The sequence below is a fragment of the Corylus avellana genome, chromosome ca9 (assembly GCF_901000735.1).
Source record: "Corylus avellana chromosome ca9, CavTom2PMs-1.0".
Lineage (NCBI taxonomy): Eukaryota > Viridiplantae > Streptophyta > Magnoliopsida > Fagales > Betulaceae > Corylus > Corylus avellana.
The window spans coordinates 11,216,724-11,288,812 of record NC_081549.1 but is presented as its reverse complement, the minus strand read 5'-3'; the positions used below and the strand labels follow the sequence as shown (position 1 = coordinate 11,288,812).

Sequence of the window (72,089 nt, the reverse complement as noted above, 5' to 3'; positions counted from 1 at the left end):
ACCTCTTGCAGGCATCCAAAACCACCAATCAATTCTATCGCAACATAAGGTCACATATGTAGGAAAACATACAAGTAGCAAAAAAATCACACACAAACAATAATGTAAATAGTGTTTGGAGGTTAGATAGATATTAAATGTAAAGACTAAAGAACACACTCAATGCCAGAGATCACAAAGATTACCCACAAACCCATAAAATTTCTCACTTCAAAATCACCCCTTCGGATGAACACCTAATCAGTTGCCTCTTTCTCAACCGAAAATTCAAGAGGAAATTAAAAACTCCTCCATTACACCCCTCTTACCACTCATTCAGCCAACACAAGAGCATCCAAAAAAAAATTCCCATTCCAGAAACAACCCAAGAAAACCTATCCAAACATTAGCAAGACTCTTCCCTTCTCCCATTCGGTTAAATAGAAAAAAGGCACAAAATTTCAAACTTCACCCATTCGGTTAAAGGAACACCCAAAAACCTTGAAAATTTAACAAGATAAGCTAAAGAAAAACAGAAAATGAGCGAAAGCAGGGGAGAGAAGAAATACCAAAAATTAAACATTTATCGAGCTGAGCGAGAGCAGGGGAGAGAAGAAATACCCAATGCTGAAAAAATTAAACATTTATCGAGCTGATTCCTGTTTGGACACTGAGAAACACAAGTGCCAGAGTTGGGGCAAGGTCTGCCACCCCAGTTGCTTTCCTCTGCACACCAACAGTGGCCAAGCCACTGTGCTTCAATCTGTACCACGATTTTCTGGAGAGGGAGGAAGGGAGGAAGAGGGTGTTTGGCAAACCCCAAGGTACTGTAGACGAATCCCACGGTACTGTTTATGAATAAAAAGAATAAAAAAAAATAATGATTGATATGAGAAAATGAAAAAGTGATATTGGAAAGTAAAAAATTTTGTGTTGTAGTAATTTTTTTATTTAAATAGTAATAAAAAGTAAATGATGTAATATAAAAAGTGAATGATTTGATATAAAAGTAAAAATATTTTTTTTGAAAAAAAAATGAAGTGAATAGTGTGATAGATATAGGGAAATATGAGAGGATTTAACAAACACTCCCTAAGAGAAGGGCAGAGTGATTTTTATTTTGAAAGACAAACAAAATAAGGGGCGTTTAAATTTTGAATTTCAAATTTATTTATATGTGGTATATTTTATGCCGTTTGTTGTAAGGGACGGCTTAGATTTGTAAAAGTGTTGGCTGACAATTTAATAGATTGCCGGGGATTCCAATCCATGGATGACGAAAGAGCATACGCACTCACTGATGTGAGGCATTAAATCATATCAACGCTAAATTAGTGGGGGCTTGTTTCACGTGTAATAATTCCGCATGATAGCCACATGGAATGCCTGCAGAAAATTGAAAAGACAGCATATATAAATGTCCACCACACATGGAATCCAAAGACGATGTCCATTGGACGCAAAAGAAACAATATATAAGCTGTTACGTCAAACGAGTTGAGCAAAACTAAAATGAATTGAGATACATCCTCACACAAACCTCATCATCACATATCAGAAAGAAGCAGACGTGGAAGCCATGGTGTTGATATACTCATCCCTCTCTCTTCTCGTCGTCGTTGTTGCTTTCAAGCTCATCATCCACCTTCAAACAAGAACACCCAAACACCTCCCTCCCAGCCCGCCTTCTCTGCCAATTTTGGGTCATCTCCATCTCGCTAAAAAGCCACTCTACCGGACTTTCCACAGCCTTTCGCAAAAGTACGGCCATATTTTCTCTCTCCGATTCGGTTCCCAGCTGGTGGTTATCGTATCGTCCCCATCCGCAGTCGAGGAATGCTTAACCAAGAACGACGTCGTCCTGGCGAACCGCCCAGACTTACTCGTGACCAAGCACCTGGGCTACAACCACACCACCGTGGCAACATCACCCTACGGTGACCATTGGCGCAACCTCCGCCGCATTAGCTCCTCGAGATCTTCTCAACCAACCGCCTCAACATGTTTATGGGCATCCGAAGAGACGAGGTCAAGCGCTTGCTACGCAAATTGTCGCGCAACTCGCGGAAAGATTTCGCCAAGGTGGAGCTGAAATCAACGTTCTCGGAGCTCACCTTTAACATCATAATGAGAATGGTGGCTGGGAAGCGGTACTACGGATACGGGGAGGACGTTAAGGACGAGGAAGAGGCGAGGCAGTTTAGAGAGATAATTAGAGAGGCTTTCGCGAATGGAGGGGCGTCGAATCCTCAAGAATTCGTGCCCATGTTGCGGTGGATTGATCTCGGGGGTTTGGAGATGAGGCTGATGGGGCTTGCTAAGAGGACGGATGCCTTCTTGCAAGGCCTTATTGACGAGAAGAAGGGTAAGGAGGAAGGAAACACTATGATCCACCATTTGCTTTCTTTGCAGAAATCACAGCCGGAATACTATTCCGACCAGATTATCAAAGGCCTTATTTTGGTAAGTCTTCTAAGATAACTAGTGTCTAGGACGATATTACAATTTTTTTTATATATTAATCTAGCAGTTTATTATTAATAGTTTTGTTTAATTTATTAATTATAAATGACTTTATTCTAAAAGTTGTAATATATCTAAATATTTTTATTTTTTTAAAATTATTTTCTATTGTTAATATTATTATTATTATTATTTTATTGTTTTGGTATAACAAGTCAACAAACTATCCGAAAATGAATAACGAGGTAAAAAGTAGATAAAGGCCCGTCATCCAATCTCTATGGTAAACGTGGCTTCATGCATGCATCTTGCAAGTGTACATGTTTAGCTAGTACAGAGTGTCGGCAATGACATTGAATATGAGCTCAACATCTTCTCATGTCTTTTACAACTTGTCATAAAATCTTGGCCAATTCTACGCCCAATAATCAACGTATTTTTCCTTTCAAACTCTTGTACTAATTCATTCATATTGAGCAGGACATGGTCCTTGGTGGGACCGATACATCAGCAGTGACATTAGAGTGGGCGATGTCCAATCTACTCAACCATCCTAATATATTGAAGAATGTTAGAGCTGAGTTGGACAGTCAAGTTGGGGAAGAGAATTTGATGAACGAACTAGATGTGCCTAAACTGCAGTACCTTCAAAGCATAATCTTGGAGACCCTTCGATTATACCCGGCAGCTCCATTGCTAATACCCCACATGTCCTCTGATGATTGCACAATTGGAGCATATGATGTTCCACGTAACACGATGTTATTGGTGAATGCTTGGGCTATACATAGAGACCCCAAGGTGTGGGATGACGCAACCAATTTTAAGCCCGAGAGATTTGAATGTGGCGAAGCTGATAAGCACAAGTTGATGCCATTTGGGTTGGGGAGGAGGGCATGTCCTGGGGCAGGACTTGCCCAACGAACGGTGGGGTTGGCTTTGGGGTCATTGATTCAATGCTTTGAGTGGGAACGAGTTGGTGAGGAAGAAGTAGACATGACCGAAGGTATTGGAATTACCATGCCCAAAGTTGTGGCATTGGAGGCCAAGTGTAAGGCGCGCCCCATTATGAATAACCTTTTTCGGGAGCCTGTAGATTATGTTTGAATTAACAATGTCTTAGAGTTGTTTTAAAAAGAAAAAAAAAAAAAATGTCCTAGAGTTTTGAGTGGATAGCACTGAGAAATATTTTAGGTATATGTTCAGTACTTAGTAAGCCTCATGTTGTGCAATAATCTATCTAAATTAATAGGTAAGTAATTGTACGTTTTACCTGCAAGTGCACAAGGTCAACATGGTAGTATAAGGTGCAAGTACAGGATCATTCCCATGAGGATTGCTGAATTTATGTTTAAAAATAAATTCCTTAAGTAAAAACAAAGATTGATTGTTAAAGTGATGATAATAAGAGGTAGGGCTTTGACATCCACCATTAATTATATCTAGCTAATATAACAATATGCCAATGCTTTGATCATGTTATGCATATTTAATATTTGCCAACCTAAAGGTATGGGTGTCTACTCTTTAAGCTATTGATTTCCCTAAGCAACGAATTAGACATGGGTGTCTACTCTAATTCTTTTCTTTCTTAAAGGATTTAGCATGGGAAGTTGTTCTTTAAGAAAGCATGAATCTGTAGAAATCGACAAACACATGAGGCCTAAGGCATGGGTGTCTACTCCCGGTTCCCCATGTTGATTAACCCAAGAATCCGATGTGGATATCTTCTGTTACTCTTATTAAACCCAGGACTCGATCATCCAAATTGATTTAATTAACTAGTCCATGCCACATGCATATGTTGATCAGGCACACACATATGAGGAATTCATGAAAGCAGGAATTAACCAAGTTAAATAGCATAACATAACCATCACAAAGGCACCAATATTGAAATATTAACTAAACATAACTAGGGAAACCGAAATCAAATAATATTGAAATACCCCATTAATGGAAACCGAAATCGAATAATCTTCTCCTGGCCTATGTTCAACAGTCCAAACACCAACCAATATAGGATGTTAGTTGAACTTCCATTGTTGACCAGAATTCTGTGGATATTGTGATTTGCTATGGTTAAGGTGACGAGCAAATCATCAGTGTGGGGAAACGAAATCCGTGTATAATCCCCATCCGTGAGCCCTATTAATGGGGACTCCTTTTGAAATTTTAGAGGTTTCTAAAATAGGTAAACCTCTCGGTTATTTGCATATTGTGCATAAGCTTTTCTTGCTAAACTAGACTCTTTTCCTCCAGCAAATCCTCTAATTATAGACCGGATTTCAGCTATCACATCCTAGTTCCTTGGTTCTCTATGCTGCTAACTACTGCTCATTTCCCGCTTCTGGTCATCTCTTATTTCTGCACTCTCCCGTGGGGGCCATGGGGCATTCTCCCGACCCTTCTCATCTTGGTGAGCACGGTCTCGTCGACAAAAATCCCGAGGTGGATAGTCTCGGGGCTAGTAGTCCCGGGGTTGATGGTCCTAGGGTTTCTGATCCTAAGGCTGATCATTTCTCTTGTTCTGCCACTCATTCTTCTGCTCTTCCAGGAATCGAACCAGCTTACCATTTTTTATGAACTTCTCAATAAGCATTCTTAGGGCTATGCAGCCCTCGGTATAGTGACCTTCTACTTCATGAAATTTACAATATCTATCTTTGGTTCTTTTAGGAGGATTACTTGAATCTTTGAAGGCCTGTGGAATTTTGGTTTTTTTATTTTTTTTATTTTTTTTTATCTCCATAACGACTTCTTAAATCTCGGCATTGTGGGGCGCAAAGTCGTAATCTTTGAACTTATTGTTTGGCACCTTCTATTCATCACTAATTTTTCGAGGCTCTTTCTTTTTCTTTTCCTCTATCTTCTCTTCGGGTTGCCTTGAACTATCCATAGCCTTCAAAGTCTCTTCTTGGTTGATGAACTATTCCACTTTTTCCATTAGACATTGAAAAGTGATTGGCTGCTTCCGGGCCAACTTCCTCACTAGGGAACTCTCGGATGAAATGCCCTGGTAGAGGGCTGTGAAAACCATATATTTGATTGGATCATCTACAGCATCTTCTCCAGGTCGAACCGAGCTATGAAGTCTTTAAGAGTCTCATTATAGCGCTACTGCACTGTTAGTAAGTATCCCGAGGGCCTCTTCCGTGTCCGCGAAGATAGAAATTGAGTCAAGAATATCCTGCGTAAATCCTCGAATTTGTCAATGGAATTTGGGGTCAGTTTTTTAAACTAGTCCTAGGCATTCCCAGAAAGGGTAACACGGAAAGCTGGACACGCCACTTCATTGGGAGTCCCATGAAGGTCTAGATGGGTTCAAAAATTCTCCCGGTGCTTGGTGGGATCTCCATTTCTGGTGTAGCTCAAAATCTGGGGAACCTTTAACTTCTCGGGTAGTCGAGAGTCTATTACCTGTCTAGCGAAAGGTGAACCAGTACCCAATAAGATTTTGTTTACTAATGTGGTATGCACCTTCTCTTTAATTCAGCTACAATCCTGCTCAGATCTCCTGAATCCTCCCGGTGTTCCCTATTGACATTGGCCCCTCTATTACCTCACTCCCTGCGGTTATCCTCTTGATGATTGTGGTCTTAAAAATTGTCCTCTTGGTGATCGTCGCCATTGCTACGGCTGTTGCATTCTTTTTCTTCATGGTCTCCTTGGTTTACTCAGGGTGAGATTGCTTCTGGACAAGGAGCCTCAAAGTCGTATTCTACCATGCAAAAGCCTCAAGCTAGGCTTCCAATGCTGTTGTGCAGTCCTGGTTCACATCTTCCAGGGCTCGTGGTCGTTTGGGAAGTGGATTTTTCTGAGATGGAGTGTTGGCCGGATTCTTGAAAGAGATCTAGTTGGACCTGGATCGAGACTCCTACTCTAATTCAACTTGGAGTAGGGATCTAATCAAGACTTCATGGGATAAGACATGTCCTAGAAACTTAGGAGTTGAGATCCAGCTTCACCATTCCTAGGTTTGAGGGATAAGAACCCTTTTTACTTTATGTATTAGAGTTATTGTTTGACTATCCTGGGGAGACATTTGTCTCGAGGCTTCTACGTAGAAGAATCTTAATCCTGGGAGGTGCTTTTCGATCATGTTTCTCTTTGCCTCTTGCGAAAGAATAAGGCTCTTCTTGGTGCTCTAAATCTCTTGAAGATTCTTCATCATCACATTTGTTCGTGAGTGGACACTAATCGTCAAGCTCCACATCCACGACTTGTTTCCCTTTTTGGCTATTAGTTGATGCTTCATCCTCACCCTTTCTTAACATATAGGCATCATCAAACACCACGTCTCTACTAACAATCTTCTTCTCTGAGACTGGTGTTGTGCAAATTTATTTAACTTGCAAGTGCACAAATCGTTTGTAGTTTAATGAATTGCAAGTGTGAGATCAATCATAGAGAGAATTATTTTTTTGAAAAGCAAATTTAAATCTAAACTAATTAAATCCTAACCTAGTTCCAAAAGATATTTGAATTTAGGGTTTTAAAATAAAAGACAAAACATAAAATAAAATAAACTAAACAATAGATAAAGGTACTAAAGATGTGGAATCCACACTTACCAAATCATAACAACATACTTCATGTTCATTAATATTAATCCAAACTTCTCACAATTCAAATCATATGTATGTTTTACTATGCTTCAAATAATTAATAAAAATCATCACATGTGTCCATTAATTACACAAATAATAAAAGGAATCTAAATTTAACTGAAACACCAAATGTATCCGAAGACCAAATCACAAGGGATATCCAATTTTTAAGCATATAAAACTAAGCAATCAATTATGTGAAGTTATCTTAAATCATCAAGTGTATCCTTAAATCAAAACAAGATATCTAAGAATTATTCCACACATTGAAAAGAAGTAAAACAATTGAAATCAAACTCAATAAAATCGAAATAATAGAAACTTACATAAAAGTAACGTTGTTCTTCATCGGTGAGGCTTCATCCCGACCTTAATTGGGAATTTAGCTCCACATAAATAAAACTAAAATCTAAACCTAAACTAAAGACAAAAACCATAGAATTTTGCTCTCTAGGATTGTATATTTTTCTTGAAGCTTTGAGGTCTATTTATAGGCTTAGGAGAGTCCTAGAAGCCCTAGCAAACCTAAATAATTTGGAGGTCTGTCTCCAAGTCCAAAAAAGAAGCAATCTGAGTACGATCGGAATAGGAATCATCCAGATTTTCTTTCTTATATTGTGAGATGATTTTGGCATAGCAAATGTTCGATTAGAAAAATTCTATTTCACAATAAATTGTATAATTTTGAGTTATCTTTCCAATGCTTATAGATTCACCTCAATCCAATACTTGAGCAGAAAGTTATGATCAAAATACTGAGATATGTGCATAATCTGAAATTTAATCCAATCCGATTTTTACTCCAATTAGATATATTATGATTTAATTATTTTCTTGATTTGGTTAAACTTAACCACACCGTCTAGGTCTTCTTAAAGTATGCTTTCTTCCAAACTTGCAATTTTCCCTTTAAAGGGGCAGATTTTCATTAGCAACCTATAAAACACTAAAGACAAAGAGCTAACACAAAACATTAGATAACGACATTGCTAAAGGTTAACTAATGTAAATTAAGGGGTCCAAATATGCAATATTTAGCACTCATCAAACACCCCCAAACTTACATTTTGCTAGTCTCTTACCGGAACAAAATAAAAAATAAAATGAAAGCAAGAAACATAAATCCGCTTTCGTAGGAGAGATGATTGCATTTAGCATATGCAACAAGCCTTTTAAACCCCTAGGCATCCCTAGTGGATGAGTGAAGTCTCGTGAGGGCTTAACAGGAATGATACCCACAAACATTGTAGCACTATGTTGTTAACAAGATAGAATTTTCAAACAAACCATGGTTCGTATTCATGAACTAGCTTAAAAAGCCAAACACCATCATCATAATCAAAAGAGAATCTAGAAGCAAATCACTCATAAATGGGCGATTGAGACATCATATGTTCTAAAAAGTGTAAAGTGAAATTAGTATAGAATCATGAAGCTTTCAATTTAAACTCAAAACAAGCTCCTCAAAATTTGTAAAAATCCCTAACAGATGAAACAATCAAGGCAAGATATGCATTTATTTATTATTATTTTTTTTTCCTTCTTTACTCACAGGCAATGCAATGTCTAACTCCCTTAAGCTTTTTAATTGACCCATATAGCAAATGTTAGGCCAGTGATGTTGTGCAAATTATCTACCTAAATGAATAGGTGAATAATTGTACGTTTTACCTGCAAGTGCACAAGGTCAACATAATAGTATATGGTGCAAGTACAGGATCATTCCCACGAGGATTGCTGAATTTATGTTTTAAAAATAAATTCCTTAAGTAAAAACAAAGATTGATTGTTGAAGTGATGATAATAAAAGGTAGGGGTTTGATATCCACCACTAATTATATCTAGCTAATATAACAATATGCCAATGCTTTGATCATGTTATGCATACTTAATGTTTGCCAACCTAAAGGTATGGGTGTCTATTCCTTAAGCTATTGATTTCCCTAAGAAACGAATTAGGCATGGGTGTCTACTCTAATTCTTTTCATTCTTAAAGGATTTAGTATGGATGTCTACTAAGTTGTTCTTTAAGAAAACATGAATCTGTGGAAATCAACAAACACATGAGGCCTAGGGCATGTCTACGGGTTCCCCATGTTGATTAACCCAAGAACCCGGTGTGGATTTCTTTTGTTACTTACATTAAACCCAGGACTCGATCATCCAAATTGATATAATTAACTAGTCCATACCACATGCATATGTTGATCATGCACACACATATGAGGAATTCATGAAAGCCGGAATTAACCAAGTTAAATAGCATAACATAACCATCACAAAGGCGCCAATATTGAAATATTAACTAAACATAACTAGGGCTTCAATCTTGCCCTACTAAATAAATTAGCTACACATAAAATTAATGTTAAACATCCTAATAAAAGAAAAGAAAAGAATAAACCCGAGACTTGAACTTCAAGAGCTCCTCTTCTTCTCCTTCTCAAGCGTCCCCTATTCTAAAGGCTTAAGAGTCTATTTATAGGCTTTAGAAGTCCTTGGAAAAGTAGTAAACCATAGGGATTTCGTAGGGTTTCAATCCTATTACAATTGGGAGTTGGAAAACCCTAATATGGAAATAGGGACATCTTAGCCGCCACCTTGGTTTGTCTCCTGCGCACAAGTGCGCTCGATCGCAGCCAGTGTGCGCTTGATCGTTCCTGGCTTGCTTTGTGCTATGTCCTCTTGGGTATTGCGCTCGATCGCAGGTACCCTGTGATTGATCACAGTATCAGGGAGTTCCAACGTTTCCCATCTTCTCTCTTTATGCCCAAATCACCCAGTTTTACTTCATTTTCTTCCAAAAGCCTGTAAAAACATGAAAAACATAAAAATGAATTAAAATGGCCTAATTAACTAAAACCAAAGGATTAAAACATGCAAGTTAAGGGCTGAAAATATAAATATTTTAGCACTTATCAAGTGACTCCCAAACCAAATGATTTTAGGGCACTAGATGTAAAACATACATAAGGGCTTATTAACTCAAGTCAAAAAGGCTACGAAGCTAAGCTAGCCATACCATCAATTAACTTAAATTTCACACCTTTTGACACGAACACTCAATGCTTAATGAGGCAAGAGGTCTGGTTACTCGGCAGAAAACTTAAAATGATCTTTCTTCTTTTTTTTCTTTTTTCTTTTTATTTTTTTATTTTTATCTTGCAAGCCGAGGTTACTCATCAATAGGTCATCCAACAAATCTTGAAAAGAACAAGCTTAAGCTCAAACACCATACCTCGCATAAAACTTGCTAATGCCCTCATAAAAATTTATCTCAAAACAAGTGAAATCTCTTTTACCCAAAAAAATACGTCAAAAGACTCAGAGTCCTAATGACAAAATGATGGTATTCAACCCTTTAAGCAAAGCCAATGAACTGCAAACCGCAGTCATAGTTTAACTCAAGCTTGACAACAATATAGCACAATTTTTTTATTTGTCTTTTAGCACAAAAAGACAAATAAAAATATGAAAATAAACAAATAAAAAACAAACAAACCAAGTGTTCTTCCATACCCCCAAACTTGATTTACACATTACCCCTAATGTGTAGTATAGAAATACATTACCAAAAGTAAGAAAATTTGAGTGTGAACAAGGCCAGGGCGTCCCCCAAACTTAATCAATAAAACACCTGTCTCAAAACTAACAGCAATATTTTCTCACAAAAACAAACATCAAAAGATTAATTATTGTTAGAACAAAAAATAAAAACAAAAAAAAATATAATAAAAATGGAAAGAAAGAACTTGTGGAGTGAAGTGCAGAAAATAGACTAGAAAATAAAATTTTTACAGCGCATCCCCCGATCATGCGAATGTCCAACCAATCGCTTCCACCCTTTCTTGTTCAAGACTTCATCACCCTCTGGAATGATGTTTCGCCATCTTTTATAGAATTGCTTGCTTCAAAGGATCTTCTTAGGAAAATGGTTCCTAGATTTTCGCTCTTGTGTGCATAAGTGCTTGAGTATCTTGACATAAGATGGCTCTTTGAGACATTCTGGAGATGAAGATTTGGATTCTTGATGTATCTCAAGAAGGACAGTTATACAAGTAGGAGCTTTAGTACTCACTTCCATGTCACTAGACGGATTAGGATCTGTTGGTGGCTCACTTTTCTCATGGTACTCAAGTTGCTCCTCTTTGTTATCCACAATTTTATCCTCATCAATCATGTAGTGTAGAATGAATGGACACTCCTCTTCCTTGTGATAAGCGTTATAACAATGTGAACATGTCTTATATAGTGGGTGAGTGTGAGATACTTGAAGATGGGCAACTCTAGCTTCTATGATCTAGGCTAGTCTCTCGCCTATGTCATCGATACGAGTAGTTGGAAAATGTTGCACTAATGTTTCTAGAGGATCATAACTTCCTGTAGCAATTTCCTCTCTTTCAAGTGCTTTGACATGCTCCTGATTAGAATTGCTAGCATCATCCTTATTAATCATGCTCACGTAGTGTAAAACGAATGGACATTCACTTTGGTGGTGAGTAGGATTATAACAATATAAACAACACAAAGATGGTCCGTAATCATTCATAATTCTGGTACAGGCAAACCTAGCTATCCTGAGTTGGTCTTTTCTTCTATCTAAGTCATCAATGTGAGTTGTTAGACAAAGTTGCACCATCTCCTCTTTAGGAAGATAATTCCACGTAGCCTGAGCTAACCATGAGAAATCAGATTGATCGCTTCTGTCTGGACTGTAGAAATTAGAATTTGAATCAAACCCCGGGTTGGAGAAATTAGTGGTCATTTGCTAATATGAAAAATTAGAAAATTGTCCCTAGGATGGATAGTTGCTAGAACATTGATAAGAATTGGAGTAGTATGAACATGACTCATGTGGGTAAAAATTTTGACGGTAGTTGGTAGGAGCGGATGTCCTACAATTAGGAGAAGCATGTTGTACTGAAAAATCATTAAAATCATTAAACGAATTCACCCTCACTCTTTAGCATGCAAATATCCCACATTAACCATTATATATATATATATATATTCTAATAATGATTTTCTATCTTCCTCTGATTCTGATTATCACTCTGCCTCTGATATTTCTGCAAATTGTATCAATTTTGGTTGTACTGAATCTTGCTGCAATCAAAAAACTTGTTCTGTTCTGACCAAATCAGAAGAACAAGAAGATTTACTTCTTACCGTGATTTCAAAAATTGATAATCCTGATTTAAAAGAAGAGTATCTTAAAAAACTTAAGAAACTCATGACCAAAGATGTTGAAAAACCAGTTGGCACTAAAATCTCTCTTGAAGATACCTTGAAACGATTTTCAAAACAAAAATCCAAGTTAGTTACTATCTCAAATTTGCAGCATGAGATTTGTATTATCAAGAAAGATATTGTTAACTTGGAAATTGCCTTGCAAAATGTTAATATTGAGAACAAAGATTTACAACAAAAGCTTTTGCTTTTAAATCTTAACCAATGTTTTCCAGGAAGTGTTTCTGATAACGAAACAATTGAGCATGATGATGAGGCTGAATCTAGTCATAAATCTTTGTCTAATGAAGTTAAGATTGTCAGTATGATCAGTAAAATTGTTCCTCCCAGATGGTATTCAAAAGTCAGAATTACCATTTCCCCTGATTATGCTTTTGATGTCTGTTATGATAATATCCATTTTCATATTCCTACTATTCTTGTCAAAAATATGAGCGAAAGAGTAATTCTTGGAATGCCTTTCCTTGCTTTGCTTTATCCTTTCTCTGTTGACGAGATTGGTGTTTCAACTGTTAAATTTGGTGTTAATATTCAAATACATTTTGCTTCTAAATTTGAAATTGATATTAACAGGTTGGACATTAAGTTTAGACAGTCCCCAGATCTAGAGTTGGATAAGGACCCTATTCCCATCAAAATTTTATCTTGCTTAAACACCCCCATAACGGTTGTGTTTTCCCAGAATTCTTTGTTCATACTTATCCCCAGCACATGGCGCATATTATTATTTCATTTTTGCAAAAAATAATTTTGACATTATTTTGCATATATTTTATAAAAATTTTAACCATTCTAGTTCTAATTACTTTCCTGATGAATTTTTGCAGTGCCACAATTTACTAGAGACCTTCATCTTCTGAAGCTCCTTTCCTCTCTAGCCATTCCCCTGTCCTTGTATCCTCTCCCTCTCTATCACTTACTTTTGTAAGCCTATCTAATCTGTAACGATTTCAGCTTATATCAAGCTTTGTTTATCCAGTTTATCAACTATCTTTACTATCTTTAATTTCAGTTCTTTATTTTGATCATACAACTGTCATTACCGCCTCATGGCTGGTTTTACTACTTTGTTTTAAATTATCTTATTGCATGTACATCACTCTCCCCTACTCCCTGCATCTATATGCATATTGCGCTTCCTTCCCCTCCTCTGTTGGTATCAGAGCCATAAGAGTTTCGAGCTCTTTGCTGCTTGATGTACACCCTGCTCTTTCTTGACCCCCCTGAGTATAGTCTTGTTCTTCTCCTCTTTATTTACTCCCTGTTAACCTTTCTTTGTGTCGAAATCCTAGTTGTTAAACGGTAGTCCACCACCCCGTCAATACAGTTGTAAGGAACGGTAGTTCACCACCCCGTCACTTCAGTTTGCGAACCTGTAAGTCCCGTTGAAAAGCCTAGGTTGGCGTGTGAAGGGCATTTAGTAGGTGCTGAGGGTTAGGCCAAGGGTATGTGTGAATAGTTCTGGTTTCAACTGTGTGTTAGGCCAAGGGTATGTGTGGATAGTTTTGCATCTAGGAAGGACATGCTTAGGAAGTTTGCCTTGTGAGTGAGTACCTAGGATGAAATCCTATAAGACTTTGCCCAGTGAGTAATTTTGAGTTTAGTTTGTGTGTCATAATGTGGAGATCTAATTCTTCTGTTAGCTCTAATTCCAGTTTACCACCTGACGTGATTAATTTTGAACAATATTCTGTTGAAAGTGATAATAATTTCTGTTTTGATAAATGGAACATCCCTAAGCTTGACGCTAAGGATGTTTACACTACTTCTTGTTTTAAATCTTCTTTTAAATCTGAATATTCTGTCAAAACTGTTGAACAAACCTTTGCTATTACCGGCAAAGATCAAACTATTACCTTGTTTAACAAGAAATTCATTAACGATTCTCTTGCTAAAGGTTATAAGTTTTTGCATATTGGTTCTGTTCAAGTTGCTATCAAGCCATTGACACGACTTGGTATTAATGCTTCTGTTTTGTTATGCTTGCGTGACGCAAGATTTGTTGATTTTCGTACTAGTATTCTTGGTATGATTCAGTCTTCTCTGTTTAATGGCCCTGTCCATTTTGATGTTTTTCCCAATATTTCTCTTGCTTTGAATGATATTCATATTCTTAAAGCCTTGACGCTTAATATTTTGACTTCTAGTTATAATATGGAAGAAGGTAGCAGACCCCTTGCTATCATCTATCATATTTATTACAAATTGATGAAGACAAATCTAGATCCACAAGCTGTGATCAAGAATCCAGGTGAATCTACTTTGTTAATTCAAAGTTCTACTCAGAATGCTCATATCAAAACTCCAAAAAATGACTCGCTGGGATGAGATTGACCTCCCCAACGAGTGGCTTTTGGAAGGTGTTACAAAACCTTCTCGAGTAGTAAATGATGCCTCTAATCTTGATTACATCCAGCAATACATGGATGGATCTGTCAAAATCAGTTTTTTTGATTTAGGACTTTCAAGCAGAATTGAAAGACCTCTATTCGAAAGACCTCTGTTGGTTAACGAACGAAGGAATTCTTTTGCGGGTTCCACAACCTCAGAAGGACTCCGTCGTCGTGATAAAGAAGTGGATGAGTCCCTTAACACTCCTCCTCCTCTTTATCCTGTTATTAACCCTGATTTGAAACTCAAAGGAATTTCTACCGATTCCCAAGTTTCTTCATCTTTTTATTCTACTAGAAATCATCCCCAAACGGATGATGAAGGTGGATCTATTTCTCCTTCTGCTTCTGATTTTAATGCTCCTCTTCCCACTGCTCCTCATCATCAATGTAATGTTATCACTGCTACTGCTCCCATCAAAGATTTCTTTTCTATCATTGATTGACCTGCTTTGAACAAAGATTTTAATTCCTCTAAAAATCGTAATTTACGACATGCTTACCGTGCCAAATATTCAGAAAAGGAACGAAATCTCATTAGGGTCAAATGGGCCCAGATGATGATTAAGTCCCAAAAACATATTTTGTTTTACGATTATCCTCAAAAACATTTCCCTGTCGATAATGTTTTGAATGTTGTCAAAAGAATTTAACCAAAGAAGATAAATCTGTCATCAGATCTTCTCATCCTCCTCTTGAAAATACTCTTCTTGATGTCAACAAAATTGTTGTTAAATGTTCTCCTTTCAAAACCCATGATGATAAGAATCCTATTAATAACGATAGGAAGATTATCGAACAAAATAATTTTGTTTCTCACTCCCTTCATATTTTAGGACAACAATTGGACCGTATCGAAGAGAAGATTCCCTCTCTCTCTTCTGATCCAAAAGTTTCCTCTACTGCTTCTAAAATTGAAAAACCCTTGATTTCTCTCCCTGATTTGAAAAAATCTTCTGGTTTAAAAACGACTTCTCAAATGAACCTTGAGAAGATCGACAAATTGCTTTCTGAATTAACTACTGCTCATGCCAGTTCTTCTGGTCAGAATTTTGGTATTAAGAAAGTTTCCTCTTCTAATTCTGAAACTTCTTCCCATGATTCTACTGATTCTGATATTCGAATCCTTGAAGAAAACTTTGGTAAGATTGAAATGGAGCCAAAACTCCAAAGGATCTTTGTCGGACCTCCTGATAAATTTGGCCATAATAGTATTAATACTTGTTCTGTTTTGTCTAAAGAACAAGATGATACTAAAATCTCTCCTGAAAATACTTTGGAAAAAGTTTCAAAACAGAAATCCAAAGTAATTACAGTCTCATATTTGCAACATGAGATTTGTAGCATCAGGAAAGATATGGTTGATTTAAAAAGGAATAAACACATACATTTTTCTGATAATGTTAATTTTGTCAATTTGATCAACAAAGTTATTCCTCCCAAATGGTATTCTAAAGTGCATATAATTGTTTCCCCAGATTTTACCCTTGATGTTGTTGCATTGATTGATTCTGGTGCTGATTTAAATTGTATCCAAGAAGGACTTGTTCCAAGCAAATATTTTGAAAAATTCACAGAACGGTTGCATTCAGCCAGTGGAAATGAATTGCGTATTAAGTATGAGTTGAATAATGTCCATGTTTGCCAAAATAATGTTTGTTTCCATACTCTTGTTGTTCTTGTCAAAAATATGACTGATAAAGTGATTCTTGGTCTTCCTTTTATTGCCATGCTCTATCCTATAGCTATTGATGATACTGGTGTCTCAACTGCTAAAATGGGATTTGAAGAAAAATTTCATTTTGCTTCCAAATTTGACATTGATGATAGTTGTTTGAATTTGGTCTCTGCCAAGCATAAACAACTCAATTTTCTCAAACAAGAGTTAAGATACAAAAAGATTGCTGAACAACTTTCTGACAAGATTTTGCAATCAAAGATTTCTGCTTTCAATACCCTGATCATTGATTCTGTTTGCTCTGAACTTCCTAATGCTTTCTGGCATAGGAAAAAGCACATTGTTTCTTTGCCTTATGTTAAAGATTTTTCTAAAAACAAAATTCCAACTAAAGCTAGGCCTATTCAAATGAATGCCGAAACTTTGGAATTTTGCCAAAAAGAAATTGTTGACTTGCTTGCTAAAGGAATTATTCGTAAGAGTAAATCTCCTTGGTCTTGTGTTGCTTTTTATGTTATGAAGAATGCTGAGTTAGAACGAGGTGTGCCTAGGCTAGTTATCAACTACAAGCCCCTCAATGATGTTTTAGAATGGATTAGGTATCCTATCCCCAATAGGAAGGATTTGGTCAGCCATCTAAACGACGTTGTTGTTTTCTCTAAGTTTGATATGAAGTCAGGATTTTGGCAGGTTCAGATTAAGGATAGTGATAGGTACAAAACGGCCTTTACTACCCCCTTTGGACACTATGAATGGAATGTCATGCCTTTTGGTTTGAAGAATGCTCCTAGTGAATTTCAGAATATCATGAACGATATTTTCAATCCCTTCAGCCATTTTACTATTGTCTATATTGATGATGTCCTTGTTTTCTCAAAGTCCATTGATTAACACTAGAAACATTTGAAATCGTTTCTAGAAACCATCAAACATAACGGGCTTGTTGTTTCTGCTAAAAAGATCAAACTCTTCCAAGATAAAATTAGATTTCTTGGATTTGACATTTCCAAAGGTCAAATTCGTCCTATTGACAGGGCTATCCAATTTGCTGATAAATTTCCTGATGTTATCACTGAGAAATCACAACCTCAACGATTTCTTGGTTCTCTGAATTATATTGCTGATTTCTACAAGGATTTGCGAAAACATTGTAAACCTTTGTTTGAAAGGTTACAAGGCAATCCTCCCCCTTGGTCTGATATTCATACTTCTCTTGTTCAAGAAATTAAGCTCCATGTGAAAACCCTCCCTTGCTTAGGCATCCCTACTGATAATTCTTTCAAGATTGTTGATACTGACGCCTTTGAAATTGGATTTGGAGGTATTCTCAAACAGATTGTCTCCCTAGAATCTCCCGAACAAATTGTTCGATTCCACTCTGGATCCTGGAACAGTGCGCAGATTAATTATAGTACTATTAAGAAAGAAATTCTTTCTGTTGTTTTATGTATTACTAAATTTCAGTCTGATTTACTTAATCAAAAATTTCTTTTGCGTATTGATTGTAAATCTACCAAATATATTTTGAAAAAATATGTTGAAAACATTGCATCAAAACAGATTTTTGCCAGATGGCAAGCCATTTTAAGTGTTTTTGATTTTGATATTGAATATATTAAAGGTGCCAATAATTCAATTCCTGATTTTCTTACTTGTGAATTTTTGCAGTGCCACAATGGCCAGCAAAAAGGGCAAGGAAAAAGTTAACATTGTTTTGAAACCCAAACCTACTATTCCTCTTTCTCCTGATGATCCCTTGACTGCTCAATTCTCAAAACTTCCCCAAACTCACCCTCAAGTTTCCTAGTCATATACTTCTGCTTTTAGTCAGTTCACTAAGCCTGGTTCTATGGCTCCTCCGAAGGAACCTAGTCCTCCTGTCAACATTTCCTTTCCTTGGGTTACTCTCCCCTTTTCCCAATATTTATTCTCTTCTGAAGATCAGTCTCAAACCCCAGAGCAACTGGCTCGTTCTTACTTTCCTTGTCATTTTCATTGGATCCCTGAACATTCTTTGAAAGATTTGTCATTTTTTACTGATATCTTTATTCAAACCAAATCTGTCCGATTTCGACCTATACCCAAGCATAACAATCCTCAAACGATTGTTGGTACCATTGCATATTTTGTCAATTTCATCTCTGTCGATGAATGAGGCTCTCACCCTTCTACCCTTATACCTTCCTCCAATTCTCAAATTCCCTATTCTTATTATGATTATGTGAATGCCTAGTTTTATTTTATGCTTTTTCATAACCTTGATTCTAAACACTTTTGGTTTATTAGCTTTAATAAAGAATTCAATGGTTTTCTCCCCGCTTGGTTTAACCAGTGGTGGAATCAATTTGGTCTAACTTTAGACGTTCTCCCCCCTCAGCTTGTTTATGCTTACCATCTATTTTCATCCCATATCACCTGTGACGGTTGCTGTGATGATTATAACCCTATTTTTCCTCCAATGCTTCATTTTGCCAAAAAAATTCAGAGTTCGATGGTTTCTAAAATGGAAATATGTTAGGAACAATGAAAAGATTAAAAGACATTGGTTTCAAGCTAAAACTTGGGAAATGTCCCCCAAGATTGACCCCATTGTCAAAAAAGTTGAAATTTTAACTCAAAGAGTTGCTGTTGCTATGCCAATATTAGCACCTCCTCCTCCTCCAGTACCGAAATTCTCTTCTTCAATTGTTTCAAAAAAGAAACAATGGATCCAAACTTTTCTTAACTCTATGTCAGATGATGAAAAAGATGACTCTTGACAAGCCCTGTTCAGATGGCTCATAACTGATGTGGTATTTTTGTGTCCAAAAATATCAATAATAAAAATTACCACTCGCAATAGTACGAATCATATAGGATAGGGCTATATTGAGGGTGTCGAACCTCAAGGACTGTAGGGGTTTTATTATCAAAATTCGAAAGATTAAAATTAACATAATTAAAAAGAGAATTTATTTGAATTTCTTTAAAAGTAAAATGCATAAAAATAAAAGAGATTTAAAATAAGAGAAAGTGTAGGGTATTGACTTCACCTCTATCCGCACAACAATGGCTAATCATAATTAATCCCAGAAATTCATTCTATGCATGTTATAAATAAACAATAAACTACCTTATTAAAGAATAAGCATAATCTATCTTCGGTTGGCACGGATCGTCCACCTAACCACTAAGATGCGGTACGACCCGTCTTTCCTAGGTATATATTATCAAATTCTTTAACAGGATACATATAATCAATGAATAAGTGTAACACATCTTCGGTTGGCACGAATTGTCTACCTAAATTAGACTCAACTAGGGTGTAGTACAATCCGTCTTTCCTAGGCATGGCCTATCAAATCCTATTGATCATATGTCAATTAAACCCATTGTATAACCATCATCTCATAATCACAGAAAACAAGAATGATTTGAGATCAATAAAAGTAAAATATTTTCTAAGACAAGAGAAGAATTTCACAAATATTGATTTTGGAATTTAAGAACAATTGCATTTAATATTTAAGAACAGAATCAAAAGGTAGCAATTCTCATAGTTATACACTCAACAAGCATAAATGGAAATTCTAGAAATTAAATACAATCAAATCATTGTGCTTGGATAGGGTTACATCAACACCCCACAAAGGGGTTTAGCCGCTCATGATTTTCTAAGCTACAAAGACAAATTTCTGATTTCTAGCACTAGGAAGCGGTGTGTCTTTTTTCTCAGTGCTTAGAGGCCTATTTATAGGGCTTAGGAGAGTCCTAGAAGCCCTAGTAATCCAAGAAATTTCGGAGATTTAAGTCCAAGTCCAATTAGGATAAAGAAAACCTAAGTCCAAATCGGAATAGGATTCGCCAAGAATTGCGTTCCTATCTTGCGGGGAGATTTTGGCATTGCGGCGCTCCGAATTAGGAAAATTCTATTTCACTATGATTTATAGAAATTTCAGTTAGCTTTCGAGTACCACTTGAATCACCTCAATCAGATATTTTAGCTGAAAGTTATGGTCAAAATACCGATACATATGCAGAATCCAAATTTGAATCCAATCCGATTTTGACTCCAATTTGAGAAATTCCGAATTAATCAATTCCTTTATTTGATTAAACTTAACCATGATTGGTTAAGCTTAATCATATCTTCTAGGTCTTCTCAAAGTGTGCTTTTAAACCCAAAATCAATGGAATTAATTGCATCTTTATTTATAACCTGAAAACAATAAAAACAAAACAAAATCAAACAAATAACAACGCTAAGGAATTAACATATGCAAATTAAGGGGCTTGAATGTGCAACATTCGGCGCTTATCAATAACGGCCTCCCCAAATTAGCCTCATTAATGGCTCTTGAATTCCAGATTTGCAGTCTAGCTCATAACGGCAACGGCTAGTATCTCCTTCTAATCTTTGACGGATCATTGTTCATCATGATTTGAAGTTACTGTGCAAAACCACTGTTCACTTTTACTGTTCATTGTCACGGACGACACTGTACAAGATTACTATTCAATGCACTGTTCACTATTCAAGTTTTGTCTACCGACACTACAGTGCCGACAGCAACTGTTCCAGATTGACTACTTTCACTGTTCCAGACTGGCGCCAAACGTGCCACTACTGTTCACTTTTGACCGCATTAACGCAGCATCTGCTTTTACTATTTGGTTCATGATTGTATTTTGTTTTATTAGCCTATATAACGGGCTCCCCTCCCCCAATGTAAGGCAGAAGCAATTTACCAGAGACCTTCATCTTCTGAAGCTCCTTTGCTCTCTAGCCATTCCCCTGTCCTTGTATCCTCTCCCTTTCTATCACTTACTTCAGTAAGCATTATCACTTACTTTTGTAAGCCTATCTAATCTGTAACGATTTCAGCTTATATCAAGCTTTGTTTATCCAGTTTATCAACTATCTTTACTATCTTTAATTTCAGTTCTTTATTTTTATCATACAACTGTCATTACCACCTCATGGCTGGTTTTACTGCTTTGTTTTAAATTATCTTATTGCATGTACATCACTCTCCCTCTCTTCTATACGGTCCAATTGTCGTCCTAAAATATGAAGAGATTGGGAAACAAAATTGTTTTGTTCGATAATTTTCCTATCGTTATTAATAGGATTCATATCATCATGAGTTTTGAAAGGGGAACATTTAACAACAACTTTATTGACATCAAGAAGAGTGTTTTCAAGAGGAGGATGAGAAGATCATGTATTACTAAATTTCAGTTTGATTTACTTAATCAAAAATTTCTTTTGCGTATTGATTGTAAATCTGCCAAATATATTTTGAAAAAAGATGTTGAAAACATTGCATCAAAACAGATTTTTGCCAGATGGCAAGCCATTTTAAGTGTTTTTGATTTTGATATTGAATATATTAAAGGTGCCAATAATTCAATTCAAACCAAGAAGTAGTGTAAACATCCTTAGCGTCAAGCTTAGGGATGTTCCGTTTATCAAAACAGAAATTATTATCACTTTCAACAGAATATTGTTCAAAATTAACCACGTCAGGTGGTAAACTGGAATTAGAGCTAACCGAAGAATTAGATCTCCACATTATGACACACAAACTAAACTCAAAATTACTCACTGGGCAAAGTCTTATAGGATCTCATCCTAGGTACTCACTCACAAGGCAAACTTCCTAAGCATGTCATTCCTAGACGCAAAACTATCCACACATACCCTTGGCCTAACACACAGTTGAAACCAGAACTTTGCAAAGGAGCTTCAGAAGATGAAGGTCTCTGGTAAATTGCTTCTGCCTTACAAAGGGGGAGGGGAGCACGTTATATAGGCCAATTACATCAATGAAACAAAATACAATCATGAACCAAACAGTAAAAGCAGATGCCGCGTTAATACGATCAAAAGTGAATAGTAGAGGCACATTCGGCGCAAATCTGGAATAGTGAAAGTAGTCAATCTGGAAAAGTGGTTGTCGGCACTGTAGTGTCGGCAGACAAATCTTGAACAGTAAATAGTGCGTCTGAACAATAATCCTGTACAGTGTCGTCTATGACAATGAACAGTAAAAGTGAACAATGGTTTTGTACAGTAACTTCAAATAGTGATGAACAGTGATCCGTTGAAGATCTTTCGAAAATGGCAAATTGCTGTTGTTATGAACAGTGAACTGAGAACCAGTCGTTAATGGAATGGTAGCAGCTCTTTTTCATCAGTCTGTCAGTCTGAAAATAAACCAGCCGTTATGAGGCTATTAGTTCACAAGTCTTCTATCCCTGGGTAGGGATAATATTCTTGTGTGTCTTCATAATACGAGGGAACTTGAAGGGGTTTCTGGGACGATACAGATTTTTCTTCTTCTTCGTCGTTATCAGAATCATCTTCAAGGGCAGCAAGTAGAGCTTTGATTTTCTCTTTCTTCTTTGAAAAAGATTTCTTCTTGGAAGAACTAGATGAATTGGAGGGAGAAGAAACGGGGGATATTTCCTTTTCTTCTTTTGGGGAAGAGAAAATACTAGGAGTAATTAAGAGTGGAGATTTAGCCGTTAGTGGCAAAGCATGAGCCTTAGGGGCTTGAGACATTTCTTTGATAGAGATAACAATGGAATCAACTAGTGAGAATTTATCCCACCATTTGACAAACCACTGTCGTTGGATCTTATCTTCTGAAAGGTGATATTGCCATTTCAGAATCCAAGGAATTTTGTATTTTTGACAAAATAAAGCATAGTTGAAAACTTAGAACCATAAGAATCAACTTTGTAGTTGATCTTGAATATTTGGAAATTTTCAACTAGTTGGAGAGGGAGGATATCAGGAAGAAGGCCAAATTGGTTCCACCATCTGGAGAACCAGAGAGGAAGGATACCAGAGAAATTTTTGTCAAAATTAACAAACCAAGAATGATCAAAAATTGAGGTTTGATAAAGCAAGAATTTAAACCAGGCATCGATATAATCATAATAAGTGCACGGGATAGAAAATCCATTAAGGGATTTTGCGACAGAGGGATGATTACCCCATTCCTTTTCGGTGATAATCCTTTTGAAATAGACACTATGATAAAGTATCTTCTGGGGATTATTTATGTCAGGAATTCTTTGAAAGAGACATAATCAGTTTGTTTTCAGACAGCAGAATAATAGGCCAAATTTTTCTGGGGATGTTCAGGAATCCAGTGAAAATTTGGAGGGAAGTAGAAGAGGGCAATATCTCCGGCAGATTTAGAAGAGGAAGGATCTCCACATTATGACACACAAACTAAACTCAAAATTACTCACTGGGCAAAGTCTTATAGGATCTCATCCTAGGTACTCACTCACAAGGCAAACTTCCTAAGCATGTCCTTCCTAGACGCAAAACTATCCACACATACCCTTGGCCTAACACACAGTTGAAACCAGAACTATTCACAAATGTATATATATAGTAAAGTCCACTTCACTCCCTCAAACTACCACTCCAATAACAATCTACCCCCAAAACTATTAATTACGACAATTTACCCCACAAACTACCAAAACAAGGACAATGTACCCCCAAATGCTAGCGAAATGACGAAATTAATTTTTAGGGTAAAGTCCACTTAACCCCCTCAAACTACCACTCCAATGACAATCTACCCTCAAAACTATCAATAGCTTACTAGCCCCCCCAAACTAGCAAAACAATGACAATGTACCCCCCAATGCTAGCAAATGACAAAATTATCCCTATAAAATTTTCAATAAGAAAAAAATACCCTTAAAATTTTGAAAAAATAAATAAATTTTAGTATTTTTGTTTTTATTTTAGTAAGGGTAATTTTGTTATTCTGTTAAAATTGGGGGTACATTGTCATTGTTTTAGTAATTTGGGGGGTAAATTGTCCCAATTGATAGTTTGGGGGTAGATTGTTATTAGGGTGGTAGTTTGAGGGGGTTAAGTGGACTTTACCCATATTTTTATTCAAAGAAAATAAACTGACACAAAAACGACTAACACAATAAAAAATAAAAAGGACCAAAAATAAATTTGGCAAAAATTTTCTCGCTACTGCCAGTCTGTTGGTGCTACCTGTGGAGGTGCACTCGAGCATAAGCTGGGCATGATCGAGTGCAGTAGTACTGATCCCATCAGTGGTGCTGCCTTGGGCGCTGATGCGCTCAAGCTTGCGCAGGAGTTGTGTGAGCGCAAGGGCGCTCAACTGGGCCAGATGTTGCCTTTGTCGTGAGTGCGCTTAAACGTACTACAGTAAGGGTAGATGCTGTTTGCTATGCACTGGCCTATTGAATGGTGCTCTTTGCGGCACGAGTTCACTCGAGCACGTAGATGTTGCGCTCGATCGCACACTGCAAGTCTGGTCCGGCGGGAACTGCAAAACAGAAACAAGAAAAACAAACCGAAAACAAGAAAAAACCCTTTCTTCTTTTTTTTTTTTTTTTTTTTTTTATTAGAAACAGAGATAAAATAAAAATAAATTGCAGAAAAATAAATCCTAATTAGAACTAGTACAAATATAAAATTAATCTAGAAATAAATTGTTTTCAAAGAACAAACAACTCCCTGGCAACGACGCCAAAAACATGTTGTGCAAATTTATTTAACTCGCAAGTGCACGAATCGTTTGTAATTTAATGGATTGCAAGTGCGAGGTTAATCCCATAGAGAATTGTTTTTTTGAAAAGAAAATTTAAATCTAAGCTAATTAAATCCTAACCTAGTTCCAAAAAAGATTTGAATTTAAGGTTTTTAAAATAAAAGACAAAACATAAAATAAAATAAACTAAACAATAGATAAAGGTACTAAGGATGTGGAATCCACACTCACCAAATCATAACAACAAACTTCATATTCATTACTATTAATCTAAAGTTCTCACAATTAAAATCATATGTATGTTTTACTATGCTTCAAATAATTAATCAAAATCATCTCATCTATCCATTAATTGCACAAATCACAAAAGGAATCCAAATTTAATTGAAACACCAAATGTATCTGAAGAACAAATTACAAGGGATATCCAATTTTTAGGCATATAAAACCAAGCAATCAATTATGTGAAGTTATCTTAAATCATCAAGTGTATCCTTAAAACACAACAAAATATCCAAGAATTATTCGACACATTGAAAAGAAGTAAAATAATTGAAATGAAACTCAATAAAATCGGAATAATAAAAACTTACATAAAAGTAACGTTGTTCTTCATCGATGAGGCTTCATCCCTAGCCTTATTTGGAAATTTAGCTCCACATAAATAAAACTAAAATCTAAACCTAAACTAAAGATTAAAACTGTAGAATTTTGCTCTCTGGGATTGTATATTTTTTTTGAAGCTTTGAAGTCTATTTATAGGCTTAGGAGAGTCCTAGAAGCCCTACTAAACTTAGATAATTCGGAGATCTGTCTCCAAGTCCAAAAAGGAAGCAATCTGAGTACAAATCGAAATAGGATTTGTCCATATTTTCTTTTTTTATATTGCGGGACGAATTTGGCATAGCAAACTTTCGAATTAGGAAAATTCTATTTCATAATAAATTGTATAATTTTGAGTCAGCTTTCCAATGCGCCTGAGTTCACCTCGATCCAATACTTGAGCGGAATACTGAGTGCAGAATTTGAAATTTAATCCAATTCGATTTTTACTCTAATTAGAGAAATTCCGATTTAATCATTTCCTTGATTTTGTTAAACTTAACCACATCATCTAGGTCTTCTCAAAGTATGTTTTCTTCCAAACTTTGCAATTTTCCCTTTAAAATGGCAGATTTCCTCTAGCAACCTATAAAACATCGAAAACAAAGAACTCACACAAAACATTAGATAATGACACAGCTAAAGGATTAACTAATGTAAATTAAGGGGTCCAAATATGCAATATTTGGCACTCACCAACTGGATCCCAGAGCCTATAGCTGTTAACACCACATTTCAAACGAAGACAAATACATTTTCTTGACTTTGAATCTAATTTTGACCGTTCTCCACTTTGCATGTTAAAGTATGTCGGACAACCAAATATAGAATAGTCAACCAGTTTACCTAACCAATCTTCCTCTAGAACCTTGAAATCAATCCCTATGAATGGGTATTGGTTGGTGACAAAGGATACATAATTAACTGCCTCAACCTGGAAACTCTTTGGCAATCATACATTCAACCTAATACATCCTCATACATGTCACCTTTTCCAGCAGTGTTCTGTTCATCCTTTCAACAACTCCATTCCGTTGTGGAGTCCCTCTAATCGTGAACTGATGAGTAATGCCTTATGTTTTGCAGAATTCCAAGAATGCAGTGTCTTTGTACTCTTACCCATTGTCAAATCTGAAACACTTCACACTTTTTCTTCCAGTCTGATTTTCCACATGCATGTTCCACTACTTGAAGATGGTGAAAACCTTTGACTTGTGACTCATAAAATAAACCTAAACCTTTCTTGAAAAATCATCAATAAAACTAAGAAAATAATGTATACCTCTGTTTGATGGCACTGCCATTGGTTCTCAAACATTTGATAGAACAAAGTCGAGAATACCTTTGCTTGTACGAGACGCCACCTTAAAGCTGACTCTTCATTGCTTCCCATAAACACAGTACTTGCAGAAACCCAATTTACTTGACTTCACACCTTTCAACAGATTCCTCTTGCGCTCGCCCAAAAGACCAAGGCGCATATGCCACAAAACTGTATTATCATTATCTAGTTCTACTAAGGTTGACACTACAGCGCCACCTATAACTATTTTCCTGAGTAACTTATACAAATTGTCAACTTTCTTGCCTTTCTTTATTACCATAGTACCTTTAATTATTTCATAACTCCATCTTCGGCTGAATAACCATAGCCTAAAGAATCTAATATGCCTAGTGAGATCAAATTTTTCTAAAGATCTTAAACATATCTGACATTAGTGAGTATCTTGACAATCCCATAAGACATCCTAACTTTTATGGTACCTAGTTCAATGGCCTTACACCTAGCATCATTGCCCATTAGCACTATACCCACATTACATGATTTAAATTTGTCGAACCACTGCCTATTCGAACACATATGGTATGAACAAGCATAATTCAAAATCCAAGAGTCGATGAGAGAATTTGTACTTAAAGAAACTGAAAGAACATATCTACTAACCCCATTGTCATCAAACTCGCCATCGGCCACACTAACTATATCTATAGAATTTTGATTCTTCTTATCTTCCAAGTCTTGTTTCATCAGCCTGCAAAATTTTCTGTAGTGCCCTTTCTTATGACAATAATAGCACTCCAAATCTTTTGCATCTAACCGAGATTTTTCACCGTGTGCCAATTGCGACTTAGACTGATATTGCTTACCTCTACCATTCTTCCCCTTAAACTTATCACTTGCATACTTTGGCTCAAACTGTACCACAAGCCCACCAGCCTAATCATTGATAGGTTTCCTCCGTGTCTCATATGGCAAGGGAGATCCAAACTCCTCTTTAAATGCACGAGTCTCTTTCCCATACAATAACGTCATAACTAGGTGATCATAAGAAGCTGGAAGTGATGCCAACGGAAGTATTGATTTATCTTCTTCTTTAATATTAACTCCATAATTCAACAACTGTGTATTCAACATGTTGAACTTATTGAGGTGCTCCAGCAGATCTGTATTTTCCTCCATCTGTAAACCATATAGCTGCTTCTTCAACTGAGATTAGAAAAACCGTAATATGGAAAGTAAAAGAAGTCTGGTGCCGCATCTAAAATTCTCCAGTGCATAGGTGCGCTCGATCGTGGCCTGTGTGCATTTGATCGTACGTCTGCGATCGAGTCTCCTCTTGTGCGAACGAGATCTAGGCTGTGCTCCTCTAGATGTTCTCTGGAAGTGCGCTCGAGGGTAGGTCCCCTGCAATCAATCGCACTATTTGAATGATTAAGCTTGATCCAAAACTTCTAGCTTCTTCCCAATTTTGTCCTTTAAGCCCGATACTTTTGGAAATGCTTTCATTTCTTCCAAAACCTATAAAACAAAGAAAATACAAAAAGAAAATAAAATAGCACAAACTAACAAAACTAAGGGATTACCAATATAAGTTAAGGGCTAAAATATGAATATTTTGGCATTTAACATATAGTAAGCCCATTGCCGTTATCCCGCACGTACCGGTGTACCGTGTTATATGATGCAATTAATCTTATCTGTTTTTTACATGCATGGTTTTACAAGTCTCATTATTATCTTGTTAATCAACATACGTTTTCATGAAAGAGAGTTCACAGTAATTCCAAAATGTATGTCATGAGAGTTGCAAAATATGCATGTTATATATATATATATATATATATATATATATAAAAAATAATCGTGCAATGCGAGAAAAGTAACAACAAGCATTCATATGAGTTTGTACTCACCTGGGTCATAAGGCTCCTCCGTAAAATTTCATTGAGGCTCCATAACCTTGAATACTGTGAAAAAACCTATCATTAGTTCTAAATCCAACTAAAACAAACTTAGAACATGAAAGTAGAGGCTAACGGACGACTGGCCAAAGTGGCGTTCCCTGGAATGCTTCTGGTAGTACGTCCGGGTCCTTGGCCGTATGTCCGCCCATAAGGCTTGTACGTTCACCTAGAAGTTTCAAGTAGAACCTCATTTGATTCAACCGTCCTCTTATCCTCCCAAATTGGTTCTAAAGCTACCAAGAGGATATCTAGGACCTCCTATCTCAAAATGAGGTCTCTATGCAAAAGGAAATATGCCCAGGAAGTATTAAATGCTAACCCAAGCTTAAACCAAGATTAAGGGCAACAACATGACTAGAAGCTACAAACTACGAACTAAGCTAACTCTGGAAAACACTTAAATAGCATAACGACTAAGCTTAGAAGATTATCTCCTTGAAGCCAAAGAATCACCTCCTTTTTTCACAAAAACACACTTAACTCACAAGAACACACTCACATAGAGGTTTTAAAGAGCCTAGGGGCAAGAATGAAGCTTAAATGCTCAAGGGTAGGGGGTATTTATAGGTGAGAAAAAGTAGAGGGCGCTACCAACTATTCTGAAAAGTAGCGGACGTCCGGTACTATTGAAGCGCACCTCTAGTACTATTTACCCAGTGGTACAAAGGCTGTAGCATACGTCTAGGTATTATCCAGGGGTTTACCCAAAAGTAGTGTACATCCGGTACTATATGAGAGTACGTCCACGTACTATTTGCAAAGTACAGCGTACTATTGGCAGTGTACGTCCGATGGTCCCTCAACATACGTCCTTGCTTAAAGACAAAAGCATATGTACGGTGGTCCCCGAGTATACGTCCTCACTAAAGAGAAGAGCGTACGTACAGTGGTCCCCAGATGTACGTCTGATCAGAAAGTCTACAATTCCCAAAATGCCCTTCCAGCTATCCTTAGTGACCCAAAGTTCAAATTAACTCTCTAACTAAGCTACCTAAGCTTAGTTAATTATTTGGGTCACTACAAGAAGTTAAGAAAGAGGGCTCTTGATGAGAGTAGGGACCCCAAAAATCCAAACCAAATGAGAAAATTTGGAGCAAGGATGAGATGTGGGAAGTGTACTGGTTTGGGTCACAATAAAATGAGCTGCCCATTGAATAGGAGTTCAGCAAGTGATGTTAGGGGACCAGCTATAACAGTTGAGCTTAATACCCCACATGTAGCAAATGTGAGTTTTATTGTACTCTATACAATTGTCCTTAATATTCCAAATGCTTTTAACTCGTTACTCTTGGACTTCGTATGAATATGCCAATATTTTGTTTTGTTTTTTTTTTAGTCACAAAGTGTTGGTTCCAATACGCATATAAGTATCAAAAGCAAACATAGTGTTGTGTGCAATGCACTTATTTATAGGTACTTGTGTGACACTTTTTTATTATAATGGTGCTGTAGCTATGATCCATGATCATCAAATGCATTATTATAATTGACTGACAATTTTTACATTTTTTGTTAACAGAATGCTCAGACAAGGAAAGGTAGTGGCAATGGTGGTCCACAGTCATCAAGTGCAGTAAAGGTACTTAATTTTTTTTTTTTTTTTTTGTTTACCCACATCCACATCAATGCAATAGTGGTCCTTTTATATATATATATGTGTGTGTGTGTGTGTGTGTGTGTGTGTTGTTTTGTTCGTCTTGTTAAGAAGAAGAAGGAATTGAACAGCAAGAATACTGGATCTGGGTCAACTGGTGGTCCACAGGCATGCACTATACTGAATGTACTTCACTATATAGTTAACTATATCTATTTTGTTATAAACTAATAACCTAACATACAAGTGTTTACTAACATTTGTATCATTTGTTTTGTTTGAAGAAGAGTAAGGGGAAACTTCAGCCTGCATATATTCCACATGCAAGAGATGCCCTCAGTCTTTTGTTTGTCTTGTTGAAGAAAGAGAGCACACACCTCCACCTGAATTTGCTGATGATAGAGGAGTAACACCTCCACCTGGATTTGGTAATGACAGAGGAGTAATACCTCCACCAGGATTTGGTTTTGACAGAGAACTCATCCCCCTTGGACCTAGTTCAGGAATTATCTTACCACTAGCATGGGGCAGGATGGCTGGCACAGAAGAGATAGAAATTCCTGTAATGGTCATAGGAGGTCCTGCAACAAGGATTCGTCATTCTGCTAGAGGTATTTGTCATAGTACTCCTATAATAAATACTGGCCCTATACACATTGACCTCACTGAAGAGTACCCTTCTGCAAGTGAACCTTAAAATAGAGGGCCTAAAACTAGGGGTGATGAAACTTGAGGGCCTAAAACTAGCGGTGGTCCAAGTAGAGGACCTAAAACTAGGGGTGGATTTGCAGGCAAAGGTGTTACAGTGAGAGGTAGTGCAGTTCGAGGTGGTGGAGGCAGAGGTGGTGCAGCCAGAGGTGGTGTAGGCAGAGATGGTGCAGTGAGAGGTGGTGTAGTTTCATCTAGTGGTGTTGCAGCTGCATCTGGAACTGTTACCAAATTGAAAGGAAAACGTATTGGGACAACAATATAGAAGAGAATTGAAATTATGGAAGTTAAGAGAAAACGATTGAATCCAAAGTGGAAGTCCTAATGTCATGGACATGCATACTTATGTTTTTTTATTTTTTTTTTATTTTTTTTTATTTTTTTATGTAATGTGTACAGAGAAATATTTTGTATGGAATTTGTTAATGTAACACGACCTAGATTTTAAAACTCTTATGTAAATACTATTAAATAGATTAAAAGAATTATAAATAAATTAAAACAATAATATGTGGATTAATGATACTAACTAACTATTTGGTGTTAAGGGTATATTACATTGATTGTTGACCTCTTTTTGTGTATCACTTTAATTCTGAAATTTAGCTTCACAAATATGTTTATGGGCATAATTAAACCCAATTTAGTAAATAAATTACTTATTTTAATGTTTGGAGAAGTCATAAATCAATTTGAAGCTTTTAAGTTTTTGGCCTAAAAAGCAATGTCTAAATTTTCATACTGTCTAGTGAGATTAAAATTGCTAAGGAAAGATACCAAGGCTAGCCACGTTTGTCTAGCACACGTAGCAGCTATGGAAGCTTAAAGTCTTCTAGTATTGATGATTATGAAAATAATCATTTAATAAGGCAAGTGGGAATGCATGTGGTTAGGTTGTTATTGAATCGGAAACTTTGTACAGGCCAAAAATATACTCAAATGAACTTGATTGAAGTCAAACCAAAATATAAAATGTTCGTCTCAGAGTCCTCTATCTACATTCTAAATTTCATGTCAATCGGAGTAAGTTTGGACATCGAAAAATGGATCAGGATATGCCGCCCCCATTTTGGACAAAAACGCTAATTGGTATAGATCATGAATTATGGACTAGGTTCATTCTTTTGGTTAAATACATGTCAACCCTTAGATCAAAAGTGTGAAAATGAATCCTACCCATTCATTCTCTTATAAATAGAAGCCTAAGCTAATTCATTTTCACTTGAGCTCTTCATTTACAATCTTAGAACAAGTGAAATTTCTTGCTCCTCCTTTCATTTTATTTCCTAGTTCTAAACCAGTACTATCTGGCCTAGAGCTTACATATAGTGTTCAAGTATTCTTGCTTTTCCAAACTAGCTATCTAGAGGAGATTTGGTGGAGTTTTACTTTTAAGGATTATCGGGTATGTGTTTCTTGTATATTATGAGTTATTGTTTGTATCATTGTTCTCATCTAATTGTTTATGACCCAATAAGCTTATGATATAAAATAAATTAATGGATACAAGTGAACTAATAATAATGAGTTAGTGGCCAAAATCGATTAATCATATTATCTATATTTATTACATATAGTATTTACTTTACAGCTTTTACATTCAGTCATTTCTTTTATTGTCATTTAAATTTTAGATTATATTTTTGGTGGTACGGACCATGGGTCTCATCCCCGAAATATGAGTCATGCTTATTATATATATATATATATATATTGGTTTGTATCAAGTGGTACTAGCCATTAGCCTCGTCGCCAAAGACAAATTCTAGCATAAAGCTATTTATAAGTGACTATCTCAGATTAATATAATAAAATAAGTAAGTACAGATGGAGTGACTGACAATAGATAAATATAAAAAGATGAGGGTCTTTAAACAATGATATTATTTGAGAATGAACTAATATGTAAATATTGTTTGTATGTATGTATTTATATGTAGAAGTGGAGCAAAATTCTACACTAAGGAGTGTAAGTATGGATATACTTACTGAGTATTAGCTTTGTTTTATTGTTATAAGAATTCTTATTTTGTATTATTAATATAATTTTGCAATGCAACTGTTGCATAATGTGTCTAATAAAATGGGCTGATAAGATAGCTACCTTAAGAATAAGCTAGGTGGATTGCCGCGAGGAACTGTCGGTATCTCAATGGATGGGGGTATAAAACTGTCCGACATGCCTAATACATAACTAAGCTGGGACGGTGTAGTTGCTAGTACTAAACAAGTAAATCTCTAAAGTGTGAGGGGCATAATGGACATAATTGGGCTGAAAGCTCATGACGAGAGGTCTGAAGAAAGATTATTATAAAACACAAACTAATCTGTCACAATGCTACATTCGCAACTCATTCATTATTATATATATTTTAGTCCTAAATCTTACTTTTTCAAACCAGTCTTTTTAGTCTTTATCTCTAGGAAAATAGATTACTCACTTGTTTGTCTATGTAAACAGGATAACGTCATCTTTACATACACCTTGATGCAGGAATAGAGAGTGAGGAGGATGGTCCCTTTACTAGTTTTGATGGTTGATAGACCATCTGTTGCAAGATTGATGCTTACTCTATGGAGCAAGTCTCATTTGTGTTAACTACTTTTATTACATATTGTGATATGTGTGAACTTGATAAATATTACTATATTAATTTGGTGCCGTCTGTGGCATATATTTAGTACACCAAGTGTGTACATATGTTGTAATGAAAACCATATTTTTATTTTTATTAAATAATATATCACCTCGAAGTATTTCAGTCATCTCAATCGTGTTGTGCAAGTTATTCCTAGGTCATAGAAAAAGAAAAAAAATATACATATTCCACTGTAAGATTGTATTTCTAAAGTTGCAGTGTTACAACTTCGATATTTGCTAGTTCAAATATCAGGGTGTTACAGTTAATGTGTATGGAAATTAAGCTATATGGACATGTTTTGAATTGTATTCCAGCTACATTGTTTTGTTGAGGACTCTTGTCAATTATTGTTTAATTTTTTGTTTAGTTTTCTTATTTGTCTTAGGAATGTGAGCTACTTTATGGGCTTTCTGTATGTTGCTTTCCTCAAAGGAATGAAGAAATCATAATCTTTTTGAGTTGGCACATTTGTTGGTTATTATCTATATGTTTTGTTTTGCATATCGTACTATATAGTCATTTGAAAGTTTGGAAGTTTGGTTCTTTGTGGGGCATGAATTATTGAATAATGCAGTGGATAATGATTATAATTGCCTTTTCTTCCTCCTTTTGGTTACCTTAAGAACATAAGTGAACTTGGCTGCTTGCATTTTCTTGCATCATTGTTCATGTTCCTTTTTAGTTTTGTTCTCCAGGGTATTAATTTTGAACTTGATCTCATTTTCCCAGGCTGCATTGATAGTAGCATTGATGTATATGTTGATCAATTTTGTTTTTATATTGTGGTCAACATAAGAACATAAGTTAACATAAACCCTAAACACATTGATATAACAACTAATAACTTCATTACAAATAACAAACTTCATAGAGTATGATACATGCTTTTGTTAAAAACTATAGTACAACCACAATGTGCTTCGAAAATTACACATAAGCACAAAAGACCACATTGTGCTCACAAAATTACACAAGAACAAAAAACCACATTGTCCTCCCAAAATTACACATAAATACAAAAAAAACCACAATGTGGTCTCAAAATTATAGACACCTCAGTTTAATTTCATATGGCCAACTTTGCATTCATACGAACTACTTTGAGTGTATCCAAACAAAAAAAAAATCAAATATCACACACAAGAATTATTTGGTAATTCTTCTTCATTGCATGGAGTTTGATCTCCCCAATCTCCATTTCCTTACGATACTGGGCAATTTCTTTATCCATTTTTACCTTCATACACAAATTTTCGTTCTCCATTTCTATCTTCACCTTCCTGACTTCAACTTCAACCATGCTTCACCGTTTTGCTTCTGACAACAAGTTTTTGTGCCTTCACCATAACCAACTTGCAACCCTTTTACCATTTTCACACAACTTAGGATCAAGTCATTCAAAGAAACCACAATCTCGATTAATCTGTAAAATGGTAAACAAATATTAACCACCCATCTCCAGTGTTGCCGAGTAACAAAGAGCCATATCAAATCCCAATAACAAACGCGTTGTTCGTTAAAAAAAAAAAAAATGGAAAAAGAAAAAAAAGGGGCATATTTCAACTCCAAACAACATTACCTTATACAAAACAAACAAGTTCATAAACACAGAGCCCACAACGAAAATTAGAATAAGTAACAATAAAAAATTAGAAAATGTATAATAAATTATGGGTTAATACGGTATTAGTAAAAAACAAACAAGAAATTTTCAATACTCATCATAAAGACAAAGCCCACAACGAAAATTAGAATAAGTAACAATAAAAAATTACAAAATGTATAATAAATTATGGGTTAATACGGTATTGGTAAAAAACAAACAAGAAATTCTCAATACTCATCATAAACACAGAGCTCACAACGAAAATTAGAATAAGTAACAATAAAAAATTAGAAAATGTATAATAAATTATGGGTTAATATGGTATTGGTAAAAAACAAACAAGAAATTCTCAATACTTATCTTAAACATAAAGCCCACAATGAAAATTAGAATAAGTAACAATAAAATTTTTTTTAAAAATGTATAATAAATTATGGGTTAATATGGTATTGGTAAAAAATAAACAACAAATTCTCAATACTCATCATAAACACAAAGCCCACAACAACAATTTAAAATACAGAACTAGCCTTATAATTTTCGCAACCCATGAGCCTCATCTCAAAATTTTTCTCTATTTAAGTGGTTTTAACAATCATTGGCCGCTCACAGTAGCAAAGCCATTGCGGTGAAGATAAAGCTCCAGTTTGAGTGGAACCAAGCGATGCACCAAGACTTGAGGTAGACTCCATCATTTTTTCTTTAGCGCAAGAACCCTAGATCGACTCTCACTCACTTCTGTGTCTGCCCTTGAACCAGCTTGCTAGGGGTGGGTAAAAATTCGCCCAACCCACAAACCCGCCCTGCCTAGCCCCGATCTGCCCCACCCCGCGCGGATTTTAAGTGTTTTTTTGCCAGTACGAGTGGATTTCTCCCAACCCGCGTGAGGCAGGGCGGGTTGTGGGTTTTGAAAATTTTTCCTTGCGGGTACCCGCCCTGCCCCTCCCAACCCCGCATAAGTATAAAACAAAAAAACCCTAACCCTAATCATTTTTTTCTTGCTCCGTTTCTCCTCTCTCTTGTCTCTCATGTATGCTCTCTCCTTCTTCTACTCTCTATTGTCTCTCTTGCTCTCTCTCTGGTCTGTTCTCTCTTTCTCGTTAGCGACTCTCTATCCATCTCTCGTCTGCTTCTCTCTTCGTCTACGCCGCCGCTCAACATCCTCAGGCCACGGGCTATTGCGCCGCTCCCACCTCTAGACCATGATCTAGGTTTTTTTCTCTCTCTCAAGAGATCTCAAGTTCTTGGTCCAGATTTCAAGTTTTTTCTCCCTCGTCCAGATTTAATTCCAAGTTCTTTGGTTTAGGTTTGATTCAAGGGTTCTGATGTAGGGGTTGTGTAACTTGTGTTTGTTTAGGAGGAGAAGAAACCTGCAGAAGAGATGAAACGAAAAGAAAGAAGAGAAGCCAGCAGACGAAAGAAAGGAGAGGATCTGAGGAAGAGAGAACCCACCCGCCCTGATCTACCCCGCCCCACAACACCCGAACCCACGTGGATATTCTTCATTGTGCTCGGGTGGAGGGTTGGAATTTCCAGAACCCGCACTATGTGGGGCGGGTGAGAAAAATACTGATACCTGCCCCCCCCCCTGACCTGTGCCCATCCCTACAGCTTGCTTTTATTTTATTTCTTAAACTAACTGAAGTGGTCTAGCATAAGTGAGATGCGTGTTGGTGAGCTAACTTGGGTTGAGAATGCGTGTGAGTAGGGGGCATTTTGGAGAGGGAATAAGCTCAAGTGATCGCGTGCAGGTCACGTGATCACATTCTGTTAGAAAAGACAGCTGCGACTAACAGATACGCCGAATTGAAAAAATTTTAAACTTTGGTGGGGTGCATTGTAAAAATTGAAACATTGGGAGTCGAATTGAAAATCGGCTCAAACTTCAGGGGGTAAAGTGTAATCAACCCTTTGTAAAATAAAAACAAAACAATCATCTTTTGAATTGAGTTATACTTTATCTTGAAAAACTTGATAACAATAAATGAACAGTCCTTGAGGTTCGACAGTTCTATTGCGAGTGGTATTTTTATTATTGATATTTTTGCACACAAAAAGACCACATCATTGAGCTACATATAATTCTCTTTTTTTATGTAGAATTTAATTTGGAAAAAAATGAAAGTTACTTTATTCTAAAAATTTATTTAATGAACGAACTTAGCCAATATATTGGTTTTAAGTTCAAATGAAACTATGTGTTTAGTAACTGCTTTAAGAGCGCAATTAATGTAACTTTCCAGTTTTCGCTTTCCTTTCCTTTAAAATCCTAATATTATTTTTCTCCCAAATTAAAGACAATTGACTAACCTTTTATCAAAATTGAGGCTTTATAAAAGGAAACTTAATTATACTATAGTTATTTGTGGCCTTATTTTTATTGGGGACTTTAGGCAATTGCCTAATTTGTCTAAGCATTGAGCCCGCACTAGCCTTAATATACCAAAATCTCACTATTACACAATAGAAATTAACTTTCAAAAACCAAGAAGAATGCATCGCCTCTCTTATTGATTCACGTTGCATGCTATGATGCTCACTCTACAAAAAGGCTTAATAACATGTCTTTATAAACAAAGGCAAAGTTATATTCAAAAAATTAAAAAAAAAAATAAAATAAACAAAGGCAAAGTCGGTGCTGAATCTCCAACTCCAATTCAATTTGGAGAAAGTGAGTCCAAATCACAATTGGAAAAGGATAAGTACTGAGTTGGCAACTACACAACTCCAAAACCAAATAGGAGAAGGTAAAGCTAGTGTTGGGCACAACTAAATTGATGGCTGAAAAGTCATACCACCAACAAATTCATAATAAAAGGCAGTTCAAGTGACTCTTTCGCCCTCCATCTTAAAGGCAGTTAGTTCACTCAATGGATGAAAAAAAGGAAGTGGAAGGTTTACTCAACGGTTCCACCAAGCACTAGTATGTCTTTAGACAATTCAACTAAATCGCTCAACAGGTAAATAATCCCATTTTACTAGTATTTTTTGTTTCAATTATATGCTCAAATTGTAGGAATTTGAGCAGCTAATGTGACAAACTTCATATGACACCCATCTACTCCGATAGGTGGCCGAGCAACCCAATATTTAATTTGGCAGATAAAGTCTACATATAATCGTTAACCATTCATGCAAATAATTATTATTTTGATTCCTTGAAGTACTACTATTCACGATGGACTCTCTCTATTTAGTTTTTTCTTAAAAATTTAACAAAACGCATGAAAACACTCATTTAATAAGCTTCATTTTTTATTATAAATTTAACTATTGTCATACATGCTTGCTACATTTCAAGAGCCAAAAAATTAGAGTTAAATAAATTTTTAAAATTGTTTTTTACTCTTCTCTCTCCTAATGGTTTAAAACTAATAAAAAATAATATTTAATTAACGTACAGAAAGGTATAAAGAATTTGGGTAGTGTTTGCCAAGAGGCCAGACCGAGGGCCAGTACTGTAACACTTTTTTAGGAATATGTGTATGATTGGTTTTAGTGAAAATGTTTTGTGGGGAAAAATGTAAAAATTTTATTTTGTTGTGATTTTTTTATTTGAATAATAATAAAAAAAATGATTGATGTGGTATAAAAAGTAAGAATGTTGGGATTAATTTTAAGGTGAAGATATTTTTTTTGGGGGGGGATTAAGGAAGAGGCCATGTACAGTACCGGTCTGGGCCATTAGCAAACACCGCCGTGATGTTTGTTTCTTTTTAAAAGTAACTCTCTAAATTTAATAAAGTAATTTTTTCTCCTTAAATTTAATTTTTTTTTTTTTTAAATAACCTTAAATTTAACTTTTATTTAAAGAACCCATTTGTAAATCACTAAATCCTCTTATGTACTACGTTTGTTTTACAAGTCTCCTTAACTTAGCATAGACACGTGATATCACCGTACGTTTGTCTCGTACGTGCAAAGCCTAATGCAAAGCATAATTGAAAGCGTATATACGCACGCACTGACATTAGGCGTTAATTGTTTCACGTGTGGATTACAAAGGCTAATCAATAATTACTAGCAACAAAACTTGTCTACCAGAAATTATTAATTACGAAGGCTTATCCCACATATAAACCATATACACCATATCTTCTTCACAGACATTTTCACAGAAACATGGAAGATATGTTGTTGATATACTCATCCCTCTCTCTTCTCGTCGTTGCTGTTGCTTTCAAGCTCATCATCCACCTTCAAACAACAACACCCAAACACCTCCCTCCCAGCCCGCCTTCTCTGCCAATTCTGGGTCATCTTCATCTCGCCAAAAAGCCCATCCACCGGACTTTCCACAGCCTCTCGCAAAAATACGGCCAGATTTTCTCTCTCCGATTCGGCTCTCGCCTGGTGGTTATCGTATCTTCCCCATCCGCAGTCGAGGATTGCTTCACCAAGAACGACATCGTCTTAGCCAATCGTCCTCCCTCCCTCATGGCCAAGATTGTCGGCTACAACCAGACCACTGTGGTAGCATCCCCCTACGGCGACCACTGGCGCAACCTCCGCCGCATCAGCGCACTCGAGATCTTCTCAACCACCCGCCTCAACATGTCCTTGGGCATCCGAAGGGACGAGATCAAGCACTTGCTGCGCAAGCTGGGGCGCAACTCTTGCCAAGATTTCGCCAAGGTGGAGCTGAAATCAATGTTCTCGGAGCTCACCTTTAACATCATAATGAGAATGGTGGCTGATGTAGGACGATATTTATCTTTATTTTCAGTAAAAACAAAAATAAAGAAAATATTAAAAATAATATTGGAGCAGCGCCGCTTGATCAGAATTTTAGCTATTCTCAAACAATGGAAGTACAAAAGGAAAGATTGCCACGATTCCCGCTGATTGTCAATTTTATATTAGAATTTTATTTTATTTTATTAGGACTTTATTTCCTTTCCTTATTAGGATTAGGTTTACTACTACTATAGGATTATGTTTACTTTCCTACTAGGATTACGTTTACTTTTCTACTAGGATTAGATTTACTTTCTCTACTAGGATTAGATTTACTTTCTCTACTAGAAGTAAGTTTACTTTCTCTACAAGTATTTCTCTTTTATAAATAGGCTTGCCTATTATGTAAAACTCAATCAATTGAATTATAATCAAATCAGAGAATTCTCTCTCAAATACTCTGCGGAGTTTTATTTTTTCTTAGCCTGCGGGCTTGTTTTATCTTTTGGGTAGAAGACGAAGACGCTTCTCCTTACAGAATCAAAGACGCTGCTCTTTGATTAGTTACCTTAGTCTTCCGCTACGTCAGTTGGTATCAAAGCAGGCTTTATCCTGATCATGACCAATCAGCGCAACGGTGACGATTTCCTTAACGACGCTGCTCGTGACAGGGAGGCTCCTTGGAGAGCCGAATTCCAAGAGTTCCAGCAGATCCAGCAAACGATGCAACAGGAGATACGACAGGAGATGCGCCAGATGCGAGAGATGATAGAGCGCATGCACATAGGTCCTAATCGTAATCACAGGGACAATGATGCCCATGATGACGATGGGATCCGAGTGAGGCCTATTCCTCACCAACGACCTGCACCCATAAACCGACCACCGGCTTATGACAATCTTAATTATGATGAAGAAGTTGTGGAAGATGTTAAGTTGGTTGAAGAAGTGGAGTTGCCATCAGAGAAAACATATGTGCAGCCACCATCATTGATTCCAACGACTACATCAATGGAGGAACAGCTACCGCCTCCTCCACCACAAGTGCAACTTCCTCTACCACAGTTACAACCTCCTCCACCACCAGTGCAACCTTCTCCACCACAGATGCAACCTTCTCCACCACAAGTGCACCTTCCTCTACCACAGATGCAACCTACACCACAGGTGCAACTCATCACGATCATCACAAAAATTGACGATTCTTTTGAAGAAAACAATAAAGTTGAAGATGATACCCAAGAAGAAATCGTTGGAGGAATTTTGGTGGAAGTAGACGAAAAGGAAAAATCATGTCTTGATTCTATCTATATAGATTGCTCCAAGTACTTTTCTTCAGAGGAGCCACATGTGCCATGTCCCAAAGAAAACTCGAGGACGAGTTTTTTTCAAGTGGGGGTGTCTGATGTAGGACGATATTTATCTTTATTTTCAGTAAAAACAAAAATAAAGAAAATATTAAAAATAATATTGGAGCAGCGCCGCTTGATCAGAATTTTAGCTATTCTCAAACAATGGAAGTACAAAAGGAAAGATTGCCACGATTCCCGCTGATTGTCAATTTTATATTAGGATTTTATTTTATTTTATTAGGACTTTATTTCCTTTCCTTATTAGGATTAGGTTTACTACTACTATAGGATTATGTTTACTTTCCTACTAGGATTATGTTTACTTTCCTACTAGGATTAGATTTACTTTCTCTACTAGGATTAGATTTACTTTCTCTACTAGAAGTAAGTTTACTTTCTCTACAAGTATTTCTCTTTTATAAATAGGCTTGCCTATTATGTAAAACTCAATCAATTGAATTATAATCAAATCAGAGAATTCTCTCTCAAATACTCTGCGGAGTTTTATTTTTTCTTAGCCTGCAGGCTTGTTTTATCTTTTGGGTAGAAGACGAAGACGCTTCTCCTTGCAGAATCAAAGACGCTGCTCTTTGATTAGTTACCTTAGTCTTCCGCTACGTCAGTGGCGGGGAAGCGGTACTACGGGTATGGGGAGGACGTCAAGGACGAGGAAGAGGCGAGGCAGTTTAGGGAAATAATGAGAGAGACTTTCGCAAATGCAGGAGCGTCGAATCCTCAAGAATTCGTGCCCATGCTGCGGTGGTTTGATCACGGGGGTTTGGAGAAGAGGCTGATGGGGCTTGCCATGAGGACGGATGCCTTCTTGCAAGGCCTTATTGACGAGAAGAAGGGTAAGGAGGAGGGAAACACTATGATTCACCATCTGCTTTCTTTGCAGAAATCCCAGCCCGATTACTACACCGACCAGATTATCAAAGGCCTTATTTTGGTAAGTTTTCCAAGATAAGTTGTGTCAAGGTTATTACCATTTTTTTATATATATTGATGTGACAGACTATTATTAATAGTTTTGTTTAATTTGTTAATTCTTTTAATTCTTTTATTACATTCAAAAAAAAAAAATTCTTTTATTAATTATAAATGACTTTCTACTAAAAGTTGTAATATATCTAAATATTTTCCCTTTTAAGATTTCTTTTCTATTATTATTAGGACATAAATTTCCTTTAAACCAGACTAGAGGAAATATTATTCAACTCATTAAAAATAGTGTCGAGTGTTTATAAACATTTAAAACACATATTAAATTCTTAAGGTCATTAATAGTAGTTTACTAACTTAGACTAACATTTTAAATGTTTATAGACACTTTTTTTTTTTTTTTTTTTTGAGCAAAGTTGTTATTGCATTGACAATTTTAAATGTTTATAAACATTTTAAATGTTTATAGACACTTGACACTATTTTAAATGGATTGAAGGATATTTCATTTCTGTCCTTATTATTATTATTGAATAAGTTCAACATCTTATGAAGTCTTTTCATTTGTTTTTTTTTTTTTTTTGACATGTCCGTACAAGGGGGGAGGAGAATTTGAATTAGTGACCTCCGTTTTATTAGGTGTGGTCTCAGCCGATTGAGTTATCTCTTGGGGACATTATGAATTCTTTTACAACTTGTCATAAAATCTTGCTTGATTAATTCTACGTACTCCCAATAATCAATGCATTTTTTTCCTTTCAAATTCTTGTACTAATTAATTGATATTGAGCAGGTTTTGCTACTTGCCGGGACTGACACATCCGCAGTGACATTAGAGTGGGCTATGTCCAATCTGCTTAACCATCCTGATGTGTTGAAGAAGGCTAGAGCTGAGTTGGACAGTCAAATTGGGGAAGAGAATTTGATGGACGAACCAGATGTGCCTAAACTGCGGTACCTTCAAAGCATAATCTCAGAGACCCTTCGATTGTATCCGGCAGCCCCACTGTTAGTACCCCACATGTCCTCCGATGATTGCACCATTCGAGGATACGATGTTCCGCGTAACACAATATTATTGGTGAATGCATGGGCCATGCACAGAGACCCCAAGGTGTGGGATAACGCAACCAATTTTAAGCCCGAGAGATTCAAGTGCGATGAGGCTGATCCGCACAAGTTGATGCCATTTGGGTTGGGAAGGAGGGTGTGTCCAGGGGCAGGACTAGCCCAACGGACGGTGGGGTTGGCTTTGGGGTCATTGATTCAGTGTTTTGAGTGGGAGAGGGTTGGCGAGGAAGAAATAGACATGGCTGAAGGTACTGGAATCACCATGCCAAAAGCTGTTGCACTGGAGGCCTTGTGTAAGGTGCGTCCCATTATGAATAACCTCCTTTCTGAGTGTGCAGATTATGTTTGAATTAACATTAACATTGTCTTAGAGATTTTTATTTTTTTTTTAATAGAAAAAAAAAAAAAAAAAAAGTCCTAGGTTTTTTTTTTTTAATAGAATAAAGAAAGAAAAAAAAAAAAAATGTCCTAGAGTTTTGAGTGGATATAGTACTGAAATATATTTTAGGTATATGTTCATTACTTAGTAAGCTTCGTATTAATTAATAAAGACACTGCCATATGTACATTGAATTGCTGTATTCATTTGCATTCGGATCTCTTTGCTTGTACTGGTTAATAAGTTGTACTGGATTCAATTGGAAGCATAATTTGTTTAAGAATTTATAAGAGAGTATTTGGGTAAAAATATATTTCCTTTCCTACCGTTTTAAATAAATATCTGGTAAATAAATGGGTGTAAATTCAAGTTAAGAAATTCGAGAAATGATATATATGCATGTAGAATGAGTCAATTTATTACATATTTTTTAAACAAGAAATATTATTCCTCGCTCTTTCTACAAATGCATTTCGAATTTACTTGTAAAGTGTATTAGATTCAATTAAAAAATAATTTCAATCATTTTCAGCAAACTAAAATGCATTTCGAATAAGACAATAATTACTATCTTATTGAACCTGTTTGAGTCCACTTCAATTCCTGCTCAAGAAGGGAAGGTTTGAAACTGTTAGAAGATAAAATTTGATCAAGTCAAGCATATTCAAGGAAGACAACAAACATAAATTCAGAGATTTTAACATGGTATCAAAGTCAAAGATCCTAAGATTGAACCTTGACTCCGTCAATTCACCCCCTATTTAAATTAAATATTTCACGTATTGGGCCTCACATATTAAAAAGGAAGTTTGAGCCCACACGTGAGGGGGAGTGTTAAAGTAATGATTAAGTGATTAAATTTACTTCTTCCTATCAGCTTAAGCTTTTGGTATTTGTGGCGAGATTCGACCGTCCCTTGGAAATTTGCAGCGAGATTCGACTGCTCCTTGGTATTTTACGGCGAGATCTGACTGCCCCTTGGTGTTTTTGTGGCGAGATCCGACCGCCCCTAGTGGTTTATGGCAAGATTCAACTGACAAACGGCCAATTATTTGTTTTTGTTTATCAAACTAAAGGAACACTACAAAAAAAAAAAAACAGGTTCTCCCGGGGCCCAAAAAACGCTGTGGAAGAGAAAAAAAAAAAAAAAAAAGCCGGGAATTGTATTCCCGGCGCTTGGTGTTAACGTTGGCTTAAACAACGTCGGCAAAGCTGTTTTTCGGCGTTTTGGGCGACTGTCGGTGAAGATAATATAAAGGCCGGCGTGATCTGTCGACGCCTGCAGAGGAGGATGCTGGCGTCTTTTGTAAACGCTGGAGAAGGAAGTTGTGCCGGCGTCCACTGTTGATGCCTGCACAACTCCTCCGGCATTCTTTGTCGACGCCGGCAGAGAAGGATGCGACGGCGTCCATTGTCCACGCCGGCACAACTCCTTCTCCAGCGTTTGCAAAAGACGCTGGCACATCCTCATCTGCTGGTGTCGACAGAGAACGCCGGAGAAGGAGTTGTGCCGGAGTCAACAGTGGACGCCATCACAACTTCATTCTCCGGCATTCTCTGTCGAAGCCCGTGCATCCTCATCCTCCTCTGAACTTTTGTTTTCAACATGATTTTTCAGTTTAAGACAATTATTTTCAGCAAAACTGACTCTTTTCTTTTTTGATCGTTCTAGATTCCCAATGGTTTGGGAACTTTTTTTGGTTTGGTGCAGCTCATACTTTATGCCAGCTACAACAGGACGACCCAATGGGACAAAAGAGCTCGGGAGGCAGAACTCTTTTATGCATAAGCATCTCACACTGCTATTTCTTGTTCAATCAGAGAAAAGTCCCACATACAAATATAGGAGAGATCAAGCAATTGTATCAGAAATGAAAACTAATGCAGCAATCAATTTTCTAATATGGGTCAGCAACATATTCCAACCGTTAGATATGTGAAATCCAATTTGATCCATATTCATTTCATATATGCACCATTAAATATGTAAAATTTAATATGAACAATTAAAACAGAGAATATCTAGACTGGTCATAGCGAACGAGTCTTTTTAAAAAGAAACTAAAATCATTATTGCATTACATCAACCAAATGCTTTGGCTGAGAGCACATACCAGATTGAGATGGCAATGAAGTTCAAGTTGATCATAACAATAACAATTATGACTACTATATCAATGGGAGATCTTACAGAGAGGCTGCAGGGCCAGTCCAACAACCAGAATAAATACACATATTTTGTAAATTGGACAGGTATTTAAGAAAAAATATGTTTAAAAAAGGAAAAAAAAAAATAACAAAAGCTATACATCATCAAACAAAGTGAGATGTGTAGCACAGCTCCTCCGCCTATACCCACCACCATCTTTTTATCTCATCAAGCTATCCCAAATTCTATCTTCTTCACTAGAACTTTGACTAGATCTCTCTGGTCTTCAAAATAATTACCCCAAGTTGTTTATGGGACCAAACAATTTACGGACCCCAATAGTTGCGGAAGCAGAGACAACCCTGAGGCTGATTGCCGGGGATCATACCTCCACCTTTTGATGTGTCAATTGCCTCTAGCATGGAAACTACCTCTTCCATCTCTGGTCGCTTGTCAGGGTTGGCGTCCCAACATCGCTTCATTACATTTTCTTGGGAGCTTGGGCAACATCTTGGTAACTCTGGTCTCAGATTTTGGGATTTCAACATGAAGAATTCAACTTTATTACACAAAATCTTGAGCAAAAAGACTCGATACTCAAAGGGTGCAATGATTGGGGTATGAGTAGATGATTTACTTGACAAACCACAGCTGAAGTCACTTCTGAGAAGCTAAGGTCAGGATATGGCATGTCACAGTAATATATCTCCCACAAACAGATTCCAAAACTGTACACATCACATTTCCTGTTATATGGATTGCCATTGAGAACCTGTAAACAAGCCAGTTGACAAGTCACTGAAAAATCATTCATTAAATGATTGTTTCTGTTGTTTTCCTTACTAGTTAACTTTAAGTTGCATAGAAGATGGATTGTTGTGGTAAATGGAACGAATATGGGAACGTGGTACGACACTTATCCCAGAATGTGGAATGATAGGGGTAACTCATATGGATAGTATCATTACGAGTTAAAAGGTGACAGGTAATCTTGAGACATAAATCTTAAAATTGTTCTTAGCTTTTGCCAGAATAAAATATATTTTATTCACTATGTAAGATTGCGGTATTATATCTTAAGTTGTTCTCTCAAAATTGGAAAATAGAGAAACAGAAGAACAAATTTTGGATCTCCGAAATTAGTGTACTGGAATGACAATGTTCCATGTTTTGGATCAAGCAATCACAAATCCCAGTTCAGAATTCGGTTTCAGCTATAATTATTTTATTTTATATATATAATTTCAGACTATGAGATTTGTTCCGATGTTTTCAGCTGTTGTTCTTTACATATGTTTCGTATTTCACATTCTGTTCATTTTGTAGTTCCCGTAATCTGGGAGTACCTGTTCGTCTTTTTCTGCATGAATTTGAATACTTTATTTGGGTTTTTCTGGTTTTAATTTTACAGAAAATTGGAGAAGGAATTGCCTGGGGGAAGGACTCATTTTGTGGACGTATGTGGTCTGCCCATAAGCACCTATTTCAGTGCACTGAAGCTGCTCTGGTTGATGGAAAATGTAGATGCTGTTAAGGAGGCTGTGAAAGCAGGGGATGCTCTTTTTGGCACGATAGACACTTGGTTAATCTGGAACTTAACAGGTGGGATAAATGGAGGAATTCATGCTACTGATGTTTCAAATGCATCAAGAACAATGCTCATGAATCTCAAAACACTTGATTGGGATAAACCCACTTTAAAAACCTTAGGGATTCCAGCTGAAATTCTGCCCAAAATTGTCAGTAATTCTGAGCTTATTGGAAAATTTTCCAAAGGTTGGGCAGTGTCTGGTGTCCCAATTTCAGGATGTTTAGGTGACTAACATGCAGCAATGTTGGGGCAATCTTGCCGGAAAGGTGAAGCTAAAAGCACTTATGGAACTGGTGCTTTCATACTTCTCAACACAGGTGAAGAGATAATCCAGTCAAAGCATGGGCTCCTATCCACTTTAGCATTCAAGCTTGGCCCCAAAGCACCAACAAATTATGCTCTGGAGGGATCAATTGCTATTGCTGGAGCTGCAGTTCAGTGGCTCAGAGACAGTCTTGGGATAATTAGTAGTGCGAGTGAGATTGAGGAATTGGCATTAAAGGTTGAATCCTGCGGTGGGGTTTACTTTGTGCCTGCTTTTAATGGATTGTTTGCTCCTTGGTGGCGTGATGATGCTCGTGGAGTTTGTATTGGGATCACAAGGTTTACAAGCAAGGCTCACATTGCTCGAGCTGTGCTTGAGAGCATGTGTTTCCAAGTCAAAGATTTGTTGGATTCCATGCACAAAGATGCAGGGGAGGGGAGTGAGGTTAAGAATGAGAAGGGGGAATTCTTGCTTAGGGTAGATGGTGGTGCTACTGTTAACAGTCTTTTGATGCAGATTCAGGTTTGGGCTTTCTGTGTTTCTTTTGTCATATTTTTTTCTTTTTAGTTTAGAGTTCAACATTACCAATAGATCATTTTTCCCTATTTTTCTATCAACACCCTTTTTATAAAGAAAAATGCTAGGTGTACCCAATTTTTTACCAAAATGTTGGTTACTAAATGATGTCTCACCATCACATTTGAATTTGGACCATTTATGCTGCATGCTTTTCTCAAATTGTGGAAATCATTTGCAACCTTTCTGCTTGCAACATGATGCTAGTTTGAGTTGTTTTGAGTCGTCGACTGAATCTAATTTTCCTGCTGCTTATGGATTCCATATGAATAAGCGAATGAAGCGACTTCAAAAGGCTTTGGTTTTTAGAGAGAAATTTTTTTTTTTCAATCTTTAGGTGTAAAAGGGTTTTGGTTTCTCAAAGTCTTGAACCTACACGGGTGGAATTAGAATTTTAGGTGGGAGAAGAAGAGAAAAGACATTTTAGTGGAATAAAAAATAATAATTTTGGAGGGCATCTAATAAAAATAGGTAAATTTTCTAAATTTTAAAATTTTGAGAGGGCAATAGTGCCTACCTAGTTCCACCTGTGAACCCACGGCCGCACTATTCATCCTATTTTTATATTGGAGAAGGATTACATTTTGAATTAGAGTTGATTGGCTTCTTTTTTTTTATAAATTTTGGTAAATAATCATGGGCAGCTATTCTATGTTATATATGTTTGCTTAATCATTTCCTTCAAGTTTTTAGCTACTTCTTTACGTTCACTTATTTGATAATATGTGAAAGGAGTGGTCTTTCGGGTTTTTTTTTCCTCAACCAATTTTTAAGAAATTATCATTTTCTTGTTAAAGTTTCACCAAGGCATTCAGTTTTGATATTTTCATATTGCAATGTTCATTTGAATAAATATTGATTTCTTAGATATGGTTAGTGATCTTATATTATTATCCCGTGTAATCTAAATTTTCTTCAAACTGAGAGCTCCTTTTTGTGGTCCAATAATTGTAAATTTTGTTTATTAATGTTTTGTAGGCAGACTTGTTGGGAAGCCCGGTCGTGAGACCAGCTGACATAGAAACAACCGCTCTTGGAGCAGCCTATGCTGCTAGATTAGCAGTTGGTTTTTGGACAGAAGATGAGATATTTGCTTCTGAAGAAAAGTTGAAAACTGCAACCATTTTCCGTTCAACATTAAATGAAGAGTTAAGGAAGAAGAAGGTGGAGTCTTGGTGCAAAGCTGTTTCCAGAACTTTTGACTTGGTTGATCTTTCTCTTTGATATACTCGTGTCAATCCTTTTCCATTATCCCCTGTTTTATTTTGCCATGTCCTTTTGTCTTGAGTTATGGAATGTTTAATGTTGGGTACATTGATGTGAATTATGGAGACCAGAATGTATTGAAGTGAATAAAATTATAATAATGCTGATTTATACTGTAAAACACCAAATTATCAATGCATCCATATTATAATTAATTTAATTAATGTCATCAAAGTGTGGTTTTATCTTTTTAATATAAAAATACTCAACCATTTTCTTTTAAAATCACTGGGAGTTTCCCATTCTTATCTTTCACGGTCTTGCTAGCTTTCGAATTCCCCATGAGTCCAAGACATCCTAGAGGAGGAACAAGTCATGAGCTAACTCTAATTTGATTGCCAGCACACACAACTCATTGCCAGCGCCCCACTCCTCATTCTTCCTCTTTCAGACAAAAAAATGTCTGCCTTCCTCCTGTTCTCTAAGAATCGGAGATGATTTTCCTATCTCCTCTTCACTCTGAAAATAAATTGCTATTTTAAGCATTGGAGAGTATTTGGCTCCAGCTGAGGGGCTTCTGACGCTTCCTTTGTTTTCCAGGCACACTATTCTCACACAGGAGACGTCTAAGAAGATGATTGTTGAGGTAGCTTGTTTTGATCCCAAAAATACTCCAACAAAACATCAATTTTCAGAATGAAAAGACTAGGCAGAAATTATTAATGCATCTAAAACACCAAATTATCAATGCATCCATTTATCTGTACCGAAGTCAATCACTGTCTTGAAAGTTAAGTCACAAGTTGGAGTATCAAATTTGGGTTCGAGTACCAATTTTGTTTCTTCTAATGCAAAGGATTAGACAAATCGATGCTTTTTGCACAGCTACAAGTTATAATTCCAAATATAATAAATGGTTTTCCGATTAAAAATGTATCCACAAATCTCATGTGTTGAAAAACAAGTTCATTCATACTATTAATAGTATTTTTAGCTGTAAGAACAACATCCATCATCAAATGACAAGAATTACAATACAGAAGAAAGCAAGTGCAAGTGAACACCTTGTCTTATATTAGACCACAATAACCATTATTCATAATCAAATGTACGGCTATGATCACTACCACCAAAGATGTCCTTGGAATCTCAATATATTTAAGATTCTAAACAGTTTGACAATCTCTTTAAGGTATAAAAAACAGGATAATAACATCGGTACTTCAAATCTTCAATTAAATTAACGCACCGTTGTTGCGAATAAGGATGAATATAAAGAAGACAAGCTACACCCAAGAAGAAAATAATATAAGATCCAATAAAGCTTGCAAAGAAAACCAGAGGATCTACTTCATACCATTGCCCTTCACTAGCATTTGAAGATTTTGTTGGTGATGGATGTGACTCGTCCTCTCTAGTGCAGTTATTATCTAATGGTTCTCCGCAAAGAAATGGTTTTCCTTCATAACAACTCTTCTCAAATGTTCCAAACTGTGCTTTCATTTCTGGAAGTTTACCCGATAAGTTATTGTAAGCCACAGTAAACACTTCTAGAGAGTATAGATCAATCAATTCTGAAGGAATTTTTCCACTCAATTTGTTGTGAGAAAGGTCTAAACTCTCCAAGTTGGTCAAATTTGAGAATGTTTGTGGAATGGAACCTGTCAATTGATTGTAAGACAAGTTCAATGCAAGAATTGAAGATAGCTCTCCTAGTTCCTGTGGGATTCTACCTGTTAGCTTATTGCATGACAAATCCAATCCAGACATGTAATTAAGGATGTCACCATGGTAGGAGTTAGACCTGTATTTTGTTACAAATTCAACCGCAACTTGTTGACCATATTCTATGTCTATGTAATCTCTTACACTATTCCATTCGGAGAGCATTTGGAATGTGGAACCAACTTGCAGGAACCGATGAATTGTATAGTCGTTATATGATCCATGGAGAAAATCATAAACATGTAGTTTTCTAAAGGACATGTTGTGAAAGCAGTGCGGTATTGTTCCAGAAAGAGAGTTCTTGGAAAGATCCATTATGCCTATCTCCTTTAACCAACATAGTTGATTTGGAATTATACCACTGAAATTGTTTCCCCCCAACAAAAGTGTTCTTAACTTAGGAGGTGCACCGATTTGATATGGGATGTTGCCAAAAAAGTTGTTATCTCTAAGGTCCAATGTCAAAAGAGACGATGAATTGAAAATAGATTTTGGTATAGGTCATGTAAGTTTGTTTCCTTGCAAATACAAGTGCTCAATATTCTGTAGATTGATCCCGAAAGTGAGTTATGAGAAAGGTCTACTACTTCCAGGAAATTCAGTAGTCCACAAGGAATCTGACCTTCAAAAGAATTGTTACTCACTACAAGACTTTGCAAACTTGTCATGTTTCCTATCCATCTAGGAATCATTCCTGACAATTTATTGTTGCTAATATCCAAAAACCTCATTTTAGACCATCCAAACTCTTTAGAAGGTGCAGCCTGTAGTTCAAATCCTGTGAACTGATTATTGCATAACTTCAAACTCAACAAGTTGGTGCGACTAGCAATCAATTTTGTTGGTACCTTTCCCGAAAAATCATTAAAGGACAAGTCCAAATCTTGCAGCAAATGACTCTCGTTAGCAATTAAGGATGGAGGATAACCTTCAAAATGATTTCAAGATAGATTTAGATGTTTTAAGTACGGAGTTATCTTTCCAATATTCTCTTGAAGTTGCCCACCTAAGTGATTGTCAGAGACATCCATATACAGAATACTCTTGCATCGATTTGGTGGCAAATGAAATTTACCCATGAAAGAATTATTCTGAAGATTTAGCTTTCGTAGTCTTGTGTTGTTTTCAATCAACCAAATAGGGAAGCTTCCATTCAAGTTATTGTGAGACAAATCAATTATTTCCAATTCGCGCTGGTCAAGGAGAAGCTTGGGAATGTTTCCTACGAGCTTGTTCAAATTACAGTTAGATAGCACAAGTATCATTAACTGAAATGAGAAGTCCCAACCCGCAGATATTTCAGTTTCTATCTCAAGCTTGTTGTTTTCACTCGCTAATAGAATCGCCTTAAGCTTAGAGTGATTAGCAAATATGTTGAATTGGAATAGACCCTCAAATTGGTTATAACTGAGATCAATGTACTCAAGTGATGTGAGGCTGGCTATTAGATATGAAGAGATGTTTCCAACGAATCGATTCCTAGATATATCGAACAATCTAAGAGATGTCAAATTGTTTAGGCATGTTGGAAGGATCCCTTCAAAGAGATTATCAGAAAGATCTAACTCTTGAAGCTTCTTGAGTGAGCACAAATCTGTCAAAAGGAATAAGATTAGAAATGTCTATCTTAACTATGTTCCACTCTAAGAATCAACAAGAAAAATCAGGTTTTAAATATGGGTTTTTCAAAATGAAAAAAAAAAAAGAAAAAGAAAAAGAAAAAAGAAAGTGAATGGTCAATTGCTAAGTTAAATCAACCATGGTCCTTCAATTCACCTTATCTCACATTTTTAATCAATTGTAGATAATTTATTAGATTCGTAAGACTAACAATTTGCAAACACTTGATTTTCTAGTCGATTCTTACCTTTTGGAAAAGTGCCATTGAGAGAACCGTGAGCTAATGATATAGCCTTTAAAGAAGATAGTGCCCCGATATATGGAGAAATACTGGAATTAGACAAACCTACTACAAGTGAAGAGAGATAATGTCAATAAAATATTTAAAATGGCATACCGACTAATAATAAATAGAAATTCAATTTCGATTGCAACTTATTTTAGCCTTGAAATTAGATTACCAAATTGTTTTAGGGCATGTTTAGGATTATGTTTGATGGGCCTAAAAGTGCTTTTAACATTTAAAAAGTCTGTTTGAAGAAAACAATACTCGTTTGGTAAAAAAATTAAAAGCTCTTTTAAAGGTTCAAAAAGCCTAGAAATGACTAAAAAATACCTTCGGCAAAAGCTTAAAATGAAGCTTTTGCCCAAAAACTCTTTTTGAGTTAAAAACTCTATTTATCAAACACAATTCAAAACAAGCTCTTAATTGATGATTACAATGAATCAAGAGTCCTAGTCCTAGTCGGTCGGTCAGGTATGTAGATGATTTAAGAGTCCTATTTGCATTAGTAATTCTCTTTATTACCCTTCTATTAAAAGGGAGACCGTTAATGAAGTACTATGCTTGAGAAAATTATGTCCTCGTGTTTGTCCAACCAGCAACCGCTGCCATTTAAAAACCAAAAGAAACCACGAACCATTCATTTGCGGAAGAGACCAAAGCTCCAGGAGCGAGTGCGGCAGAAGCAAGGTATGGCTTGAGGAAAGAACATCAGGAAACCAACAAAGATTCACTCTCGTTCCCGAAAATGCAGAATAAAGAATCAAACCCAACTGTTATGCACATTTACCATGACATTGGGAAAGGAGCTGATGATGTTGGGAGAGCATAGACAAATAGAAAAGAAAAAAATTAGAGAAGGACAAAGGAGTTTTGTTAAAGAAGAAAACAGGCCACTTGAGTCTTCAAATGGCATCTGACACAGCAAAAAAGCTGAAATGAGAGTTATAATGGTACAATGGTTTATCCTGAGAGTGAAGTAGTTGAATTTTATAGAAAATGGAACAATTCAATATGTACGACTTCAGATGATGAATTGGGCCATTTGATAAAATCCCAATAGACATGGAAGATCCGACGCTTCGATTTTTATTTTCAGATTTCACGATGATATATATTGAATCAACAAATTAAGCTTGACGCAGTCAATGGGAATGGTGAGATTAAGCATAAGGAGCTTCTTAAGAAGACTGGAAAATTCTAGAAAGCTTTTGAGTACTATCCAGACAGTTTTTTGGGCACTATGAGAAAGAGGGGAAAAAAATAATAGGTTCTAGCTAGATGGCATATGATTCGCCGATGGAACAAGATATTCTTAGTGGCTTGCTTAGTTTCATTGTTTTTAATACGTTTTAGTACTTTCTTTTTTAATTGAAAAAAGTGGCATATGTTACAGTGTGAATGGCAGTGATGTAGCACATTAATGGATTCAGCCAATTTTTTTAAATGCAGATACTAATTTGTCTTTTGTGCTTATGTCAAGGAGTGTCTAATCATTTTTTTAAAAAAAAACTAAGGTAGCTATTTGTCAAAATTTCAAACCACAAGGACAAAGATTACATTTATCTCTCAAACTTTAGTTTGGCTAATTACCTTAGATTGTTAGGGGGCCATCGAAATTATTCCAAGTCAAATCCAAGTTCTCCAAGTTTTCAAAAGCTGATAATTCTGCATTGTTAAACAGAACATAGAAAATTTCAAACATGAAAGGATCAATATCTATAAGTAATACGGAAGATCAATATACCTTTGGCAGGAAAGGATCCTCCTATATCATTCCAAGCAAGATTGAGATTCTTAAGGGATTTGACTGCACTCAATGATTCAATGATGCTTTTGTCGAAATGGTTGCCACTAAGATCTAAGGTTTCTAAATTCTCCAATCTTGACAAGCTTTTCGAACCTGTAATAAATCTATTAAAAACAAAACTATGCAATTTGCAGTGTTTAGAAGAAAAATAGCGTTTTATAGCTTAAACATATTTGGCTACTCTAGTGTTAAAGTCAACAAGAAACCGTAACTGATATGTAATGTCGATTACAATGCACGTAGGGAAACACACTAATGCATTTCATGTTTCACACAACTTTCTTTGCATATTTCCGACATGATGGACATCCAAGAACAATTGTTGTGATTCAAGTCAACATCAACAAAATGGGATCGATGTAGCAATACAATCTCATAATGTTTTACACTGCTTTTGTAATTATCTTCTATGAGCTACTTGGGTGGCTTCTATTTTGCATTTGTTATCGTGTAGGGTAGACTAACTGGAATACTGATGACAACATATGGAACCTTAACAATTTAGGATTTTTGTATTGAATATTAGTGATTGATTGAGATACAATAAACATCATCCCAACCCTACACTTGCAGTTGTAATTGAAATTATATTCTGTTGATCGCAAACTTTATAGCCTATGTGGTGGTTTTCTATTTTTGGTAAAAAAAAATTAAGATAGATTTATGTATAAATTGGAACAAAGAAGAATATGGTATAGTTTTCCATTATTTTGCGTGGGGAAGAAATCTATATAACGTTTCCTAAAATCTTTGAGCAGTAAAAATTTGAAAAAATCAAAAACAAAACAGAGGATTGAATGCAGGTGGAGAAAATTGTGACTTGTGTCATAAAATAAATAAGTAGTTTAATAGAAATATGAAAGATGTGTGTAAAATGGTTATGAAGTAATTGAAAATTTCAAACTTAAGTGTGTCTCTCCCTCTCATTACCTTGGATTGTCAGGGAGCCATTGAGCTCATTACCACTTAAATCCAACTTCTCCAAGTTCTCAAAAGCCGATATTCCTACATAAAGCAGAACAAAGAAAATTTCAAATATGATTGTAACTGCTTCCAGTTTCTATAAAATAATACTGAAGATCAACATATGTACCTTTGATTGGAAAAGATCCTCCTATGTCGTTCCCTTCAAGATTCAGATTCTTAAGGGATTTGATTGCAGGCAATGATTCTATGATGCTTCTGTTTAAATTGTTGTAACTAAGATCTAAGGTCTCTAGGTTCTCCAATCTTGACAAGCTTTCAAAACCTGTAGTAGATCTATTAAAAAAAAAAAGAAAGGAAAAAAAGCAAGTATGCAATTCGTAGTATTTAGACGAAAAATAGTATTTTACAGCTTACTAACTAGATATGCACAGTTCAAACTTCTGGACAACATCACATGACAATCACTAGTATTTCGTGATAATTATTTTAAATCAAGAATATATGTTCAGCTTTAGGGGATGTAAGTCCGCTTGTAAGAGATACTAAAGAAGTGACCATATAATTATGGAAAAAGTACAATTAAAGAAGCTTTGAAATGATGATCGTAAATATAAAGGGAAGCGATAGTAGACTACCTGTAGTTGTATTCAACCATACGAAAGAATTGTCTACAAGACTCAATGTCTTAAGGGACACAAGTCCACTTACAAATGGTATAATGCTCCAATCAAAGGAATTAGAACCAAGGTCCAATATCTCCAATTTTGGAAGTAGTGCTAGCCTTTCAAAACCTGGAAGAAAATGATTGGAAGACACAAAAAAGAACCCCATCTTATGCTTCAATACAAAAAATTCAAGATTAATTTGATAGAAATATTCAATTTCAAATTGATTTTCATACTCTAGTTTTAACCTTATGATTGATGCTTATAACCTATGGTTATAGAGCACTTGTCAAATTGTACATTCGAATGAAAATTAGTAAGAAGTAAGTACAATGGAAGGTATCAAATTGTGCCCTCAACAGAATTTGTTCTCTATATGTGACGAATAATTCTACAATACATGCATGCATGCCATCAATAGATAATAAATAAGTGAACATAATCACGGAATAAGTACTATTAAAGAGAGATTTGAAATGATAATAATAAATATAAAGGGAAAAAGGCCGGCTATAGTAGTAGAATAGCTTCCAATGTATTCCAAAGTTCAAAAGAATTCCTTGCAAGACTCAATGCGTTAGGGACGTAAGTCCACTTAAAGATGCTATAATGCTATAACCAAGGTTCAATATCTCCAATTTGCGAAGTAGTACTAGCCTTTCAAAACCTGGAAGAACATTATTGGAAGACCAAAAAAGAATTCCATCATATATATATATGCTTCAATACAAAAATTTCAAAAGCAACTCGATAAAAATTTTCGGAGTGATCCATTCAAATTGATATTCATGCTCTTGAACCTTATGATTGATGCATCTAACCCGCGGTTAAATTACTCTCTCCATGACAGAAAACTTGCCTTGCAGTGGTAGGAAACCATTATAGTAATTCCTGCTTATATCTAGCTTGTTCAAGTTTCTCAATGCAATTAACTCTGCATTTCAAATTAAAGATAAATGAAAATTAGTAAGAACCAAGTGAAATCAATGTATCAAACTATAAATCCTCTCATAAGATATAAGATAGAAGAAATCGCCTTGAGCAGGAAAGTATCCTTGCAACTTATTCTGAGTAAGAATCAAAGTTTCAAGCGATGTCACTGCACCCAAAGACTGTGGAATACTATTATTAAAGTAGTTATAACCAAGGTCTAAAATTCTCAGATTCCTTAAGCTTGACATCTTCTCAAATCCTACAAAAGAGAAAAAGAAAAAGTTACTGGTTGAATGAGGAAAATTAATTAAAAAAATGATGCTAATTGTCAACGGCGTTTGTTCACTACATAATTCTTGTACTATACTTCTAAAATATTCATACAATACATGCATGCCTTCAGACTTCAGTACGTATATGTGTAACAACCCATGACCATTCGTCTAATGGAATGCAATAGTAATCTAGTTTTACATTATATGGCTTTCATTTCGTTTTAAGTATTGTGGATTTACTTAACATGGAAATTATCCAATGGTTTACTTGGAAGTGTAGAGGGTGAAGGAAAATACAGAAAAAGGAGAGGAGAGGGAAGTAGGAAATTTTATTTTTATAATAACTTCAAGGTTATATGTTTTAATTTTAATTTTTTAATAACTTCAACGTTAAAAACCCTGTGGGGAGGAGGGAGCTCTTGCTTCCTCCTTTCCCCTCCCCCCTACTCCCCTCTTCTTTCCTCCCTCTCCCCTTAGCTTATGTTGCGCTGCCTCCATCCGTCCTCCACCATGCTGCACTGCTCTTCTCCTCCCCATAATTAATTGGGCTTTAGATCTAGTCTACTTAACTGGTTTCGCTCAACCACATGTCGGCCCACCGTGTTCCCTGGCTCCTCAGCTGCCCATTGGCGCAAAACAGCTCCATCTCGTCCATCACACGCCGGCCAGTGCGTTTCGCCTCCCTTGCCCCAGCTGTTGTAGCTGTTTGTTGGCTTTTTTATTTTTTTTGAATAAGGGTTTGACTTCTCCTTAAATATACTTTCATGAGCAATCTCTGGGGTGAAAGTTTTTATCCTGACCTTTAAGTCGAAGATGATTAGTTTCGGTGTGAGGGTTTTACTCCCATGACCGTGAAAATCAAATTTAGGAATATGAGCTACCTATGTATTAGATTGAGTTTGCTTGGAGCAAATCTATTCTATAACTGAAGTTTAGACATGAGTTAGTGAATATTGAAGTTATAAATATGACTTGCTTATAAGATTTTTATATTTGTCTTTATGACATTGTAACCACATATATAGGTTTATTGTAAAAAAGAGACCTCGTAGCTTGTCAAAAGGCCTCCTGATCTCATTTTATTTTTCTGGAGGTCTTTCACTTTTTTTCCATCAATATGGTCCCTCTTGGAGTGGAATTTATCCAAGCACTATCAAATTCACAGACAACAACATCAGTAAAATGTGATGCTTAATCATTCAGGCTGACAATATATATGTGTATACTCCAACTCCAAGGCTGAAGAAGGTCCGACCCCTGGCTGTAATTATTAATATAATTCAGAATCACGCGGGACACCCGTGATTCAACAGAAAATACCTGAAAAACGCTATGCCGACTCCAAAAACTTGTTTATCACAATTTATGCGGAATTAATATAATGAAGCAATAAACAATTCAATCACCCAAAATATATAAAGCAATAAAGAGGCAGACACAGATATTTTGGTGACGAAGAGGAAACCTTTTAGAAACCGATCTAAAAGTAAAACCTCTCCGGGGCAGCCAAACCCAGGAAATCACTATCAAAAGATTATCCAGAGATTACAGACACTAGGAACACTTACAACCCTTTGCAAGACCTTGGCTCTGTAAGATCGACAAGCCTACAACTCGTCTCCTTGCTCACAATCTTCTTCAACGTGATTCTCCTTTACCGGACCCTTCCGATAGACTTCTCAACCGTAGATTTATCAAAGGAATAACTAAAACTCTAAGAGATTCAATTTAACGCTCACCACATATGATCTCTCTTAGCACAGCCTCCGACGAACTCTCTGGGGGTGAAAATTCGTACTTCTATCTTCTATAATGATGTATATATACCCCCGACAAAACCCTAGACTTAAACCACTTAAAATCACGTTTTTGGGCCTCAAACTTACGGGGTGTCCGGACATGTTAATGGGCTGTCCGGACACGGCTTTGCGGAGCAAAATTTGAGTTTCTGGAAATGAGGTCCGGACCCGGGGAAGGCATGTCCGGACATGGGTGAAACAGCATTCTGGAAATGCTGTCCAGTCTTGATCAACAGCCCCGATCGATGGGCGTTTGTGGTCCGATTGAGCTGAAATTTTGCAGGGACGTTCATAACACATGAATCTACATTATGAACGGTGGAGATTGGATTCTGAGCATTCTATATCAGTGTTTGAGCTCGTGAACAGTAGCCTCTGCATTTTGGAACTGAATTAAGCCAACACAAGAACTAACAAACTCCCCCTTTGGCAATTCAGTGACAAAACCAAAATGTCGAGCCAATCCCATCATCTCCCCATATTTACTCCCCCTTTTTGTCACAGAATGACAAAAGGTCTTCATGTTTCCTGAAACACTTCACAAAATACATCAAGGCATATGTGGAACAAGAAGACATAAATAAAACTCATGATAAAAAAAATGACGTAGAATGCGTGATTATAAAGAAACATCAGCAAAACTCCCCCTCAATGTATGACTCAATTAACAACAGGAAACTGGAAATGCAAAGCATGTTTCTCCCCCTTAAAAGTTAAAAGAACACACATGATAACACATCAAAGACTCATGTATTGCACAATGAATATCCAAACATGCTCCAAATATGCAAAATATACATGAGACTAGAAATGGCTAGAAACTCATATTGCTTAACCCAAGCCAAGAAAATGTTCCATTCAACCTATGCTTGTGTGGTGTGTGGGTAAGCCATCCAAAGAGAAAAATTTTCAATTTATAAAATGAGGAGAAAGTTTCACAACCACGAGGTTTTGACAAGTATATCAAATCAAAAGTCAAACCTTATCATACTAGGGCCTAGCCACTCTCATCCTATACAATTCTCTTTGTAAAATATTTTGCACAAGTTTGACACAGTGAAATAAATTCCTTTTGGAATATGATCTTTTGATTTTATTTGTTTCACTATTTTGTTTATTTTTCTCTTTGAGAAAGTGTCATTAAACTTTTGGTGCTTATCACAACAGAGAAAGCAGGAATTTTTAAGCCCTAGGTTCAACTAGCATATGGTCAATTTGAAAAATATGACTAGTCAAAAACCTCATATGGTTACCTAACAGACCTCACAAATAAAGTGAAACAAAACCTCAATTTAAGCTTAAATGTGCACAAAAGATAAAGCATAGGCAAAATGTACCACATAAGCTCAGGCTTTAGGTAACCACAAAAACAAGTCATTGACACAAATTTTCATCTCATGCATATTAAGAACATTCCAAGACGTAAGGAATTAAATTCATAAAAAGCAACATGAGAAATTAATGAACTATCTAGGTGCATAAGACAAAATAAAGAAAAGAAAGAAAAAAAAACAACCAAAGTAAAATATTTTTGTCTTTTTGTTATTTTTCACAAAAGAAATGCACACAAACAAAATACAATTTCAAAACAAAATAAAACAAAAATGCAATGAAAAACGAAAAACAACATGCTCTAGGATATGCAAAGATATGCAAGAAAAACAATCCTAGACATGTGGGTGACTCAACCAACATAAGGTGAGATCATCACCACTCCCCCTCAAGGGGTGAATGGTATCATCCTTCCTAACCCAAACTTGAGAAATCTTAGGTCTAGACTTATGACTTTGCTTAAACTTATCTAGCCTAGATAGCACTTCTCTCATCATTATGACCAAACCCTCACTTTCTTTCCTAGAATAGGACTTTTTCTTTATATGCACATGAGGTTTCAAATTAAAACAGTGAGGTCGAATGTGACCCACTTTGCCACAGTGATGACATGTAGGAACAAACCTTTGTGAAGGTAATTTCCTAGGAGGATGCACGACTCTAGGTGTAGGGCAAGATGCTTGAGGCTCAATGTAGATTTTCTTACCTTTATTACCTTGAGGAGTCGGAGCAACTACTTGCTTTTCTTCACTTGAAGATTCTTCTACTTTCACTGGTTTAACAAAAACAGTCTTTGAAGTAGAAGCACGGTTAGAAGACAAAGAAGCAGTTTTATCAAATCCTAAGCCAGATCTGTCGCTAGATTGCTTTTGAATATGCAACATTTTATCAAGCTTTTCACTAGAGAATTTACTCAAGTGATTTCTAGATGCAATCAGATCATTTTGAAGGGATTTATTTTTAGCAATTAACACATAATTTTCAGATTTGAGAGTATTGCAAACAACATGTGAATCACTCAAAGATTTCAACAAATTATCCCTTTCAAGCTCAAGATTCTTAAAATCCTTAACAATTTTCAAGTTAGTATTTCTAAGCATAGAAAACTTTTCCATTAAATTGTTAAAGGAGTTTTGAAGATCCTTAACCCTATTTGATTCATTATCAGGGGCAGACTGAACATCTGATTGATTAGAATCATCAGAATCATAAGATGCACCAAAAGCCATATAATTAGGAGTTTCTTCCTCATCAGTGTCACTCAATGTAATATTGAAAGCTTTTTGACCTTTTGGCTTATTACTCTTGAGGTTAGCACAATCCTTTTGCACATGACCATAGCCAGAACACTCATAACATTTTGGACCACGTGGGTCTCTTTCATTTCTACCTGAGTACTCTCTTTTTGTTTTCCAAATTTCTTGGAAATTCTATGTTCATTCCTAAAATACCTTCTAGCTATCAATGCAAGTTCCTCATCATCTGGTGAATCCTCATCAGATAACTCATCAGAGTTCTTCCTAAGAGTTCTAAGGGCAATATCCTTATTTTTCCTAGGTTGAGGCAAGGAAAACTCATAAGTTTGAAGAGCACCAACTAACTCTTCTATCCTCATGGTATTAAGATCAGTGCATGACTCAATAGCAGTTACCTTCATTCTGAATCTTTCAGGGAGGGATCTCATAACTTTTCTAATAAGCTTAGTGTCAGAAACTTTCTTTCCTAAATTTATCATGGAATTTCTAATTTCACTAAGTTTACCAAAAAATTCATTGAATGTCTCATCCTCTAACATTTTAATATCCTCAAACTGAGAAACTAACATTTGAAGTTTTGAAGCTTTAACAAGATTAGTTCCTTCATACGTATTTTCTAGGATCTCCCATGCATCCTTGGCACTATCACAATTTGAAATTCTGGAAAACTCAGTTTGTGAAATTGCCAAGCATAGAGCATTCATAGCTTTGTCATTCGCCATACGAGTTTGTTTTTCAACATTAGACCACTCAGCTGTCGGCTTATCTGGAGCTTTAAATCCAGATTCAATGACATGCCAAACATCTATAGATTTTAAGAAAAATCTCATACGGGATTTCCAATAGCCATAATTTGATCCATCAAAATTAGGCACAGTGTTAAGGGTTTGAGACATCTTAAACAAGAAACAAAAATCACACTCAGGAATTTAATCCTTCACAGAGTGAACCCGCTCTGATACCAATTGAAAAACGCTATGCCGACTCCAAAAACTTGTTTATCACAATTTATGCGGAATTAATATAATGAAGCAATAAACAATTCAATCACCCAAAATATATAAAGCAATAAAGAGGCAGACACAGATATTTTGGTGACGAAGAGGAAACCTTTTAGAAACCGATCTAAAAGTAAAACCTCTCCGGGGCAGCCAAACCCAGGAAATCACTATCAAAAGATTATCCAGAGATTACAGACACTAGGAACACTTACAACCCTTTGCAAGACCTTGGCTCTGTAAGATCGACAAGCCTACAACTCGTCTCCTTGCTCACAATCTTCTTCAACGTGATTCTCCTTTACCGGACCCTTCCGATAGACTTCTCAACCGTAGATTTATCAAAGGAATAACTAAAACTCTAAGAGATTCAATTTAACGCTCACCACATATGATCTCTCTTAGCACAGCCTCCGACGAACTCTCTGGGGTGAAAATTTGTACTTCTATCTTCTATAATGATGTATATATACCCCCGACAAAACCCTAGACTTAAACCACTTAAAATCACGTTTTTGGGCCTCAAACTTACGGGGTGTCCGGACATGTTAATGGGCTGTCCGGACACAGCTTTACGGAGCAAAATTTGAGTTTCTGGAAATGAGGTCCGGACCCAGGGAAGGCATGTCCGGACATGGGTGAAACAGCATTCTGGAAATGCTGTCCAGTCTTGATCAACAGCCCCGATCGATGGGCGTTTGTGGTCCGATTGAGCTGAAATTTTGCAGGGACGTTCATAACACATGAATCTACATTATGAACGGTAGAGATTGGATTCTGAGCATTCTATATCAGTGTTTGAGCTCGTGAACAGTAGCCTCTGCATTTTGGAACTGAATTAAGCCAACACAAGAACTAACAATACCAATTATAAAACTTTATAAATTAATATTTGTAATTAAAGAGGTAAATCCGACCCCTGAAATTCTTAATTTTATGACCCAAGAGAACAAAAGGGCACAAGGAAATCTTTTCTTTTTTTATTTCTTTTTGGGTGGGGGGAATTAGCTAGAATAAAGACGCTCATAATATAATTCTTCGATCTGCCCCCGTTTTTTATGGAGGGGGTCGGCGGTATGTATGCATAAGAAAGGAAAAGCAGAGGGGTGGGAGAGAACATACCTTCATTTGGTAGGCAACCACCAATTGAATTGGCGGATAGATTAAGACTTTTTAGCTCCTTCAATGGCACCAACATTGACACGTTTAGCAAACAACGGTTCTCATCATCTTGACCGTTATAATTGTAATCATAATATTCATAGTAATAAGGTTCATTGTTTAAGTTGTAGAGGGAAAGGTTGATGACGTGAGAGTTGGTGGAGTTGCACGTGACCCTTTCCCAACGACAACAATCACTCTTTGCGTCATCCATCCATGAGGGAAGAACATCTGCATGAATAATATTGGATTTCAGAAACGCCTTCAGCTCAAGCAGAGCAATCCTCTCTTCATGGAAGCAGCCTCTGTGCTGATGAAATTGAAGAAACACAAGTAAACCCCACAGCAAAGCTTTCACAAAACTAGGCCACTCCATTCTTGACAAAAATTGTTTCATTATTTTGTAACTTCTCTTTTTGCGTTTTTTGTGTGTGTTTTCTAAGAGGGATTTGATATGAGAAAGGAAAAGCAAGGGAGGCTGAGAACATACCTTCATTTGGTAGGCAACCACCAATTACATTGCCGGACAGATTAAGACTTCTCAGCTCCTTGACAGGCACCAACAATGACACATTTAGCAACCAATGCTTCTTATCCAAATTTTCATATGCATAAAAAAAAGGAGCTTCATAGTAATCAGGATCTTGGTTTAAGTTGTAGAGGGAAAGTTTGATGATGTGAGCGGTGGTGGAGTTGCACGTGACCCTCTCCCAACCACAACAATCACTATTTGCATTGTCGATCCATGAGGGAAGAAGGGGGTGACCTGCATAAATAATATTGGATTTCAGAAACACCTTCAACTCAAGTAGAGCAATCCTCTCTTCGTGGAAGCAGGCTGCGTCCTCATGAAATTGAAGAAACACAAGTAAACCCCACAGCAAGGCTTTCAGTAAAGGCGGGTCTGTCATTGAGAAAAATTGCTTTATTAATTTGTAAGTAAACCAGCTTCGTCCTTTGCACACTAAAGGGAAAGCTCAATGTAAAATTCAAAGAAATATGGTCATTATATATAGAAGTTTGAGTGCTAGAAGGTGGGTGGTGGGCATATGAAGGGATTGAATGCCGTGTTTGAAGGTTGGAGTCACTGGCTAGGGTCAATCTTCTAAACTAGGGACCCAGACTTAGTTTCTAGGGTCAGTCTTGTGACGTCCCACATCGCCTGTGTATGGTAGGACTGTGCAGATCGGCCGCCTGCCGCATACCGTCCGTCACCGCACCGACGCCGACTCGCCACCGACAACTGGCGGCCGGTAAACAGCAAGAAATCTCCCTACCGACATCAGGTCGGTCGGTAGGCGAGATACTACTGTTTGGTTCGGTTTTCGAACCGAGCCGAACCGATCAGTTGTAATTTTTTAAAGTATAAAAATATAATATATACAAAATGACACCGTTTTGTGTCAAACAAACGATTCTAGATCTATTTTTTATTAAAAAAAAAGAAAAAAGAATAAAAAAAAGCCCTAACTTAACTGTAAACACAAAATAAAACCTTAACTTCACTGGAAAAAGGCTGAAACCCACTTTCTTTCGTCATTGTCGTTGCCGTTCAAAAAATGCAGTAAGGTTTCTTGCCGTTGCCAACATTCTCTCGGTCTCTCCGGCTCCAAAACTCACTTTCTCAGTTTCTCTCGTCTCTCTGTCCAAGTGAGTTTAAAATAGTCACTTATTTGTGTCTTTATTATTATTTATTTTCTGCACACTTTTTCTGAAAGTGTATGTCTTATCTTACTTCTTTCTTCTTTTTCTTTAATTTTTTTTTCTTTTTCTGAGGACAAGCCGAGCATGTATTTCTGTCTTTATTATTATTTGTTTTTTCTGCACACTTTTTCTTAAAGTAATGTCTTATCTTACTTCTTTCTTCTTTTTCTTTAATTTTTTTTTTCTTTTTCTGAGGACAAGTCAGAGCTTGTGTGTGTCAAGACTCAGACTTCTACTTTTACTTATTAGGATGCGTGTGTTTTGTGCATCAATGATAGCATGCAGTAGGTGATAAAGTAAATAATATAGAGGGGGAGAGTAAATGTGAGTTGGCGTGTGTTTTGTGCATTAGTGATAGCATGCAGTAGGTGATAAAGTAAATAACAAATAACAAAGAGGGGGAGAGTAAATGTGAGTTGGCTTTAAGAGAAGATAATCAAACAATTCTGCCATTGCATGCCTCTTTTTTGTTAAGTACTTGGCTCAATGCTTCAGCCTTTAGACATTAACTTTACGTCAGATTTGCTACAGTAATTAGCCAAGTTTAAATTTGATATCAGTTGTCAAATTTAATTTATTTATTCTTATAAAAAAATCAATGTTAAATGTTGATGAATCTATTTATTCTTATAAAAGAATCAATGTTAAAAATTTATTAATTTTTAGTTCTTAATCAATTAAAGATGGATTCACTTCAAATGACACATTTATCAGGTAGTGCTCATTGTCATCCATCTTTCCCTATGGACACTCCAATGACTCCCATAGAAATTGAAGATGTAGAAATATCTGGTGCTAGTTCTATGCCAATTGATGGTCGTGGTGGTGGTGGACGACCACCACTCCCTAGGAAAAAAAGAAATGTGACGAACAAATCTACAGCATGGGACCATTTTACTAGGGATAAAAGTACTCCCGATAATGATCCTGTAGCACATTGCAATTATTGTGGAGCTTCCTATAAATGTCATCCAAAAAACAATGGCACATCATCCATGTTGTATCATGTGAGCTCATGCCAAAAGTACAAGAGTCTAAAGGCTAAGCAAGATAGGTCTCAATCTAAGTTTACTTTTGGAGCCAAGCAAGATGGTACTGGTAACAATCTCATGATTGCCAATTATTCTGAGAAGGTTATTAGGGAAAGACTTTGCGAAATGATTATTGTTGATGAAATGCCGTTTATGACAGTGGAGGGAAAGGGATTTCAAAAGTTTGTCAAGGCTCTTGAGCTTCGATTTAATGTTCCTTCTTGCTATACAATGATGAAGGATTGTCTCAAGCTATATATAAAGGATAAAAACACACTGAAGAATACATTTTTGACAACTGGTCAAAGAGTTTGCTTGACAACCGACACGTGGACTTCAATTCAAAATATGAATTATATGTGTGTCACTGGACATTTCATTGATCCTAATTGGACATATCATAAACGAATATTAGCATTTCGTCGAGTGTCGGATCATAAGGGGCAGACAATTGCGAAAGAATTAGAAGAGTGTTTGCTAGAATGGGGGATTCATAGCATGCTGACAATATCAGTTGACAATGCAAGTGCTAATGAAACTGCAATTGATTGGTTTAAAAAAAAAACAACATCCAATAAGGAAGTTGTTTGTCGTCACGAGTTTATTCATGTGAGATGTTCTGCACATATTCTTAATATAATTGTGCATGAGGGTTTGAAGAATGTTGACAATTCAATCATAAAGATCCGAAATATGGTGAAGTATGTGAAGTCTTCCCCCCAAAGATTGGCTCTCTTTAAGTCTTGTACGGAAAGAAAAAGCATTGAGTGTAATGCTTCATTGAAACTTGATGTTTCCACTAGATGGAACTCTACTTATATCATGTTGGAGGTGGCAGAAAAGTACCAAAGGGCCTTTGAACTTATGCTAGATGAAGATGGGCATTTTATGAACTATTTGTATGATGATGGTGTAGGAAAAAATGGGTTGGGAACTCTGACTGATGATGATTGGCACAATATCCGTCAATTTATTAAGTTCTTACAAGTATTTTATGATGTCACAGTGAAAATATCTGGTTCTATGTATTCAACTTCCAACTTATTTTTCGACATATTATGTTCTGTTCATTCATGTTTGACAGAGTATTGTGAAAGTAATGATCCTTTGTTGAGTACAATGGCAAACAAAATGAAAGAAAAATATGATAAATATTGGGGAGATGTCGAGAAGATTAACCCATTGTTGTTTGTGGCTTCTTTGCTTGATCCACGTTACAAGATGATTGCTTTGGAATATTGGTTTCGGCTTAGTTTTGGGGTTGAGAAAGCAGACCGGATGGACACTCAACTAAAATGGGTATTGGGTCGGTTATACGAGCATTATTCTAATGGTTATAAAAATGTTGGAAGTGGGTCTATATTGTCAAATGATGAAGAGGTGAGAAGTGGTACAACATCAGTGGGTAGTTCTACGTCTAAAACTACTTTCATACAGAATTTTCATTCAATTCGGGCGTCTCGAAATTCGATGCAATGTAAGACAGAGATAGAACAATATTTTTTTGAGGATGTCGAGACGCTAAGTGAAAACTTTGATATTTTAATGTGGTGGAAGGTAAATTCAACAAAGTTTCCGATCCTCGCTGAGGTAGCCCGAGTTGTATTGGCAATTCCAATTACCACAGTTGCTTCTGAGTCAGCATTTAGCACTGGAGGTCGCGTGATAGATCCTTTTCGGAGTTCTTTGGCTGCGAAAACAGTGGAGGCTCTTGTATGTACTCAAAATTGGTTGACATCTTCTCCCATTAGTACACATGAGTCATACTTGTCTAATGTTGAAGATGAAAAAAGCTATAAGCTTGAGTCAGGTAATATTAGCAAAATAAATTTCATAATTTTGTAACTGTTCAACTTATTCGTTGTTTTGATTTTACTAATTTTGTCAAATTTTTATTGTGGTAGAATATATGTCCAATTCCATCACATTTGACGTGGAGTGAGGCTTCAAGGATGGACTCTGATGAATGGAGTTTCTTTGATCGAATGAATCAAATGATGCTATTTACTATTTAGTTTTTTTTTTTTTTTTTTTTTTTTTTTTAATTCTAAGTTGGGTTGTGAATTAATAATTTGCACTTTATTTAATTGTTTTAGTGAAGTATGATATTAACACTAAAGTATTTTGTGATTTGTGAAGTATGGATAATAATGTTAAGTTTAATTGTTGTTATGTTATTTAAAATATATTTGTGATTTTCTTTAAGTGATGTGTTTATGACTTAAAGTTTAATTTTTTTTTTTTAAGTGATTGCATGGGTTAAAAAACTCATATAAGTCTTTTTTTTAAGTGCAAGTGATTCCCATTTATTTTTATTATGTGGAATACAACACAACCCTTAACAGTTTTTTTAGAATTATATTTCCTGTTTCTTCTTTTATATTTTATTTAAATATTTGTTTGATTATGGTCACATGCAGCACACTTTTTCTTGGAATTCATAAACCATTTTGAATGGTTATCCTTCTTTCTCTCTTCTCTCTCTCTCTGCTTTTTCCAGACTTCCACGCACCCTGAACACTGCACACTTTTTCTTTACTTTTTCTTTCTTCTAGCTGTGTTGGGCACACTGCACACTTTGTCATCTGCTTTTTTCAGGCTTCCATTTTCAAGCAAGAATGGTTATGCTCCAAGCAAAAACGGTTCTTTCTTCTAGTTTATCAGCTAAAATCTTGCTTGTCCTTGACTCTTTGTTTGCGATCTGAAGAAACACAGAATGGTTCTTGAAGAACCAGCTTTCTTCTTGCGAAAATTGCGATCTGTCAGCCCGTGAGTCGGCGTCGGTGCGGTGACGGACGGTATGCGGCTGGTGGGCGGCAGGCGGCCGATCTGCACAGTCCTACACCCCACGAAGCTCTCTCTCTCTCTTAACAGTTTACCGACCGTTACCGTCACCGAATAATCGGTGACGGTAACGGTCGAAATGAAATTTGTCGAGATGAAGTCGGTGAAATTACCGACTTCACCGACAAACTCGAGACGGTAGGCGGAAAACCCCCTACCGTCACCGATTCCCCCGATACCCACCCCTAGTGTATGGAGATGAGGATGTGCTTAAATGTATACTACACCCTTAATGACAACAACGCATTTTAAAGCCGTGATGGTCATGATCCCATCAGAACTCCGCAGTTAAGCGTACTTCTGCTGGAGTAGTACTATGATGGGTGACCACCCTGGGAAGTCTGGTTCGAGGGGAGCTAAAAGCAGACAATATTGTGTGTCATTGGAATGGGATGTTACAAGTCTTCCAGCGTATGGGACAAGCATCTCCAGACTTTGTTTTCCAAATATTTGCCACCTTACATGGAAAAATGACTTCTACCGGTCTCGAGCGAAGTCAAGGTAAAGTGTCCCTTATGGTGACTGAGGGCTAAATAACAGTTAAAGTCTATTTAGAATTGCGTTTGAAAAATAAAGCTTTTAAGTAAAAAAGAGCTTTTGGACAAAAATTTCATTTTTTAGCTTTTGCCAAAAGTACGTTTTGGTCATTTTGCGCTTTTAATTTTTTTACCAAACGAGTACTTTTTTCTTCAAACGGACTTTTTGAGTATTAAAATCACTTTTAAATCTCTCAAACGCAATCTCAAACATGCCCCTAGAGCATTTTCATTGGCCGGGCTATTCATTTTATGTAAGAAAGTGGATTATTAGTGGATTGAGTACTAAGAGGGCACAAGATCAACCCAACATAAATAGTCTATCAATACGTACTTGCACATAAATCTCTAAATAAATTAAGTCACAAACTCTTACAAACAGTTTACCCACCGGTAAAATGCTTCTTGAAAAGGAATAGTGCATAAATATACAACAAAGTATGAGTAATTTTACAATAAACATATATATTTCATAATAATATTTTACAAACATATACACATTTATCCGAAATATATGAATTAAGTAAAAAGTTCGGGTAAAAAACAAATGGGTACATTGTAGATTTGTCCGAGTAAAAAGCACGATGGCTATGTGATGCAGCGTAGGATTGTGGTGAACAAGAAAAACAGCAAGTAGAAGGGATAAATATTTCTAAGATTGTGAGACTATCACAAGAATCAAAGAAATCTTCTTAAAAACTATAGATTCTATCTATGGTTTATGGAAAAACACAAAAAAACTCAACTCTGAGTAATTCTTATTAAACAAACTCAATAATAATCATAAACTGCATTGTTAAAGGCTATAAGCATATATTTATAGCCCAAGACTCCTAGTCCTAAGATAACAATGAAATAAAGTTAATTTAGAAGTCTACGAAAGACAACTAAACCAAATAAAAGACTAACAAAGAAACCTAATTCAAATAAAGACTGAAAGATAAGATAGAATAAACAATTAACAAAGAAACCTAATAAAAGACTAAAAGATAAGATAAGATAAGCTTTGAATTCCAATCTACATCATCCTCCCAAGGTTGGAGAGAATTCGCCCTCGAATTCGAACTGTCTCTTCCACGATCCTTCAGGTGCCCTTGTTAACACGTTCCCTTCTCCGTTCCTCAAGATCACAACAAGGCCACACCCCATAAGAAACATGAGGGCTCTAATCATCAGTAGACTGGGACGATGATGTTGAAGGCCCCGCACCTCTCCTTGCCATGTAGACTTGCCATGCTTTTCTTGTGACTTGTCTTTCCCATATACCATGAAAATCTTCAAATAACTAGCAACGACCCCGTCACTTTGTGACAGAACATTCTCCTCCGCCAAATAGATCTCATCACAAATTTGGTTAGAAGAATTTGACAAAATAGCATCTATCCCAATGAAATCAACATAGTCAATTGGCTCAACACTAAAATCAAAGACTTTATCTTCGGGGCTCTTATCAGGTACATGATATTTAGAATTGTCGTAAAAAAGTGCAAAACTATCCGAAAGATTTACCTTTTCCAAGGGTTCCTCTTCTTCATGAAAAATTGCGATACTCTCTGAAAGGTTTACCTCTTCCACTTGTTTCCCCAATTCTTCAAGCTTTTTAGGACTCTTGATGTTGTGCGGATGATTAGTAACATTAGTTCTCGGTACCAAATCAAGTTGAGGTTGAA

General features: G+C 36.3%; 4 protein-coding genes and 1 pseudogene across 8 annotated transcripts; 3 read left to right on the top strand and 2 right to left on the bottom strand.

Annotated features, from left to right (window-relative positions):
- Window positions 1–1,460: 1,460 nt before the first annotated feature.
- Window positions 1,461–3,945, top strand: LOC132162551 (cytochrome P450 81E8-like; annotated as a pseudogene).
- Window positions 3,946–39,386: 35,441 nt separating this feature from the next.
- Window positions 39,387–49,715, top strand: LOC132162127 (cytochrome P450 81Q32-like). The gene is made up of 5 exons (XM_059572386.1): window positions 39,387–40,001; window positions 41,949–42,290; window positions 43,077–43,652; window positions 47,294–48,260; window positions 49,293–49,715. The coding sequence occupies exons 1-4, from the start codon at window positions 39,435–39,437 to the stop codon at window positions 47,414–47,416; spliced, it is 1,608 nt and encodes a 535-aa protein (XP_059428369.1). The 5' UTR covers window positions 39,387–39,434; the 3' UTR covers window positions 47,417–48,260; window positions 49,293–49,715.
- LOC132162126 (receptor-like protein 13) lies at window positions 46,075–64,886 on the bottom strand. 5 transcript variants are annotated; one of them, XM_059572384.1, is made up of 11 exons: window positions 64,795–64,886; window positions 64,266–64,614; window positions 57,587–57,742; window positions 57,410–57,484; window positions 56,521–56,676; window positions 56,052–56,207; window positions 55,889–55,963; window positions 54,896–55,051; window positions 54,742–54,816; window positions 53,113–53,214; window positions 50,527–52,839 (listed from the first exon to the last, which is right to left on the bottom strand). In XM_059572384.1, the coding sequence occupies exons 1-9, from the start codon at window positions 64,798–64,800 to the stop codon at window positions 54,743–54,745; spliced, it is 1,203 nt and encodes a 400-aa protein (XP_059428367.1). In that variant the 5' UTR covers window positions 64,801–64,886; the 3' UTR covers window positions 50,527–52,839; window positions 53,113–53,214; window position 54,742. The 5 variants fall into 5 exon arrangements, with proteins under 5 accessions (XP_059428366.1, XP_059428367.1, XP_059428364.1 ...); XM_059572381.1 differs by lacking the exon at window positions 64,795–64,886 and having other exon boundaries at window positions 64,266–64,704; XM_059572382.1 differs by lacking the exon at window positions 64,795–64,886 and having other exon boundaries at window positions 53,113–53,211; window positions 64,266–64,704.
- Window positions 47,715–49,538, top strand: LOC132162300 (glycerol kinase-like). The gene is made up of 2 exons (XM_059572551.1): window positions 47,715–48,260; window positions 49,293–49,538. The coding sequence occupies exons 1-2, from the start codon at window positions 47,715–47,717 to the stop codon at window positions 49,536–49,538; spliced, it is 792 nt and encodes a 263-aa protein (XP_059428534.1).
- Window positions 50,511–53,792, bottom strand: LOC132162299 (receptor like protein 21-like). The gene is made up of 6 exons (XM_059572550.1): window positions 53,786–53,792; window positions 53,113–53,211; window positions 52,321–52,839; window positions 51,833–52,173; window positions 50,878–51,572; window positions 50,511–50,514 (listed from the first exon to the last, which is right to left on the bottom strand). Exons 1-6 carry the CDS (start codon window positions 53,790–53,792, stop codon window positions 50,511–50,513), a joined length of 1,665 nt encoding a protein of 554 aa, XP_059428533.1.
- Window positions 64,887–72,089: the final 7,203 nt, after the last annotated feature.

Bases quoted from the DNA above. Each gene is read 5' to 3' on its own strand.
- LOC132162127 (XM_059572386.1), top strand. From the start codon at position 39,435: ATGGAAGATATGTTGTTGATATACTCATCCCTCTCTCTTCTCGTCGTT. The intron at 40,002-41,948 runs GTGGCTGATGTA...TAGTTACCTTAG, and splicing joins TTAACATCATAATGAGAATG to TCTTCCGCTACGTCAGTGGC. The intron at 43,653-47,293 runs GTGCGTCCCATT...TTAATTTTACAG, and splicing joins CACTGGAGGCCTTGTGTAAG to AAAATTGGAGAAGGAATTGC.
- LOC132162126 (XM_059572383.1), bottom strand. From the start codon at position 64,701: ATGAAACAATTTTTGTCAAGAATGGAGTGGCCTAGTTTTGTGAAAGCT. The intron at 57,743-64,265 runs GTATGTTCTCTC...TCTCTTTTGTAG, and splicing joins TGGTTGCCTACCAAATGAAG to GATTTGAGAAGATGTCAAGC. The intron at 56,208-56,520 runs GTAGTCTACTAT...GATCTACTACAG, and splicing joins ATGGTTGAATACAACTACAG to GTTTTGAAAGCTTGTCAAGA.
- LOC132162300 (XM_059572551.1), top strand. From the start codon at position 47,715: ATGTTGGGGCAATCTTGCCGGAAAGGTGAAGCTAAAAGCACTTATGGA. The intron at 48,261-49,292 runs GTTTGGGCTTTC...AATGTTTTGTAG, and splicing joins GTCTTTTGATGCAGATTCAG to GCAGACTTGTTGGGAAGCCC.
- LOC132162299 (XM_059572550.1), bottom strand. The intron at 52,840-53,112 runs GTAAGAATCGAC...TCCTTTTGACAG, and splicing joins CAATGGCACTTTTCCAAAAG to ATTTGTGCTCACTCAAGAAG. The intron at 52,174-52,320 runs GTAAATTTCATT...ATCATTTTGAAG, and splicing joins TCAGAATAATTCTTTCATGG to GTTATCCTCCATCCTTAATT.